The sequence below is a fragment of the Triticum aestivum genome, chromosome 3A (genome assembly GCF_018294505.1).
Source record: "Triticum aestivum cultivar Chinese Spring chromosome 3A, IWGSC CS RefSeq v2.1, whole genome shotgun sequence".
Taxonomy (NCBI): domain Eukaryota; kingdom Viridiplantae; phylum Streptophyta; class Magnoliopsida; order Poales; family Poaceae; genus Triticum; species Triticum aestivum.
Window position 1 is genome coordinate 722464017 of NC_057800.1, and position 72089 is coordinate 722536105.

Genomic DNA, 72089 nt, shown 5'->3' on the forward strand with positions numbered 1-72089 from the left:
AGGTTGCGAGTAGTGTTAATTACTCCTTGTAGTTGATGCTAGTTGGTTTAATTGGTGGAAGATCATATGTTCAGATCCTATATGCACATTAATACCCCTCTAATTATGAACATATTTATGCTTTGTGAGTAGTTACTTTTGTTCCTGAGGACATGGGAGAAGTCTTGCTATTAGTAGTCATGTGAATTTGGTATTCATTCGATATTTTGATGAGATGTATGTTGTCTCTCCTCTAGTGGTGTTATGTGAACGTCGACTACATGACACTTCACCGTTGTTTGGGCCTAGAGGAAGGCATTGGGAAGTAATAAGTAGATGATGGGTTGCTAGAGTGACATAAGCTTAAACCCTAGTTTATGCGTTGCTTCGTAAGGGGCTGATTTGGATCCATATGTTTCATGCTATGGTTAGATTTACCTTAATACTTTTGTTGTATTTGCGGATGCTTGCAATAGAGGTTAATCATAAGTGGGATGCTTGTCCAAGTAAGGGCAGCACCCAAGCACTGGTCCACCCACATACCATATTATCAAAGTACCGAACGCGAATCATATAAGCGTGATGAAAACTAGCTTGACGATATTCCCATGTGTCCTCGGGAGCACTTTACATCATATAAGAGTTTGTCCAGGCTTGTCCTTTGCTACAAAAGGATTGAGCCACCTTGCTGCACTTTATTTACTTTTGCTACTCTAACATCCCAAATTTCCAATTTGGAATGTTATACACTAGATCATTAATGCAAATCATATTTATTGCATTTTGGTTGATCCTAGAAATTTCACGCAACTCAAGGACCCTCGGAGAGAGTTGGGGATTTCGTTATTTTCATATTTGAGTTTTCTTAAATTTTGAAAAATAGGATCATTTGATTTTATTTATTTTATCTTCAATTATTTCTATTACAAAAAAATATGAGAGAGGGAACAAAATGACTTTCCCAAAATAAAGAAATATTGAGGATTTAATAATAAATCAAATAAGTTTTATTTCGGAGTTTTTCATTGTTTCTTTTGAATTTAGGAAAAATTGCACGTTTTCAAAAATTGCATTTAGGGCTAAGAAAATGTTCATCCTGTTCTAAATATTTTATTTAGATGGTGAAAATTTATTTTGGCATTTTTAGGTTTTTATTTATTTTTCTAGAATTGTTTTTTAGTCCGACAAAATTATTAAAAAAACCCGCGCCCGAGTGGGCCAAAGGCCCAGCCGAGCCAGGCTGGCCCGCCAGGAGCCGCCGCCTCCTGCGCCGTGCTGCCGCCGGACTCAGAGTCCGAGCCGGAGCCGCCCACGTCGCCCGACCCCCTCCCCAAGCCAGGCCGCCGCCCCCCCCCTTCCCCCTTTAAATAGCCACCCGGGCCCCCCCTGGAGCCCCGAGCCGAGCCGCGCCCCCCGCCCACGCAGCCCCGCCGCCCGCCTCGCCGGAGACCGAACCGAGGTAGCCGCCGCCACCCAGTTTTCTGAGAAAAACCGATTCGCTTTTTTAGAAAACCATAGTTTTCTTTTTTTTTCTTTTTTTAAATAGATCGTTTTTTTGGTTCATTTATTTAGCGAGCGTTCGCTCGTTCGTTCGTTTTAACGAACGTGTTCATCATTAAGTTCTAGAAAATGAATGTTCGTTCGTTATTCTGTTCGTTGTTTCTCTTTTTCTCGGATTTTCCGCGATTATTTCTGATCGCGATTTCTGATCCGATTTTCGTTCTAGTATAACTTTTCGCTCGTTTATCGGAATCAGGCGATTCAAGCGCGTGGAGTTTTGTCTCGAAACCCTCTTTTTGTTTAACCAACTCAAACAAGTTTTTGCCTCAGTAAAATTTGACCTAGATTCAGATTAGTAAACGGAGTTCGTTTCTTTTGCCGTTTGTCTTTGGTTGCTTCGTTCGATTTGATTCTTTTTGCCAACCGGAGTTCTTAAGTTGAACTATCTGGTTAGATCTTTTATCTCAGTTTTACCTGTGCATTAGATGAGTACTTATTGTATGCTTGTTTGTTTGCGATAGAGTACCTGGATTGCGCCGCTTGGTACTTCGAATCCCTAGGTTTCACGGATCATCAGCAAGGCAAGTAACACTTTAACCATACCTCCTATTACCTAGTTTTTATTGCATTAGATCAATCCTCACACATTGCATGTTTAGGATCTAATTAAATTGTGGGTTTTGGGAAGTAGATGAGGTAGTACCTATTACCTGTTTTATTATCAAACCTTTGGGAGTTACTTCTACGTTGCTTATCGCTATGCTATGCTAGTAGACTTGGATTGGGTGAGTGTATCCATGACAGATGTGAGATTGTTAAATTAATGGTTTATCTAAGGTGGCAACTTAAACACACATCTGGGTGGATTGAGGCACCTGGGTATTCCAGCGACTGCCTGTTTTTCTTTTGGACCGCCACCCAGGCTCAAAGGGACCATGAGATTATTCATACTAGAAACTTCCGTGTGTAGCCACAAGCTACTATGGGCTCTAGCATAGTTGACTAAGTCGTGCGAACTCTTACAGTGGTAGACTAGCAGATGTAGGGGATGTAGGTTGGTACGGTCTACCCATTCGTATGGTGCAAGCCCTTCTGAAAGACTATGTCTCGGTCATCCGTTTCTCAAACACCATGTAGTGCGAGAATCCCAACGGAGGAGATCGAGTCTTGTGGGGAAAAGTGCGCAAACCTCTGCAGAGTGTATAAACTAATCATGGTTAGCCGTGTCCCCAGTTATGGACATCTTGAGTATCTAGTACTTGGATTATCATGTGAATCTCATCATGTTACTTTAATTAATTTTGTTGGGTTAATGCTGATGCTTAATTGGGATTGAGAGGGTGTCTACACTCTCAATGTTTAACAACTACCATGTTAGTTAAATAAAATTTATTCCTTTGCAGTAGGGAAAAATTGGCTTTACGCAAAACTGTAACTATAGAGCTTTCCACCAGCCAAATATTCATGTAGTATAGTCTTATTCTTCCATCATTCTCTATGTGTTACTTTGCCAGCATATTCCATGTGTTGACCTGTTTTCGGGCTGCAACGTTCATGTTGCATACTTTTTAGATGACGAGTAAGGAGACTTTTAGGTCGTGGTTCTATACTCAGTGATGCCGTTGGAGTTGATGGACTCACTTATCTTCCAAGCCTTCCGCTGTTATCGTTATTAGATGGCCTTAAGCCATATTTATTGTAATAAGTTTTCTTTTGAGACACTCGTTTATTTATTTAGGAGCGTTCGCTCGTTCGTTCGTTTTAACGAACGCGTTCATCGTGAAGTTCCAGAAAACGAACGTTCGTTCGTTATTCTGTTCGTTGTTTCTCTTTTTCTCGGATTTTCCACGATTATTTCTGATCGCGATTTCTGATCCGATTTTCGTTCTAGTATAACTTTTCGCTCGTTTATCGGAATCAGGCGATTCAAGCGCGTGGAGTTTTGTCTCGAAACCCTCTTTTTGTTTAACCAACTCAAACAAGTTTTTCCCTCAGTAAAATTTGACCTAGATTCAGATTAGTAAACGGAGTTTGTTTCTTTTGCCGTTTGTCTTTTGTTGCTTCGTTCGATTTGATTCTTTTTGCCAACCGGAGTTCTTAAGTTGATCTATCTGGTTAGATCTCTTATTTGAGTTTTACCTGTGCATTAGATGAGTACTTATTGTATGCTTGTTTGTTTGCGATAGAGTACCCGGATTGCGCCGCTTGCTACGTCGAATCCCTAGGTTTCACGGATCAGCAGCAAGGCAAGTAACACTTTGATCATACCTCCTATTACCCCGTTTTTATTGCATTAGATCAATCCTCACACATTGCATGTTTAGGATCGAATTAAATTGTGGGTTTTGGGAAGTAGATGAGGTAGTACCTATTACCTGTTTTATTATCAAACCTTTGGGAGTTACTTCTACGTTGCTTATCGCTATGCTATGCTAGTAGACGTGGATTGGGTGAGTGTATCCATGACAGATGTGAGATTGTTAAATTAATGGTTTATCTAAGGTGGCAACTTAAACACACATCTGGGTGGATTGAGGCACCTGGGTATTCTAGCTATTGCCTGTTTTTCTTTTGGATCGCCACCCAGGCTCAAAGGGATCATGAGATTATTCATACTAGAAACTTCCGTGTGCAGCCAGAAGCTACTATGGGCTCTAGCATAGTTGACTAAGTCGTGCGAACTTTTACAGTGGTAGACTAGCAGATGTAGGGGATGTAGGTTGGTACGGTCTACCCGTTCGTAAGGTGCAAGCGCTTCTGAAAGACTATGTCTCGGTCATCCGTTTCTCAAACACCATGTAGTGCGAGAATCCCAATGGAGGAGATCAAGTCTTGTGGGGAAAAGTGCACAAACCTCTGCAGAGTGTGTAAACTAATCATGGTTAGCCGTGTCCCCGGTTATGGACATCTTGAGTATCTAGTACTTGGATTATCATGTGAATCTCATCATGTTACTCTAATTAATTTTGTTGGGTTAATGCTGATGCTTAATTGGGATTGAGAGGGTGTCTACACTCTCAATATTTAACAACTACCATGATAGTTAAATAAAATTTATTCCATTGTAGTAGGGAAAAATTGGCTTTACGCAAAACTGTAACCATAGAGCTTTCCACCAGCCAAATATTCATGTAGTATAGTCTTATTCTTCCATCATTCTCTATGTGTTACTTTGCCAGCATATTCCATGTGTTGACCTGTTTTCGGGCTGCAACGTTCATGTTGCATACTTTTTAGATGACGAGTAAGGAGACTTTTAGGTCGTGGTTCTATACTCAGTGATGCCGTTGGAGTTGATGGACTCACTTATCTTCCAAGCCTTCCGCTGTTATCGTTATTAGATGGCCTTAAGCCATATTTATTGTAATAAGTTTTCTTTTGAGACACTCGTTTATTTATTTAGCGAGCGTTCGCTCGTTCGTTCGTTTTAACGAACGCGTTCATTGTGAAGTTCCAGAAAACGAACGTTCGTTCGTTATTCTGTTCGTTGTTTCTCTTTTTCTCGGATTTTCCGTGATTATTTCTGATCGCGATTTCTGATCCGATTTTCGTTCTAGTATAACTTTTCGCTCGTTTATCGGAATCAGGCGATTCAAGCGCGTGGAGTTTTGTCTCGAAACCCTCTTTTTGTTTAACCAACTCAAACAAGTTTTTCCCTCAGTAAAATTTGACCTAGATTCAGATTAGTAAACGGAGTTCGTTTCTTTTGCCGTTTGTCTTTGGTTGCTTCGTTCGATTTGATTCTTTTTGCCAACCGGAGTTCTTAAGTTGATCTATCTGGTTAGATCTCTTATTTGAGTTTTACCTGTGCATTAGATGAGTACTTATTGTATGCTTGTTTGCTTGCGATAGAGTACCCGGATTGCGCCGCTTGCTACTTCGAATCCCTAGGTTTCACGGATCAGCAGCAAGGCAAGTAACACTTTGATCATACCTCCTATTACCCCGTTTTTATTGCATTAGATCAATCCTCACACATTGCATGTTTAGGATCTAATTAAATTGTGGGTTTTGGGAAGTACATGAGGTAGTACCTATTACCTGTTTTATTATCAAACCTTTGGGAGTTACTTCTACGTTGCTTATCGCTATGCTATGCTAGTAGACGTGGATTGGGTGAGTGTATCCATGACAGATGTGAGATTGTTAAATTAATGGTTTATCTAAGGTGGCAACTTAAACACACATCTGGGTGGATTGAGGCACCTGGGTATTCTAGCGATTGCCTGTTTTTCTTTTGGACCGCCACCCAGGCTCAAAGGGATCATGAGATTATTCATACTAGAAACTTCCGTGTGCAGCCACAAGCTACTATGGGCTCTAGCATAGTTGACTAAGTCGTGCAAACTCTTACAGTGGTAGACTAGCAGATGTAGGGGATGTAGGTTGGTACGGTCTACCCATTCGTAAGGTGCAAGTGCTTCTGAAAGACTATGTCTCGGTCATCCGTTTCTCAAACACCATGTAGTGCGAGAATACCAACGGAGGAGATCAAGTCTTGTGGGGAAAAGTGCGCAAACCTCTGCAGAGTGTGTAAACTAATCATGGTTAGCCGTGTCCCCGGTTATGGACATCTTGAGTATCTAGTACTTGGATTATCATGTGAATCTCATCATGTTACTCTAATTAATTTTGTTGGGTTAATGCTGATGCTTAATTGGGATTGAGAGGGTGTCTACACTCTTAATGTTTAACAACTACCATGATAGTTAAATAAAATTTATTCCGGGTATAGAACGACGAGTAAGGAGAACTCTGCATAACAGCGGAAGGCTTGGAAGATAAGTGAGTCCATCAACTCCAGCGGCATCACTGAGTATAGAACCACGACCTAAAAGTCTCCTTACTCGTCGTCTGAAAAGTCTGCAACATGAACGTTGCAGCCCGAAAACGGGCCAGCACATGGAATATGCTGGCAAAGTAACACATAGAGAATGATGGAAGAATAAGACTATACTACATGCATATTTGTAGGGTGGAAAGCTCTATGGTTATAGTTTTGCGTAAAGCCAATTTTTCCCTACTGCAAAGGAATAAATTTTATTTAACTATCATGGTAGTTGTTAAACATTGAGAGTGTAGACACCCTCTCAATCCCAATTAAGCATCAGCATTAACCCAACAAAATTAATTAGAGTAACATGATGAGATTCACATGATAATCCAAGTACTAGATACTCAACATGTCCATAACCGGGGACACGGCTAACCATGATTAGTTTACACACTCTGCAGAGGTTTGCGCACTTTTCCCCACAAGACATGATCTCCTCCGTTGGGATTCTCGCACTACATGGTGTTTGAGAAATGGATGACCAAGACATAGTCTTTCAGAAGCGCTTGCACCTTACGAACAGGTAGACCGTACCAACCGACATCCCCTACATCTACTAGTCTACCACTGTAAGAGTTCGCACGACTTAGTCAACTATGCTAGAGCCCATAGTAGCTTCTAGCTGCACACGGAAGTTTCTAGTATGAATAATCTCATGATCCCTTTGAGCCTGGGTGGCGGTCCAAAAGAAAAACAGGCAATCGCTGGAATACCCAGGTGCCTCAATCCACCCAGATGTGTGTTTAAGTTGCCACCTTAGATAAACCATTAATTTAACAATCTCACATCTGTCATGGATACACTCACCCAATCCACGTCTACTAGCATAGCATAGCGATAAGCAACGTAGAAGTAACTCCCAAAGGTTTGATAATAAAACAGGTAATAGGTACTACCTCATCTACTTCCCAAAACCCACAATTTAATTAGATCCTAAACATGCAATGTGCGAGGATTGATCTAATGCAATAAAACCGGGGTAATAGGAGGTATGATCAAAGTGTTACTTGCCTTGCTGATGATCCATGAAACCTAGGGATTCGAAGTAGCAAGCGGCGCAATCCGGGTGCTCTATCGCAAATAAACAAGCATACAATAAGTACTCATCTAATGCACAGGTAAAACTCAAATAAGAGATCTAACCAAATAGATCAACTTAAGAACTCCGGTTGGCAAAAAGCATCAAATCGAACGAAGCAACGAAAGACAAATGGCGAAAGAAACAAACTCCGTTTACTAATCTGAATCTAGGTCAAATTTTACTGAGGCAAAAACTTGTTTGAGTTGGTTAAACAAAAAGAGGGTTTCGAGAAAAAACTCCACGCGCTTGAATCGCCTGATTCCGATAAACGAGCGAAAAGTTATACTAGAACGAAAATCGGATCAGAAATCGCGATCAGAAATAATCTCGGAAAATCCGAGAAAAAGAGAAACAACGAACAGAATAACGAACGAACGTTCGTTTTTTGAAACTTCACGATGAACGCGTTCGTTAAAACGAACGAACGAGCGAACGCTCGCTAAATAAATAAACCAAAAAAACCGATCTTTTTAAAAGAAAACAAAAACTATTGTTTTCTAAAAAAAACCGAATCGGTTTTTCTCAGAAAACCGGGCGGCTACCTCGGCTCGGAATCCGGCGAGGGGGGCGGCGGCTCCTGGCGGCGGCGGCGCGGCGTGCACAAGGGGGTGGCAGGCGGCGCTGGCGGCGTCGGCGGCGCGGCTCGGCTCGGGGCTCCAGGGGGGGCGGGCGGGTGGCTATTTAAAGCGGGAAGGGGGGGGGGGGCGGCCTGGCTTGGGGAGGGGGTCGGGCGGGGCGGGCGACTCCGGCTCGGACTCTGAGTCCGACGACAGCATGGCGCAGGAGGCGGCGGCTCCTGGCGGGCCAGCCTGGCTCGGCTAGGCCTTTGGCCCAGTCAGGCGCGGGTTTTTTTTAATAATTTCTCCGGACTAAAAAAATTCTAAAAAAATAAATAAAAATCTAAAAATGCCAAAAGAAATTTTCACCGTCTAAATAAAATATTTAGAACAGGATGAACATTTTCTTGGCCCTAAATGCAATTTTTGAAAACGTGCAATTTTTCCTAAATTAAAAGAAAACAACGAAAAACTCCAAAATAAAACTTATTTAATCTTATTATTAAATCCTTAATATTTCTGTATTTTGGGAAAGTCATTTTATTCCCTCTCTCATATTTTTTTGTAATAGAAATAATTGAAGATAAAATAAATAAAATCAAATGATCCTATTTTTCAAAATTTGAGAAAACTCAAATATGAAAATAACGAAATCCCCAACTCTCTCCGAGGGTCCTTGAGTTGCGTGAAGTTTCTAGGATCAACCAAAATGCAATAAATATGATATGCATTGATGATCTAGTGTATAATATTCCAAATTGGAAATTTGGGATGTGACAGTTACTTGTTGCTCGTTATAAATTATCCTATCACAAAACTATTTGTTACCACTTATTTCAGTACTTGCAGAGAATACCTTGCTGGAAACCGGTTGTCATTTCCTTCTGCTCCTCGTGGGGTTCGACACTCTTACTTATCGAAAGGACTACGATTGATCCCCTATACTTGTGGGTCATCACGACTCTTTTCTGGCGGTGTTGCCGGGGAGTGAAGCGCCTTTGGTAGGTGGAATTTGGTAAGGAAAAATTTATATAGTGTGCTGAAATTTACTGTCACTTGTTATTATGGAAAGTAATCCTCTGAGGGGCTTGTTCGGGGTATCTTCACCTCGACCAGTAGAGCAAAGAGTTGCCCCTCAACCTACTGAACCTATTGAAAATGAAAATGCTTGCTTTGAAATTCCTTTGGGTATGGTAGAAAAACTGCTAGCTAATCCTTTTTTAGGAGATGGAACAAAACATCCTGATGAGCATCTAATATATGTGGATAAAGTTTGTGGACTATTTAAGCTTGCAGGTGTACCCGGAGATGTTGTTAAGAAGAAGGTCTTCCCTTTATCTTTGAGGGGAGATGCATCGATGTGGTATAGGCTATGTGATGATATGGAGTCTTGGAACTACAAACGATTGAAATTGGAATTTCATCAAAAGTTTTATCCTATGCATCTTGTTCATCGTGATCGCAATTATATATATAATTTTTGGCCTCGCGAAGGAGAAAGCATCGCTCAAGCTTGGGGGAGGCTTAAATCAATGTTATATTCATGCCCCAATCATGAGCTCTCAAGAGAAATGATTATTCAAAATTTTTATGCTCGGCTATCTGGTAACAATCGCACCATGCTTGATACTTCTTGTGCTGGCTCTTTTATGATGAAGACTATTGAATTCAAATGGGACTTATTGGAAAGAATTAAACGCAACTCCGAAGATTGGGACCTCGACAATGGTAAGGAGTCAGGTATGACACCTAGTTTTGATTGTGTTAAACCTTTTATGGATACCGATATTTTTCGTAAATTTAGCACTAAGGCCCTGTTTGGTTCGGCTGTGGATTTCTAAAAGCAGCTGTGAAAAATCTGCTGTGGAAAAATAGCTATGGAAAATCTGATGTGAAAAAGATGTAGGTCATTTGACAAACAAGTTGATACAACTTTTTCAGATTTTGGCCCGCAGCGAAATCGGATTTGAAAAGCACGTCCTAGGCTGCTTCCGCTTTTGGTTCAGATTTTGGCAGCGAATTTCTGGAATCGGATTCTGCTGGGTTCACCCTTTGGTTCAGATTCTGCTGCGCGGCAGCGGAATCCATCGATAAAAGCTGAACCAAATAGGGCCTAAGTATGGACATGACTCTGAGATAGTAGCTTCTTTCTGTGAATCTTTTGCTGCCTATGTTGATCTCCCCAAGGAGAAATGGTTTAAATATCATCCTCCCATAGAATTAAAAGTAGCTGCACCTATTAAAGTTGAAGAAAAGACTATTACTTATAATGATCCTATTGTTCCTACTTCTTATGTTGAGAAACCGCCTTTCCCTGTTAGGATAATGGATCATGCTAAAGCTTCAACTGTGGTTCCTAAAAGCAATATTAAAACATATACACCTCCTGAGCAAGTTAAAGTTGAACCTAATATTGCTATTGTTAAAGATCTCTTGTCTGATAATATAGATGGGCATGTTATTTATTTCTATAATGAAACTGCTAGAATAGCTAAACCCCGTGATACAGATAAACCTAGACCTGTGGTAGGCATGCCTGCTATTTCTGTTAAAATAGGAGATCATTGTTATCATGGATTATGTGATATGGGTGCTAGTGCTAGTGCAATACCTTACTCTTTATACCAAGAAGTTATGCATGATATTGCACCTGCTGAGATGGAAGATATTGATGTTACAATTAAACTTGCTAATAGAGATACTATTTCACCAATGGGAATTGTTAGAGATGTTGAAGTCTTGTGTGGGAAAACTAAATATCCTGCTGATTTTCTTGTTCTTGGTTTCCCACAAGATAGTTTTTGTCCCATTATACTTGGTAGACCCTTCTTAAATACTGTTAATGCTACCATAGTTTGCAAAAGGGATGTTGTTACTATCGGTTTAGATGATATGACTCATGAATTTAATTTTTCTAAATTTAGTAGACAACACCGTGAAGAAGAATTACCTAGTAAGGATGAAATTATTGGTCTTGCTTCTATTGCCGTACCTCCTAGTGATCCTCTAGAACAATATTTTCTAGACCATGAAAATGATATGTTTATGACTGAAAGAAGGGAATTAGATGAAGTATTCTTTAAACAGGAACCTATTCTGAAAAACAATTTACCTATTGAAATCCTAGGGGATCCTCCTCCACCCAAGGGTGATCCCGTGTTTGAGCTAAAACCGTTACCTGATACTCTTAAATATGCTTATCTAGATGACAAAAAGATATACCCTGTTATTATTAGTGCTAACCTTTCAGAACATGAAGAAGAGAGATTATTAAAAACTCTGAAGAAGCACGGTGCTGCTATTAGGTATACTCTTGATGATCTTAAGGGCATTAGTCCCACTCTATGTTAACATAAAATTAATTTGGAAGAAGATGCTAAACCAGTTCGTGATCATCAACGCCGTCTGAATCCTAAAATGAAATAGGTGGTAAGAAAGGAGATACTAAAGCTCCTTGAGGCAGGTATAATTTATCCCGTTGCTGATAGTAAGTGGGTAAGTCCTGTCCATTGTGTCCCTAAAAAGGGAGGTATTACTGTTGTTCCTAATGATAAAGATGAATTGATTCCTCAAAGAATTTTTACCGGTTATAGGATGGTAATTGATTTCCGCAAATTAAATAAGGCTACTAAAAAAGATCAATACCCCTTACCTTTTATCGATGAAATTCTAGAAAGATTATCCAAACATACACATTTTTGCTTTCTAGATGGTTATTCTGGTTTCTCTCAAATACCCGTGTCAGCCAAAGATCTATTAAAGACTACTATTACATGCCCTTTTGATACTTTTGCTTATAGATGTATGCCTTTTGGTTTATGTAATGCACCTGCTACCTTTCAAAGATGCATGATGGCTATATTCTCTGACTTTTGTGAAAAGATTTGTGAGGTTTTCATGGATGACTTTTCCGTCTATGGATCTTCTTTTGATGATTGCTTGAGAAACCTTGATCGAGTTTTGCAGAGATGTGAAGAAACTAATCTTGTCTTGAATTGGGAAAAGTGCCACTTTGTGGTTAATGAAGGTATTGTCTTGGGGCATAAATTTTCTGAAAGAGGTATTGAAGTTGATAAAGCCAAGGTTGATGCTATTGAAAAGATGCCATGTCCCAAGGACATCAAAGGTATAAGAAGTTTCCTTGGTCATGCCGGTTTTTATAGGAGGTTCATTAAGGACTTCTCAAAAATCTCTCGGCCTCTGACTAATTTATTACGAAAAGATATACCATTTGTCTTTGATGATGATTGTGTAGAAGCATTTGAAATACTTAAGAAAGCATTGATCTCTGCACCTATTGTTCAGCCATCTGATTGGAATTTACCCTTTGAAATTATGTGTGATGCTAGTGATTATGCTGTAGGTGTTGTTCTAGGACAAAGAGTTGATAAGAAACTAAATGTTATTCAATATGCTAGTAAAACTCTAGAAAATGCTCAAAGAAATTATGCTACAACTGAAAAAGAATTCTTAGCAGTTGTATTTGCTTGTGATAAGTTTAGACCTTATACTGTTGATTCTAAAGTAACTATTCACACTGATCATGCTGCTATCAAATATCTTATGGAAAAGAAAGATGCTAAACCTAGACTTATTAGATGGGTTCTCTTGCTTCAATAATTTGATTTACATATTGTTGATAGAAAAGGAGCTGAGAACCCCGTTGTAGACAACATGTCTAGGTTAGAAAATGTGCTTGATGACCCACTACCTATTGATGATAGCTTTCCTGATGAGCAATTAAATGTCATAAATACTTCTCATGCTGCACCATGGTATGCTGACTATGCTAATTATATTGTTGCTAAGTTCATACCACTCATGCTTCACCTTTTCCTTCCTCTAATGGTTATACACATATTTTAGTTGCTGTTGATTACGTTACTAAGTGGATAGAAGCTATTCCAACTAGTAGTGCTGATCATACACTTCTATTAAAATGCTTAAAGAAGTTATTTTTCCAAGGTTTGGAGTCCCTAGATTTAATGACTGATGGTGGTTCACATTTTATTCATGGTGCTTTCCGTAAAATGCTTGCTAAATATGATGTTAATCATAGAATTGCATCTCCTTATCACCCTCAGTCTAGTGGTCAAGTAGAATTGAGTAATAGAGAACTCAAATTAATTTTGCAAAAGACTGTTAATAGGTCTAGAAAGAATTGGTCCAAGAAACTAGATGATGCATTATGGGCCTATAGAACTGCATATAAAAATCCTATGGGTATGTCTCCGTATAAAATGGTCTATGGAAAAGCATGGCACTTACCTCTCACTACTAGGAAAAGGGCTATAGATGGAAATGACACTAATGGCGCACCAGACAAGTGGTGCGCCATTAGTATATACTAATGGCGCACCACCTTCTGATGCGCCATTAGTGTTGAAACTACTAATGGCGCACCCTGACCACGGTGCGCCATTAGTACCAAATTTTTTTTTGAACTAGTGCGCCTGTCCAAACATACTAATGGCGCATCCCCTGCTGGTGCGCCATTACTAGTTGTAACTAGTAATGGCGCACCAGCCAGAAGGTGCGCCACTAATGTTATTTTTTTTATTATTGCTTTTATTCCTTTTTTTGCAAAAGTTCTAATGGCGCACCACCAGGGGGTGCGCCATTAGTAACCTGGATTACTAATGGCGCATTTTTTGCTGGTGTGCCATTAGTAAGTGGGCAGCAACAAGATATTTTGGACAACCTCTCCTCCCACACTCACTTTCTCCCCACTTCATTCTCTCCACCGCCTCCTCCTTGTCTCGGGTGCCTCCTCTTTTTCACCTCATTTCCACCATAGATTCATTCAAATTAAGTGGTTAAGTTACCTTGTTTTGCTAGGTAAGTAAGGGGGAAGCTATATTTATGTTGTTCTCCCTACAACAATGTGCACATGCACTTTTTATGGCCTAGCTAGATCTATGTATGTTCGTGGTGTTGCATATGTTTGTGGTGTTGCATATGTGTTTGTGTTTGGAGGTGTACCGGTATTTGAAATGCGATAGTTGCCAATATTTTGCCGGAATGTTGATTCATTTCCGTTTCGGCGAGAATTTTGGCATTAAGCATTCTTTTTTGGTCCTATTTTTAGGGAGAGTCATGCCAAATTTTTTCTTGGTTCTAAAATATCGTTTTGCTCTACCCCGCAGGCGACCATGGTCCGCACGATGACCGAAGGCATCGTGAATAGGTTTTTGAGGTCCGCGAAGGCCGAGATGCTTCAAAAGAACGAGACGGAGATAAGATGTCCGTGTCGAAGATGCAAGCTGAATAGCCTTATTGCGGACCCGGATTTCGGGCAGGTGCGGGACCACCTGCTCTTGCGTGGTTTCATGGATGGCTATCGGTGGCAAGGTGATGAAGATGACTACGAAGTCGTCCATGGGGGCCGGGCAAGAAATGAGGAAGGGCAGCAAGACAACCACCGCGGCTCGGGGGGGGGGGCGAGAAGACGAAGAATCCCCAGGAGATGATCACGACGGTGATGCTGTACACAGTCATCATGTAGAAGATGCAGGACATGATGATGATGCCGGCAGAGCAGACGACGCTGGACCATCGATGGGCTGGGTGCAGGACCCTCATATTCAAGAGCTGCTTCTCAAGCAGACGGATAACGCAAGAGCTGCCGCCCGAGAGAAAGCCAAGATGGATCAACTTGAGTTAGACGCAGTTACTCCATTGTATGAAGGATGCAGGCCCGAGGATACCCGCCTGAAAGTAACGCTCATGGCTCTGGAGATGAAGGTAAAACACAAAATGACCGACGCATGCTTCGACGAGAACATGTCATTCTGGCACGAACGTCTTCCCAAGGGGAACAAGTGCCCGAACAGTTTGGAGGAGGCGAAGAAAATCGTGTGTCCTCTGGATTTACCGCACGTGAAATACCATGTGTGCATGAACAATTGCATCATTTATCGGGACAAGCACGCGGAGTCTACCATATGTCCGGTGTGCGGTGTCACTCGATACAAGAAGAGGAAGAAAGCTCCTCGAAAAGTGGTGTGGTACTTTCCGATCACTCCTCGTCTGCAGCGGTATTTCGCGGATCCTAAGGTAGCAAAGCTCCTGCGTTGGCACGCGGATAGGGAGGAGAAGAAGCGAGAAGATGACGCAAATGATCCGGAGATAGATAAAAAAGACAAGATGCTGATTCACCCTAAGGATGCGAGCCAGTGGCAAGCGTTGAACTTCGAATACCCAGAATTTGGGAACGATCCAAGGAACATCGTGCTGGGCGCGAGCACCGATGGAGTCAATCCGTTTGGCAGCCAGAGAAGCACACATAGCACCTGGCCTGTGTTTGTGTGGATGTACAACCTTCCCCCCTGGTTGTGCATGAAGAGGAAGTACATTCACATGAGTATGCTAATTGAAGGGCCGAAACAACCAGGGAACGACATCAATCTGTATCTGGGGCTGCTGAAAGAGGAGCTTGACACGCTGTGGAAAACGCCAGCCAATACGTGGGACGCCGCAGAGAAAGAATATTTCCCTATGAGAGCCGCACTGCTAACGACGGTGCACGACTATCTCGGTTACGGATATCTTGCGGGGCAGGTAGTCCACGGATTTTCTGGATGCGTAAGGTGCATGGATGACACAACGTATCGCCAGCTAGATAGAGATCCCGGGTCTTCGAAAACCGTGTTCATGGGACATCGAAGGTGGCTTCGCCACGATGACCCGTGGAGGAAACGCAAGGATCTGTTCGATGGTGAAACCGAACCCCGAAAACGCCCATGTACGAGGAGCGGCGAGGAAATAGACAAGCTGTTGAAAAATTGGAAAGACTGCCCACTTCCGGGAAAGAAGCAAAAGGCGCCAGAGCCGGGAAAGAAGCGAAAGGCGCCAGAGCCGCTGCTGAAGGTATGGAAAACGAGGTCTGTTTTCTGGGACTTGCCGTACTGGAAGATCCACCGTGTGCCTCACAGCCTTGATGTCATGCATATCACGAAGAACGTGTGCGAGAGTCTGCTTCGTACCCTGTTCAACATGCCGGAGAGGACCAAAGATGGGCCGAAAGCAAGGGCAGACTTGAAATCAATGGGCATCAGGCAGGAGCTTCACGCTATATATGATGATGATGATGATGATGATGATGATGATGAGGCGAAGCAGGACACAGAAAGTCGTCGCAAAGGCAAAAAGGCCAAGAAGACCGGAAATGACTACCCTCCCGCGTGCTTCACTCTAAGTCAGGAGGAGATCGAGCAGTTTTTCACCTGCCTCCTAGGAGTAAAACTTCCTTACGGTTACACGGGGAAGATAAGCAGATACCTAGACCCAGCGAAGCAGAAGTTCAGCGGGATGAAGTCTCACGACTGTCACGTGCTGATGACGCAGATACTTCCAGTTGCAATCCGTGGGATCATGGACGCGCACGTCCGTGAAATGCTATTTGGCCTATGCAACTTCTTCGACGTCATCTCTCGGAAGTCGATTGGCGTGAGGCAACTCAGAAGGCTACAGGAAGAGATCGTGGTGATACTATGCGAGCTTGAGATGTACTTCCCGCCCGCATTCTTCGACGTTATGGTGCATCTGCTGGTCCATATAGTGGAGGATATCATCCAACTCGGGCCGACGTTCCTGCATAGCATGATGCCGTTCGAAAGGATGAATGGTGTCATCAAAGGATACGTTCGCAACATGTCATGTCCAGAAGGAAGCATAGCCAGGGGCTTTCTGACCGAAGAGTGCATCTCCTACTGCACGAATTATCTAGGCATCGAGAACCCCGTTGGTCTGCCCGTCAACAGGCACCTCGGCAGGCTCGCTGGATGGGGTCACCGTGAGGGTCACCGCGAAATGCATGTCGACTTCGAGGGTCGACTCGCCGACTTTGAAAGAGCAAACCTAGTCATGCTACAACACATAGACGTGGTCGATCCTTGGGTGGTAGAGCACAAAACCTTTATTAAGAAGACGTACAATGACCGAGGCCAACAGAGGACGGACGGAGATATACTCAAAGAGCACAACTCATGTTTCACGCGTTGGTTCAAGCAGAAGCTTCTGTCGTACCCTTTACATGAGGATTCTTCCGCGGAAGAACAACTCATATTCGCCTTGTCACAGGGCACCGAGCACAACCTGATGACCTATGAGGCGTACGATATCAACGGCTACACATTCTACACCGAGGCCAAGGACATGAAGAGCGATGGTTATCAGAACTGCGGGGTAACGATGGAATCCTACACCGGTAACGACAAGGACAGATACTACGGAAGGATCAAGGAGATCTGGGAGCTGAGCTACGCTGGAGCGAAGGTCCCGATGTTCCGTGTTAGATGGGCCAAGAATGTCATAAAAGAAGACCGGTATTTCACCACCATGGTTATACCCGAAGCCAAATCCAAGACCGCGGGCGCAAACGTCACCGCGAAAAATGAGCCATGGGTACTGGCTTCCCAAGTGGACCAATGCTTCTTCATTACCGACCCGCCAAAGCCCAGTCGTGTTGTCGTGAGGAGAGGCAAAAGGAAGATCATCGGAATGGATGGAGTAGCCAATGAGCAAGACTTCGACAAGTACGGCGACCCGAGGATCGAACATGACGACGATGATGAAGTAGCAGCATACACCACAAGAAGAAGCAGGACCACCCTACCTAAAGGACGTCCGTTCCACAGAAGAACTCCATTTGCGAAAAAGAAGGGCAAGAAGATTGTGAACAGATAGCTAGCTAAGATCGATTGTATTTAAATCGTAGCCTTCATTTCTCGATTGTATTTCATGGGTACTTTTTGAACTATCATGAATATTTTTAAATTTCATGGACACTCGATCTCGATCCCGGCCCCCTCCATCTCGATCGCTATCCCACCTCGCCAGATCCGGTCCCCCTCGCCGCCGAGCACCCCCCCAGTCCACGGGCCGCCGCCGCCGACCCCCCGCACCCTCGATTCCCCTACTCAACCGCCGCCGCCGACCCCCCGCACCCCGCGCACCGTCTTATAAAAAAAATAAGTATCAAACAGCTTTTTAAATGCTACTGTCTTATAAAAAATATTAGTGTTATTATTTAAACAAGTTTGAACATATTTAAACACAAATAAGTATCAAACAGCTTTTTAAATGCTAAAAAAAAATTTGTGGAGCCCACCTCGACCCCCCTCCATCTCGATCGCTATCCCACCTCGCCAGATCCGGTCCCCCTCACCGCCGAGCACCCCCCCAGTCCACCGGCTGCCGCCGCCGACCCCCCACACCCTCAATTCCCCTACTCAACCGCCGCCGCCGACCCCCCGCACCCCGCGCACCGTCTTATAAAAAAAATAAGTATCAAACAGCTTTTTAAATGCTACTGTCTTATAAAAAAATATTACTGTTATTATTTAAACAAGTTTGAACATATTTAAACACAAATAAGTATCAAACAGCTTTTTAAATGCTAAAAAAAAATTTGTGGAGCCTGGGAGTCGAAGACTCCCAGGACCTCCTGGTGTGAGAACTGGCTGCTGACCAGTCGAGCTAGTAGAGGGGACTTGATGTGGATCAGTTCTGGTGGTACATAACCTGTTGGCTGGAGTTGAAATAAAAAAAAACTACTAATGGCGCACCACGGTGAGGTGCGCCATTAGTATGGATATTCTAATGGCGCACCACGGTGAGGTGCGCCATTAGTATTGTGCCTTCGCCCAATCCCCCCTTCCCTCTCCCCCTTCGCCCGGTCCCCCCTTCCATCTCCCCCTCGCCAGTTCCCTCTCCCTCTCGATCCACCGTCGCCGCCGCCACTGCCCTCGCCCTCGCTGCTCGCCCTCGCCCTCGCCCTCTCCCTCCCTCGCCCTCGCTGCTCGCCCTCGCCCTCGCCCTCGCCCTCGCCCTCTCCTCGCCTTCCCTCTCCCTCGCCCTCTCCCTCGCCCTAGATCCCCTTCCCCTCTCCTCTCCCGACGCCGCTGCCCCGCCGCCTCGACGCTGCCCCGCCGCCCCGACGCCGCCTCGACGCCGCCCCGCCGCCCTGACGCCGCCCCGACGCCGCCTCGACCCCGCCCCGACGCCGCTGCCCCGCCACCTCGACGCTGCCCCGCCGCCTCGACGCGACCCCGCCGCCCGGACGCCGCCCCGTCCACACCACCGTCGCCGGAGCACCACCACCACCACCCGTCGCCGGAGCATCCTTATCCTCTCCGACCGCCTCCTCCACCCCGGCCCGCTCCTCCAAGGTAAGCTATCGCCCCGACCCCTTAAGCTATTGCTGATGTGCTTACGCTCTAAAGGATGACAACGTTCATGAACTTCCTCTTCGCAAAAGCCAGCCACCATTTGTTGGGAGTGCCATTAGCTCTGTATGCGCAGTTGAGCAGCCTCCCGCTCGTTTCCTTCGGGGGTTTATTCCATGAAGTATCATCTGTTCCAGATGTCTGCATTACAATGATGCAATGCAATCTGTTATTGGTAAATGCAGTATGTTGTGCAGTGTCATGTACTGTTGGCAAACACGGTACTAACAATAGGCTGCGGGTCTTTGTTTTTAAATTTTATCTGATGTATCCCCACTGCCACTATATCCCTGAAATAGTGGACAAAGGACAATGACCTCTACACAACGGCTGCCTGTAGTAGTTTACTGCCTGGTAGTTTGTACGGTTTTATCTCTCTGCACTCTCATTGCCTGCTACAACCTGCAGTGCCCCAGTACTAATACATTTCAGAGTTTTATATGATTCCTTTGCTGCATATTGTGTATCATTAATTCAAGGCTTGAGATAAACCGTTTCAATTCAAAATTGTTTTACTTAAATTTGGATTTCTACTGATATATCCAAGTGTATTGCTCCAACCACGTTGTCACTATCCTAAATCAAACACGGAAACTCTCTGCTCCTATGCTTTTGCAACACACTATTTGAACCAAGGATACTTCAACTCACCACTATGAGCAGATTAAATTTATTTGGATTGATAAATAACAAAATAGAAGATGTACGTGCTATAAGCTTTATCTGTTCTTGTTTGATTGAGTGGCTATAGTGCTAGCATTCATTTTGGTGCAATTACTAGCACTTGCTCCACATGCTCCTCTAGCACCCCTCCCCTACGTGTGACTGCGTGAGGGAGTGGTGAAGTGGAGACACGTGTACAGTTTTGTTGTGTCTCCAAAGTTTTTTTGGGGGGAATTATTTACTGTTGCATTTACATTTTCCCTGCTTTTTATGACTTGTATTGAAATTTTATAGGTATGTGAGATCCTTGAAGATAATGCCATAAGTGCTAAGATTGGCAACTCTGGATGCGAGCCTTGGGTGGTCACCTCCTGGTTGCGTGATCATCTACTGTCTACCCGAGACAGACGGAACACTTTGTTGTGGAAGAAGGTATTTCTGTAACAACATATCTGATATGTCACTTAATTATGCATCCGCTGATTTATATTGGTCAGCACTATCCAATTTTAATGATGGAAAGTTGCACGGAGTTACTGCTTTTTTGTGTGATTTATAATTGTTACTATCAAAGGCCAGACATTGGCACTCTCCATATATGGCAATCAAACTCATTTTACTTTTCCTTATTGAACTTGCATGACACTCTCCGTATATGGTGATGCAGACTTGTGGTGAAGAAGAGCAAGGCCAAGAAAGACTCCAACAAGCCCAAGCGTCGTCTTACTCCTCATGTGAGCCCCAGATTTGATTTGTTGTTGTGGTTCGATTCACTCAAAAGGGAGTGATAATTTTTCCTATGTTCATAGTGTGAGATTGATCCAGATTGAATGTTATGCATATCTTACACATAGGAGTGTTAGACATAAAGCATGTCCAGCAGAACCTTTAGTGCATCTTTGCTCTTGTTCATTTAGTTTCAGTAAAAAAATATTGCGAAGCATGACATGGCCTTTGTGAGCTCCTTTGTATAAAATGAAATGCAAGGTTGCTGATAATGTAACCCAGATCACACAGATCAATTTTTTTTCAATTTATGCAACTGTAAGAGTACCAACCAGATTACACAAATCATTTTTTCTTTAGAAGTGTGTCATAATTTCCCTGTCCTAATTGTTGTTTTGATTCAGAAATGATGATTTGCTACAACCAGTGCATGCATGCCTTTTTTCTTCTTCATTTTTAGTAAAGTGCTCTGTTCTGGGTCATGGACTTTGTGCCATGGACCAGCGCATGCATGCTGCTGCTGCTGCTGTACTACTTGTCAAGTGATGCTGCTGCTGCTATCTGCGAGCTGCTGCTAGTTGTGATTTTGTCAAGTGATGCTGCTGCTACTTGTGATCTTCTAAAATGACCCCTTTCTCCTGAAACATTGATTAATTTCCGTTTCGGTTGAGAAATGGGGCACTCCAAGGTTAAGAAAATTAGCAAAGGTCATGCCCAATTTTCTTGACCCAGAAGGTGCCCGATTCTCAACCGAAATAAAAATTAATTTGCTTTAGTGGTTGGATTAGTTTAGTATTTTTTTCACACACTCAGACACCCTTGCTTGCCATGTGTGTGAGAGAGATAGTGAGAGGAGACAAGAAGAAGGGGGTTAGGAAGATGTTGCCTGCTCATCAAAGCTAACCATCTCCCCCTTTTCACCCCTTTTCCTTTGTCTTTTGTGGGTTGCAAGGAAGCTACTGTCTTAGCTAGCTTAGCTTGTGCACAAATCCCAGTGTTACAATCTAGAAAATTAGCCTGCAAAGATGAGGTCCCATGCTGGCTGTACCACTGCATCATGCAACAGTGCCTTCAAGATCCAAGGCAATATCACAAACATCATAGGCAATTTGACCAAACTCACAACCTTGTATCTTTGCAGCAACCAACTTTCTAGACACACCCCTCAAGAACTAGGTTACCCTGAGAACGTGGACTTGGACCTTAGCAACAACACACTAACAGGCTGTATCCCAAAACACCTAGGCAATATCACAAACATCTCTCAATTGTTCCTTGACAATAACCAACTTTTTGGCGACATTCCTCGAGAATTAGGTTATTTGGTCAACTTAGAGATCTTGTTCCTTGACAATAACCAACTTTTTGACCAAACTTTGTTTCTATTTAGAGAGAAACATGGCCCACAACGATGAGGCCGGGGGTTCGGGCGGCAAGGCATTCTGGGAGCTGTCCCAGGAGATGGAGGAACAACCTCACTTCTATGAGGCCGCCGCCTTCCCCACCGATCCTGAGACCACGGATGGTGCCGCCGAGGATGACCACACTGATGCCACCACTGATGGTGCCGCCGATGATGCCACCACTGATGATGGCGGCGCACACACAGATGGCAGCCAACCGAAGAGGCAACGGAAGGACCAGCGCCCAATCGTGCTCCGCACCCTCAAGGAGGAAGTTACTGAAGTGGACTCCAACGGGAATCCAACGGCGCCCGAACGAATAGTCAAGGGGTACTCGCTTCAGCTCGGGTGCATTGTCCGGAGCACCGTCTCGATCAACACCGAGAACCTGAGGCATCCTGACCGAGGGAATTTGCGCCACCTCCTCTTCACGAAGCTGCACGAACGATACAAGTTCCCCGCTGAATTTGAAAACACAAGCCTCAAAGGGAATAAAGTGAACAATGCTGCCCTCACGAAGATGAGCAAGGCCCTGTCTACTTGGAAAAGCAATGTGAAGAGAATGATCGAGAAAGGTGAGAGTTATCAGAAGATCAAGGAGAAAAATCCTTCGATCACCGAAGATGACTACAACGACTTCAAGATCAATTGCTCGAGCACCGCAAGCTCCCAATCAAGTGAGTGGGGGAAACAAATGCGGGAGCTGAACATAGGGGAACACACACTCGGTCCCGGCGGTTACAGAGTGGCGGAGCCTATATGGGACAAGGAGGAGGCGGACCGTGCCGAGCAAGGCCTACCGCCCCTCTTCGATAAATACGGTGACAAGCAGACCAGGAACTTTGTTAGGGCCCGGTACAAGAAGGACCCGAAAACAAAGGAGCTTACCACGGATCCGAAGACCAGGCAGCTTGAGCTAGTTCTGGTAAGGAATACACCCCCGAGTAATTAGCTCCATATGGTTGCATTCTAATTAATGAAGCCAAATTTCTAAATGGTTCACATTCCTTCCGCAGGCGACTGAAAGCAGTAGCGCGGGGTCGACTAAGAGCAACCCTTGGGACACCACTCTAAATAGGGGGTTGAATGTAATGAAGAACAAGGATAAGCTCAGTAAGCCGACGTCAGCTGGTCGTGTGGCCGGCAAAGGCTTGTCGACAAAATGGGGGTCATACTATACCGCTGGTGTGCGGAAGAAGAAAAAGACCAGCTCGGAAAGCCAGGCGCGAGAGGTTCAAGAACTCAAGGCACAGGTGGCGCGGATTCCGGAGATTGTCCAAGAGCAAGTGGAACAACGACTCGGAGCGACGATCACCGCCCTTGTGCCTACCTTGATCTCGGGGTTGAGTGCGTGGATTGCGGGCGGCCAACAGGGGCCGCCCCCGATTCCTAGCTTCACAGCCAGCAACTCGCATAATGCGATGGCGGGGCCATTGGTGCCTCCGGCGGAAGCGGCATTGGTGTCTCCGACGCCGGCACGGGAGCTTAATGCACCCGGGTGTACGCCGGCCGGCACCTCTTCAGCAAGCGGCCCCTCCGTCAACTGCACGCCCACCGTTGGCGGTGCCTCGACATTAGCCGAGCTCGACGCCATCATCACGGTAACTAATTAAGCCTCTCTCGGCCGAGGACTTCATCTCCTTGCCTTTGACTGGGCATCCCTGACGCCCTACATGTTTTCGCAGGGCGCCGCCAACGTTCCGTGCACTCTCCTCCACTTCGTGAACAACGAGTTGGTCGATGTCGCCAAGGGCAAAATCGTTCAACCGGGCAACCCCTTGTTCCACGGTACCCAGATGCCACCCAACTTGTTTAGGGTTCAACTGGTTCGGGTGCTGCCAGGCTGCGACGACTTGTTACCTCCGATTCGACCCATCGGGGCCGACGATGAAGACGTGATGACCCTCAGCGCCTGCCTGAGCTGGCCCCTGCTTTGGCCGAAGAGCCAGATTCATTTGGGGGCGGGGGACACCACCCCAAAGACAACACCGCCAGTCGTGCCGGCGCCAAGTCGGCCCCATGGCAAGACCGCCGTAACGGTGCCGGACATCCCTATGCCACTGGATCCAAACATGCATATGGCACAGGATCAGAACGACGACGACGACGATGATGATATATTTGGCAACGTCCATCAGTACTTTGCTGAGCATGGGTACGATGGCGACTTCATGGGGCCTCCTTCTCAAGAACCAAACCCAACAAAAGACGTGTGCGATCTAGCTCGTACCGCGGAGAAGCCAAGTTGCAACAGGCGCCGTCTGGCGTTCAGCTCTCAGGAGACGCCTCCAGCTGCCGACTTCACCGAGCCTCAGATAGGCGAGGTGCGAAATATTATCAGCCCCAACACACTCAAGAAGGCGGTCTGTGAGCAGAACTCGGTCCCATTACAGGAGAAGAAGAAGGCACGCAAAAGAAAGACTAAGAAGGGTGCGAGCCAGCCAGCACCGAGTACGATCCGTGCTCAGGACGGGCCACCTTCACCGCAGGATATCTCGAGGAGGGTGCATGTGGCGGGTAGGGCGATGCTACCGACAAATATGCTCAATGCTGCAACCGGTGCTATGCGGAGTCTGCATGACAGTGTTCTTGCTTTGGAGAAGCGGCGTCTCAGGGAGAAGGATGTGGCATACCCGGTTTTCGCGGCCAAGGTGCCAGAGGGCAAGGGCTTTGTGGATAACTCCATCGGGCGTACGATCGTCCTGCGTTTTGATGACATCCACGCTATGTTGAACCTTGATCCGCTGCACTACACCTTCGTTCGGCTATTTTCGCTGAGTATGGAGATGCGGATCATTCGCGACAAGACCCCGGACATCGTGATAGTCGACCCCTTCTACATGCGTGCCAAGATCTTGGGCAGCGCTGGGGACCGGCAAGTTGCGAGTTCTTACCTCGAAGGCGTCATTCTGGCAAACCAAGATAAGGATAACTTCCTCGTGCCTTACTTTCCCGAGTAAGTCCTCCCCTCAACCGGCCCGTAACATATGAATTCTTACATTTCGATCGTTTTTCTTTTAACATTCCGTGTTTTCTGCAGTGACACACGTTGCACGCTCATCCTCCTAAGCCCCAAATATTCCATGGCCACGTATTTCGACCCGGACCGTCAGTCGAACGTAGACTACACAAATGTCAAGAAGGTTCTTGATGATGTTCTCCCCGGCTACGCCCAATCTGGAGGCACCTTCACCAGGCCTATTCGTAAGTACGACAAGCACGTGTTCTCCCACAATACGACGTTCTGCTGCGTCAAGCAGCCGCCTGGCGGTCAGAAGGGTGCCTACTACGCCATCCATCACATGCGGGCGATCGTACGGGACCATCATCAACTTCTGCTACCGAGTAAACTCAAAGATTGGGCCGCGAGCGTGTCGGCAATCTAGGACGCGGACCTCCGACAAGAATTCTTTCGCATCCAGCCGGAGTTTGCGGAAATCATCCATCAAGATGTCCTTCGTACCTCGGGGCACTTCTACCTCAGAAATCAACCATCCAACAGTGACATCGACACAATGCTACAAATGCAGGATGACAACGCCCGTTCTTTCATGACTCCCACGATAGACGGCGGCTTCATCCACGCTCCGGTCCCTTGAGTTGAGTTGTCTAGTTCTGAAACATCGATTGGCTCATGTTGTAATTAAACTTTAATGAACTTGTAGTATGTCTCTTTGGTTTCGAGAGTCGTTCAACTTAGATGTAATCGATGCTATTAATGTCTTGCTTTTCTCTTCCGATCGTTCTGTTGCATAATTATATATTGCTTATGTATTGTCTGTGAATTGGTACTAACGTTTCGTTTGGCTAGTGCATAGCGATGCCGACGTATGTCGTGTACAAGGGTAAGGTTCCCGGAGTCTACGATGACTGGGAGGAGTGTCGGAGACAGGTTCACCGATTCAGCGGTAACAGTTACAAAGGGTACACCACTAGGGCCGAGGCCGAATCTAGATACGCCCGCTATCTAGCGGGAGAGGGGAGGGAGCGTTGGAGGAACCGGATGAAGACGAGTTTCATCGTGATGATGCTCATCGTGATGACCGCAGCTCTCTTCTATGTGATGGTAGTTTAGATGATCGATATCGACTTGTAATGTGAAGACAAACTCGCTACTCGCGGTCTCGAGACTTGTAATATAATGTTCTATCTTTGTTCGGTCTTTTTAATTCGGAGAATAATATGATGAATTGTATTCGGAGACTAATATGATGAATTGTATTCAAAGACTAATCTTCTATTGTATTCGATGAATCTGTTGTTGATGTGTGCTGTCTATATTTTGTCAAATTATACATTTTGTAACCTATGCAAAAAACAGAAAATAAAAAAATAAAAAAACCCTAATATTCATACTAATGGCGCATCACATGACAGTGCGCCATTAGTATGATAGTGCATACTAATGGCGCATCACATGACAGTGCGCCATTAGTATGACAGTGCATACTAATGGCGCATCACTTGGTAGTGCGCCATTAGTATGCCGCGGTTACTAATGGCGCATCCAGTGGTGGTGCGCCATTAGTATGCCAAAGCATCTGGGTATACATGGCCCCTAGGAGGCATACTAATGGCGCACGCTGGCCTATACTAATGGCGCACCCGCGGTGCGCCATTAGTATACCAGATACTAATGGCGCACCAGGTGGTGCGCCATTAGTAAAAATTACTAATGGCGTGCTATTAATGGCGCACCACAGATGCGCCATTAATGGCCATATTAGGTGCGCCATTAGTAGGGGTTTTTCTAGTAGTGTCTCGAACTAGAACACAAGGCTTATTGGGCTATTAAAGAATTTAATTATGATTTTAAACTTGCCGGTGAGAAGAGGTTATTTGATATTAGCTCACTTAATGAATGGAGAACCCAAGCCTACGAGAATGCCAAGTTGTTTAAAGAAAAAGTTAAAAGATGGCATGACAAAAGGATACAAAAGCGTGAGTTTAACGTAGGTGATTATGTATTGCTATACAACTCTTGTTTAAGATTTTTTGCAGGAAAACTTCTCTCTAAATGGGAGGGTCCTTACGTTATCGAGGAGGTCTACCGTTCAGTGCCATAAAAATCAACAACTTCGAAGGCATAAATCCTAAGGTGGTGAACGGTCAAAGAATCAAACACTATATCTCAGGTAATCCCATAAATGTTGAAACCAATGTTATTGAAACCGTTTCCCCGGAGGAATACATAAAGGACACTTTCCGAAACGTTTCAGACTCCGAAAAGGAATAGGTATGTGGTACGGTAAGTAAACCGACTCCAAAACAGTTTTTAAGGCAATATTTCTCCGTTTTGGAATATTTAGAAAAATAGAAAAATAAGTAGCAGTCTGGAAAGGACACGAGGGCTCCACGAGGGTGGAGGGCGCACCCTACCCCCCTGGGCGCGCCCCCTACCTCGTGGGCACCTCGTGTGCTCTCAGGACTCCGTTTTCGTACACGACACGTATTTTGGTCGGTAAAAATTCATTATATAATCTCCCGGGGGTTTCGAGTCCCATATCACGCAAAAATCCATTGTCTTTGTTTTGAGCTGTCCTGCTGCAGACAGAGCAACATGTCTGTAGCGACCCGACCTCAGATGGTCAAGTCTCTGTGCTTCAGTGTCATCCCTGGATCGGTAATGCTGACACACACAGTACCCGAGGATTTATAACAGAGTAGTAATCACACATTTATTACATCGAAAAGTCTCCAAAGAGAACTTATTACAATAATATGGCTTAAGACCATCTAATGCGATAACAGCGGAAGGCTTGGAAGATAAGGTGAGTCCATCAACTCCAACGGCATAGCTGAGCTGCACGACAACGACCTAATGAACCTTACTCCTCGTCTGAAAAGTCTACAACATAATACGTTGCAGCCAGAAAACGGGTCAGCACATGGAATATGCTGGTAATGTAACACAGTAGAGCAGAAACAGAATAATGCTATCACTACATGCCTATATGGCTGGTGGAAAGCTCTATGGTTACAGTTTTTGCGAAAAGCCAATTTTTCCCTACAACAAAGGAATATATTTTTATTTAACTATCATGGTGGTTGAAACATCATTGAGAAGGTACTCCCAACTCAATCCCAATTAAAGTGATTAACAACCCAACAATATTAATTAAACATGGTGAGATACATGTTATAACCCAAGTACTAGATACTCAAGAATTGTCCATAACCGGGGACACGGCTAATCATGATTAGTTTGTACACTCTGCAGAGGTTTGCGCACTTTTCCCCACAAGACTTGATCGCCTCCGTTGGATTTCTCGCACTACAGGGTGTTTGAGAAACGGATGACCAAGACACAGTATTTCAGAAACGTTAACTCTCTACTCCGGGTAGACCATACCAAACCTACAAACCCACTACCTGCTGATCTACTTCTTCAAGAGCTTCGCGTAACTTACTCAACTATGCTAGAGCCCATAATAGCTTATGGCTGCACACGGAAGTTTATAGCATGAATCATCTCAGTTCCCTTTTAGCCTGGGTGGCGGTTCATAGGAAGATCACACGGATACTCCGGGATTTCCAAAAAAACAGACAACACTGGGTTCCCCAGGTGCCTCAATCCACCCAGTTGTTTGATTAAGTTGTCGCCTTAAGTTGAACCATTAATTAACAATCTCTCAGCTATCATGAATTTCACTCAAACCCAAACCACGTCTACGAGCATAGCATAGCAATATAAGCAATACGTAGAAGTAACTCCCAAGGGTTTGAATATAACAGGGCAATAGGTTCTACCTCAGCAACTACTTCCCAACCCACAAGTTAATGACATCCTAACCATGCAATGTTTGAGGATTGGAACTAATGCATAAAAACTGGGTAATAATGGGAGATGATCAAAGTGTTACTTGCCTTGCTGACCATCCGCGAATCCTAGAGACTCGTAGTAACACGCTTCGCACTCCGGGAATTCTATCGCAAGCAAACAATAACATACATAAATAACAAGCAACGATGCACAAGCAAAACTCAAATAAGAGAGGTTGACCAGAAAGTTCAACTTAAGAACTCCGGTACGCAAAAAGAATCAAATCAAACGGATCAACGAAACTCAAACGGCGAAAGAAAGAACCTTCGTTTACTAATCTGTAACTAGGTCAAATTTTACAGTAACGAAAACTTGTTTGAGTTGATTAAACGGAAATAGGGTTTAGAGACGAAACTCCACGCGCTTGAATCGCCTGATTCCGAATGACGAGCGAAAAGATAAACAGAAACTAAGATCGGATCAGAAATCGCGATCAGAAAAATCGCAGAATAAATCCGATAAAAGAAAACTGATGAATAGACTAATGAACGAGTGTACGTTAGCTGTATCTAACGGGCGAAGAACCGTTTGTTAAAACGAACGTTCGGACGAACGTCCGCTAACTAGAAGAACCGAGAAAAACCGGCAAAACTAAAAAAACGGATCTAGGGTTTCAGAAAAAAAAACCAAACGGTCTTTATAAAAAAACCGGCGGCGGGGCGCGGCGGCTACCTCTGGCGGGAGGTCCGGCGAGGCGAGGCAGCGGCAGGGCGGCGGCTTGCGGGGCGGTGGCGCTCGGCGGCAGGCGGCGGCTGCAAGCGGCGGCGGCGGCTAGGCGCGGCGCGGGCGGCGGTGGTGCGGTGGGGTGTTTGGGGCGGCGGGGCGGCGGTATATAAAGGGCGGGGCAGGGAGGCTTGGAGGAGGGGGCAAGGCGCGGCGAGGCGGAGAGGAGTCCGGCTCGGACTCCTAGTCCGAGTCGGCGGCGGCGGCGGCCTGGCACAGCGGCCTGGCGCGGATGGGCCTTAGGCCCAGTCGGCGCGGGAACCCCCCTTTTTTTAGATAATTTCGCCGACCGAAATTAAATCCTTAAAAAATAAAAAATCTAAAAATGCCAAAATAAATTTTCACCGTCTAAATAAAATATTTAGGACGAGTTGAACATTTTCTTGGCCCTAAAAAGAAATTTTGAAAACGTGCAATTTTTTTTCTAATGCAAATAAAATCCGAATAAAACCAAATAAAATCCAATAAATGATTTTAATATTTTTCCTCTGATATTTCAATTATTTTGAAGAAGTCATATTATCTCCACTCATTTGATTTAATATGAAATATTTCTCGGAGAAAAAAAATTATAAAAGCAAAATCCTCGTTTCATTATTTGATAAAAGTCAAATATGAAAACCGGAAAATCCCCAACTCTCTCCGTGGGTCCTTGAGTTGCTTAGGATTTCGAGGATTGCGGAACGGAAATGCAATAAATCATGATATGCATGGATGATCTATGTATAACATTCCAAATTGAAAATTTGGGATGTTACATTGTCATCCCGGGATTCGGAAGGAGAAAGCTACGTGGCTGATTACCTTGCAGATCCTAAGATCTATGAGGATGTGGAGCATTGCGGTTGGACTACGGAAGAAGAAGAGGACTATGAACCCAAGGGAAAGGAGGAGACGAGCTCAGATGCAGATGAAGTCCCACTACCTCAACCTGGGGACATGCATGTGGAGTTCAAAAAGTCAAGCCTCCCGGATAGAGTAAAGAAACCTAAGATCGAGTTTATCCCTTTTCGCCTCTTCTAGGAGAACAAGCAGGAACTATGCAAAAAGATACTGAGCCTGGAACAGGAGATCGAGGACCTAAGGGACCAAAATTCCGTCCTCAAACGCAAATCCAAGAAGAAGCCTACGCCATCATCAAGAACTCCACCTTCTTCACCAACAAAGAAGAATTGAGTATCTGGTATGGGCACTCCACTTGGCTACTGCCAAGCTTGGGGGAGTGCTCCGGTATCGTATCACCATCACTTTTATCTTTACCGTTTTTCTTAGTTCGATCCTATTGGTAATATCTTGATCTAGTAGAATAAAAGTTCTTAGTATGATCTAGTTGTGAGTTTTGCTTTTTTATCCTTCTATGTAATCGAGTCCGTGAGCTATATAATAAATATTAGTGTTGAGTCAAGGGCTTGATTATTTTGCCATGATCCTAAGGAAATAAAAGAAAAGAGAAAGAAATAAAAAGAAACAAAGAGATCATGTGAGTCTTATGGAGAGTAATGAGCTCACATAGAAAGAGTATGATGAATAAAAGTTGTCGAGGGTTGACAAACACAGTTTTGGTCATTGTTGCAATTAATAGGAAGTAATAAAGAAAGAGAGGTCTTCACATATAAATATACTATCTTTGACATCTTTTATGATTGTGAGCACTCATTAAAATATGACATGCTAAAGAGTTGACCTTGGACAAGGAAGACAACATAATGGGTTATGTTCTCTTACATCTGAGATAAATTATATTGTCTTGGATCCTCCAACATGTTGAGCTTGCCTTTCTCCCTCATGCTAGCCAAATTCATTGCACCAAGTAGAAATACTACTTGTGCTTCCAAATACCCTTAAACCAGTTTTTCCATGAGAATCCACCATACCTACCTATGGATTGAGTAAGATCCATCAAGTAAGTTGTCATCGGTGCAAGCAATAAAAATTGCTCTCTAAATATGTATGATTGATTGGTGTGGAAGGAATAAGCTTTATACGATCGTGTGATATGGAAGTAATAAAAGCGACAAACTGCATAATAAAGGTCCATATCACAAGTGGCAATATAAAATGACGTTCTTTCGCATTAGGATTTTGTGCATCCAACCATAAAAGCGCATGACAACCTCTGCTTCCCTCTGCGAAGGGCCTATTTTTTTTACTTTTATCTCCTACACTGCAAAAGAGTCGTGGTGATCTTCACCCTTCCTTTTTTACATTTTATCCTTTGGCAAGCACAATATGTTGGAAAGATCCTGGTATATATGGCTAATTGGATGTGGGTTTTCATGAACTATTACTGTTGACATTACCCTGGATGTAAAACGTTGGGAGGCAAAAACTATAAGCCCCTATCTTTCTCTGTGTCCGATTAAAACTCCATACCCATAAGTATTGCGTGAGTGTCAGCAAATGTGAAAGACTATATGATAGTTGAGTATGTGGACTTGCTGAAAAGCTCTTATACATTGACTCTTTCCTATGTTATGATAAATTGCAATTCCCTCAATGACTGAGATTATAGTTTGTCAGTTTTCAATGAAGTTTACGATTCATACTTGATATTGTGATTGAATTATTACTCTAGCATAAGATATCATATGACAAGAATTATATAAGTTGCTGCTCTAAGAATGATCATGATGCCCTCATGTCCGTATTTTATTTTTATCGACACCGTCATCTCTAAACATGTGGACATATTTTTCGATTTCGGCTTTTCGCTTGAGGACAAGCGAGGTCTAAGCTTGGGGGAGTTGATACGTCCATTTTGCATCATGCTTTTATATCAATATTTATTGCATTATGGGTTGTTATTACACATTATGTCACAATACTTATGCCTATTATCTCTTATTTGACAAGGTTTAAATAAAGAGGGAGAATGCCGCCAGTTGGGATTCTGGCTGGAAAAGGAGCAAATATTAGAGACCTATTCTGCACAGCTACAAAAGTCCTGAAACTTCACGGATGATGTTTTCCAAACATATAAAACACATTGAGCACATGCACTTCACCAGGGGCGCACACCCTGCTCACGATGGTGGGGGGCGCGCCCTACCCCCCTGGGCGCGCCCCCTACCTCGTGGGCCCCCTGGTGGCCCTCCGGTGACCATCTTCTGCTATATGGACTCTTTCGATGGGAAAAAAATCATAAGCCATCTTCTCGGACGAAACTCCGCCGCCACGAGGTGAAACCTTGGCGGAGCCAATCTAGGGTTCTGGCGGGGCTGTTCTGCCGGGGAAACTTCCCTCCCGGAGGGGGGAAATCATCGCCATCGTCATCACCAACGCTCCTCTTATCGGGAGAGGGCAATCTCCATCAACATCTTCATCAGCACCATCTCCTCTCAAAACCCTAGTTCATCTCTTGTATCCAATTCTTGTCTCCAAGTCCGGGATTGGTGCTTGTAGGTTGCTAGTAGTGTTAGTTACTCCTTGTAGTTGATGCTAATTGGTTTAATTGGTGGAAGATCATATGTTCAGATCCTACATGCACATTAATAACCCTCTGATTATGAACATGTTTATGCTTTGTGAGTAGTTACTTTTGTTCCTGAGGACATGGGAGAAGTCTTGCTATTAGTAGTCATGTGAATTTGGTATTCGTTCGATATTTTGATGAGATGTATGTTGTCTCTCCTGTAGTAAGTCGATGATGGGTTGCTAGAGTGACATAAGCTTAGACCCTAGTTTATGTGTTGCTTCGTAAGGGGCTGATTTGGATCCATATGTTTCATGCTATGGTTAGATTTACCTTAATACTTTTGTTTTATTTGTGGATGCTTGCAATAGAGGTTAATCATAAGTGGGATGCTTGTCCAAGTAAGGGCAGCACCCAAGCACCGGTCCACCCACATACCAAATTATCAAAGTACCGAACGCGAATCATATAAGCGTGATGAAAACTAGCTTGACGATATTCCCATGTGCCCTCGGGAGCGTTTTACATCATATAAGAGTTTGTCCAGGATTGTCCTTTGCTACAAAAGGATTGGGCCACCTTGCTGCACTTTATTTACTTTTGTTACTTATTGCTCGTTACAAATTATCCTATCACAAAACTATCTGTTACCACTTATTTCAGTACTTGCAGGGAATACCTTGCTGGAAACCGCTTGTCATTTCCTTCTGCTCCTCGTTGGGTTTGACACTCTTACTTATCGAAAGGACTATGATAGATCCCCTATACTTGTGGGTCATCACATAATATGCTTAGTTAACTAAAAAATGGCATAATTAGCTAGCTTAGCTCCAAAATGACCCATTTTACCTAGGTTAGCTCCAATATGATCCATTTTACCTAGGTTAGCTCCAACATGACCAAGTTTACATAGGTTAGCTCCAATATGATCCATTTTACCTAGGTTAGCTCCAGAATGATCAAGTTTACCTAGTTAGCTTCAATATGATCCATTTTAGCTAGGTTAGCTCCAAAATGATCCATTTTACCTACGTTAGGTCAAAATGGCATAATTACTTATATTAGCACAAAAATGACCTATACTTACTTTTTTTCCTCCAAATTGACATAATAAGCTTAATTAGCTCAAAAATGGCATAATTACCTATGTAAGCTCTAAAATGACACAAATAGGGAACAAGAAGAAGAAAAACAAGAAAGGGGAGAAAAAGAAGAAGAATGAGAAGGAAAAGGGTAAAAACCTTCTTCTTCTATACTTTTTCTTCTTCTTCTTCTTCTTCTTCTTCTTCTTCTTCTAGTCTTTTAGTCTTCTTCTCCAAAATGACCTAAGTTAGCGCTAATATACTTAGTTACTTAGGTTAGCTCAATAATGACCTATACTAAGCTTCTTTATATCAAAAATGGCTAATATGCTTAGTTCACTCAAAAATGGCATAATTAGCTAGGTTAGCTCCATTTTACCTAAGAGTATGCTTACTTCTTCTTCTTCTTCTTCTTCTTCTTCTTCTTCTTCTTCTTCTTCTTCTTCTTCTTCTTCTTCTTCTTCTTCTTCTTCTTCTTCTTCTTCTTCTTCTTCTTCTTCTTCTTCTTCTTCTTCTTCTAGTCTTCTTCTAACTTTCTTGTTTCCCATTTTTGCAGATTTCATTCAGTTCACAGAAGCTTGCATGGATGGAGTGCTTGTTTGCCTTTTCTGCTTTTCGTTTTTATCGATGAACAATGTGGAACTTATTATATGGATGCATGGAACAATGTGTTGGATGAACATTGTATGCTACTGTAATATATATGGATGGAACTGTGTTGCTTATGTATGTATGTTGTCATGGATGGAACTATGTGTTGGATATGTCATATGTCTGTTGTGCCTGTGAAATTGCTTGGATATCAGAACAAACAGAAAAAAGAGGCAATTCAGCCTCTTTGCTGTTTGCCACCGACGACAAAGGGTTCTTTGCCGTCTACCACCAACGGCAAAGATGCCACGTGGCACCAACCTGTGCAACCTGGGAACTGACCATTTGGTTACTTTGCCGTCTGCCAGCGGACGGCAAAGGGGAGAGAATGTTTGCCGTTCGCTGGCGGACGACAAAGGCTGCCGTTAGACACATAACGTGGCTAACGCCTATTAGCCGCCGTCCGTTTTCTTTGCCGTCCGCCACTGACGACAAAGGTTTTTTGCCGTCCGCTTTAACGAAGCAGTAGGCAAAGAACCTCTTTACCGTAGCCCTTTTGCCGGACATGTTTGTCGTCCGCTTTTGGTGCCTTTGCCGTCCGCCGTGGCAGACGGCAAATAAGCTGATTCATGTAGTGGATCCTATATACCTAAATAGTTGATTCTCACTACTATTATTTTGACATGCACACATATCACCTCATCAAAGGCCCACCACAATATGTATGAGAAAACGTTTTTCATTATTAGTTCATCACATGAACACAACTATCTCACCACACATGTCATCTCATCAAAAGCCCACTCATCATGCATGGGAAAAGTTTTGCATTAATATTATGTCAATTATATTCAATAAATATTTTCAAATACACAGTAATCAAATACAATATATAATATACATTTTAGATTTAGTTCATATATTATTGATTCAACAATTCATGTTTCATACGATCAAATCACCCGAAAAATATCGCAATCGATTCCAACGCAACGCGCAGGGTATTCTCTGGTTCATCCAAAATAAATTCACATGTACTAGTAATGCCAATGTTTTCAAAATAAGAGAACATTTGACAACAAAAAACTCTCTACCTCCATAGAATTGAATTCTAGACAGCCATCCAAGAATTAACCCAAAAGGTCTTACAAGATCACATTATTAGATGAAGAAAAAATAGAAATGTATCTGCAATATTAATGGAGATTGAGTCGAGGTGTCGATCTCATGTATTGACTAACAAATGAGATCGACACCTTGACTCAATCTCCATTGCAGATGCATGTGCGGCACCGTCGTGTGAGGGCACGCCACCGCACCAGATGCCCTTGCCGCTGTCCAGCGTTCTAGCCATGGGAGCTGCAAGTATGGAAGTGTTGGTTCGTGTGATCGATCGATCAGGTCTGATGTGTGATTGCCCCCACGTACACTACATAATTTTCAATTGGTCTAGGAGCCGGCCATCCAAGGCTATCCTCATACATCTAGCCACAAAATAAACGGATATATAGTTGCAATTTAGCTAAAAATATTCAAATGTTCAAATGTAGTATTAGATCTAAATTAAATATTACACTTCAACATTGTCGGCCCCTTCAACCATCCACATATACTCAATCAGATCTTCCTTCAGTTGCTCGTTAGTTATTTGATGCCGAAATTATTGATGCATTTGAACAAACTTTTTAAATGTGGCCGAATTCTGGTCTGGTAGTTCGATAGGATCACCCACATTCTCAAATTCAAGAGCTACGGCAGCATCCCCAACCTTATCCTCCACGATCATGGTGTGCATGATCACACAACATGTCATCACCTCCCACAAGATCTTCGGATCCCATTGTTTAGCAGGTCCATAAACAACTACAAAATGTGCCCACGGAACTCCAAATGGCCTCTCAACACCCTTTCTAGTTGCTTCTTATTTTTGGGTAATGTGAGACTTTGCTGGCCAATTTGGCCAGTGATGGTCTTCATAAAGGTTTCCCACAGGAGGATAGATACCGTCAGCCATATAGTATCCCATGTTGCATTCGTGCCCATTGAATGTATAGTGGCAACGACGAGCTTTCCCTTCAGCAGCCTAGCAAATAATGGCGACCGCTAGAGCACATTGATGTCATTGTGAGACACGCGCTTGCCAAACAAAGCGGGTGAAATCCAATGATCATGTGATGTAACTGCTTCAAGAATGATGGTGGGCTTCTTAACATGACCCTAATATTTCCATTGTACAGATTTTTGGCTATTCTTCCATCTCCAATCCATGCAGTCAATAGACCCAAGCAAATTTGCCCACCCTCTTGCTTCAGACATTACCAAGATCCCCTCGGTGTCTGTGATAGTTGGTTCTCTTAGGTACTGCGGTCCAAAAACCCTGACCACACAAGTAGAACATCTTACCATAGCATTGCGCAAGTGCTCTCAGACATCCATAGGTACTCGTACCACAAATCAGGTATGTGCCATATGCAAGCATCCGGAATGTGGTTGTGCATTTTTGGTAACCAGAGAAATCAATCCTTCCCATGACACCCTTCTTCAAGATAAAGTAGTCATCAAAGGACCAGATGCCTTCAGATGATCAAAGAAATTTTTTCGTATCCGAAAGCGGCGTCGAAACTTGTCAGGGAATAGGGCATCTGTCACACCCTAGCTAGTCATGCATTAGAGTGTTGCATCATGTTTACTTTTTCATCAGAAACTTGAAATGGGGATGACAGAACCCCCAGTCCCCTCTGAAACCAACTAGGGTTTACTAAAATAATTTTCAATGAACCTGAAATGCCCTTCTAAAATGCCCATCATTTTTGCCTTGGTTCAGAACCTCTGCCAAAAGTGGTGCACATTTCCTAGGCCATCATAGGGTCTTTGAATTAAATCATAGATATTTGAATTTGGGCATTTAAAATAATATAAAATATTTAAATGCTCAAATATCTCCAAACTAAAATGTTTCATGTTGGAAATAATCCAACTATGGACCAGGAGTAGTTTGGTGAATTTTGGAGTTGCCTAGGTATTTTAATTAATTCAACAAAGTTGCAGATATATTAAATAAAACAGAAAACAGAAAAGAAAGGGGAAAGACTTACCTGTGCGGCCCAGCCAGCTGGCCGGCCCAGCTAGCAGCCGACCCAGCCCAACACTGTAGCTCCCCGTCGTCTTCCTCCCCACGCCCCGAAGCTGCTGCGTGCTCGCGCGCGCGCGGCCGCGCGGCCACCTCCTGCTTGCCGACGCCCTCCTGGCCGCGTGGACGACGTCCGCAGCCCGTCCCGATCCCCCCTGCTCTCGCTCACTCTCCCCCGTTTCTCCCTCGCTCTCTCTCGCTCTCGGCCGAAGCACACCGTCGCCGCCGTTCGCCGTAGCCACTGTCTCCGGCCACCCCTCGCTCCCCCGAGTAGCTCAGAAGCTCCGCCACAACTCCCTCTTCCTCCCCACCGCTCCACGAGTCCCCGGAAGCCCTGCATCGCCGCCACGTCGCCGTTCCCCTCTTCGGGCTCCGACCACCGTCGCCGACGAATTCGCCGTCTCCAGCGCGTCCCCGAGCCCGCTTCGACGCCCACTGCAACCGCGGTGAGCTACGCCACCGTTTCCCCCTCTTCTCCCCCTCGTTCCCTCACCGTAGCTTCATCTCCACCACGGCCGAACCTCCGCCGTCGCCGAGCTCGCCGTCGACGCAGCTCCGGTGACCATTTGGTCACCCCGGCGAGTCCAACGCGTTCACAGAACCCAGTAGAGCATCCCTAGCGCCTCACTTTGCTCGACTTCGAGCTCCAGCACCACTCCCGTGCACGACCGAACCCCGGCGGCCGCAGCCGAGCTCACCGCCGTCAACTCCGGCCACCCCGACCCCAACGGACTCCGCCAAGAGCCGCGGGTCGTCCTCAGCTTCACTCCGGTGATCTCCGCGGTCCATTTGGTGGCCGAAACGACCAAAACCACTATCGCCGCCGCACTGTTGGTCGCCGCCGGCCAGAACTCCGGCGAGCTGACGTGGCCTAGTTGATTAACCACTAATCCACCACCTACTGACGCTGACAAGTGGGCCCCAGGGCTTAGTCAAAGCTAACCAGCCCGGGGTCAACGCGGGATTAGCCCCTGTGACACTGACGTGTGGACCCCACACGTCAGGTTTGACCCGAGCCAGCCCTGTTGACCTGCTGATGTCACTGTGATGTCAGGCTGACGCAGTAATTGAATTTCTGGATTTAAATTAAATCAGGAAATTCCAGAATATTATTTAAACTTCAAAAATTCATAACTTTTATTCTGTAACTCCAAATTGGACAAATTATATATGAAAAATGATCAGAAAAATCCAATCTATCCATCTGTACTATTTTCATGCATGACCAAACAAGTTAAATTGATGTTTTAATCAGAACAAGGAAAGGCACTTTAAAAGGCCATATTTGAATTTGGAATTTGAATCTTTGATTCAAATTTGCTCAAACCCTACTGGCTTTAGTTGCATTAGCCCAACACACTCATATTGCCATGTTTCATGCATGCATCATATTGTTGCACATTGTTTGGTGATGCCTGTGTATCGTTATCCTTTGCGACAGGATCTGTCCCCGAGGAGTACCGTGATTACCCTAACGAAGAATCGTATCCGTGCAACGAACCATCAGGCAAGCAACCAACCATTTGATCATATCGATACAATCCCATGTTCTCGCTCCTGCTCTCTTTTACTGCATTAAGACAACGCGATTCAAACTGCTGTGTGCTGCGGTAGTTGAACCCATTTCCTCTGCATGACCTGTCATTGCCACAGTAACTAGATGAAACCCACTAGCATGTGTAGGAGTTGATTGAGCCATATGTATGTGTTGTTCCTACCTTGCTATGCCTGCTATGCTTAGAGTTGTGTCAGGTCTGGTTCATCTGGGTGATGGGCTAGAGTGAAATGATTATGTCGGTAATAAGAGTGGTGTGGTGAACACGATTTGGTAAAGGTATCGATGAGAGGCCATGTAGGAGTACATGGTGGGTTGTTTCATTGAAGCCGACCTTAAGCACTGAGATCTGTATGTGTGATTTAAGATACAGCTACTACCATGCATTGGGCCCTGAAATATGACCCCGCTCGACTTCTTAATCACCCTAGCTCTCTGTCCAGGAGTTGCAAGTAGTTTCTGGTGTTTGTAGCCTACTGGAGGCCGTGGACAGCGCTGACCGTAGGGGTGGGCTGTGATGCGGTAGGTACGTGGCCGGGTGTACCGAATACCCGTTAGGTATCTCGGGAACCCTGTTCACATCGTTCGGGGCCGTATGGGAAACCTCGGCCGGACTCCCTGCGGATGGAACCTGAATAGGCGATAAACCTGGACTAGAGGCTTAAGTGTTTAGGTAGGTCGTGGTCTACACCCACGTCGGCTTTCGCTTGAAGTCTGCCGAGCACATGTCGTGTGCAGACGCTAAGTGGTGGAAACATGTATGAAGAAGTACACCCCTGCAGGGTTAACATGATCTATTCGAATAGCCGCGTCCGCGGTAAAGGACTACTTGGTTGCCTATACAGTTCATAGACAAGTAAATGGAAACTACTAAAAGCCTCAAGATAAGTGTGAGTGCCGAGGATGGCTCTTCCGTAGGAAGACGGAGGTGGATCCTCGGTAGTGTATTGAAGTGGTGAATAGTGGACTCGTGTGCGCAAAACTATTTCAAGTTGGAGTATCGTAGGATAGTCTAGCCAAGAGTCAAAGCTGGCTTGCTGCAATAACTCCACCAACCCTTCTTGATACTATGCATGTATGTAGGATCTGATGTAAGTCTTGCTGAGTACCTTTGTACTCATGTTGCTATAATCTACATTTTTACAGAAGACGCTGCAACCCCTTCTGATGGGTTCTATGTAGACGTTGACATCAACGAGTAGGCTAAAGACCCAGGTGGTGACCCTGAGCTTGTGAAGGACCACATAGTATAGCCAGGCTTTCCAAGCCTCTTTTATTTTACTAGTTGTCTGTACTCAGACAAGTTACTTCCGCTGTTGGCTTGTATGATTGTATGACTTGTATGTTGGGTCGTGAGACCCGTACCTTTGTGTGTATGTTATGTATGGCTCTCTGAGCCCTAAATAAAGTACTTGTGTCGTAGAGTCATGTTGTGATGCTTCGTTGTAATTGCACATATCGAGCATATTGTGTGTATGATTGAAATGCTTGGTATGTGTGGGATCTGACTATCTAGTTGTTTATCTTTAGTAGCCTCTCTTACCGGGAAATGTCTCCTAGTGTTACCGCTGAGCCATGGTAGCTTGCTACTGCTCTGGAACACTTAGGCTGGCCGGCATGTGTCCTTCTTCGTTCCTGTGTCTGTCCCTTCGGGGAAATGTCACGCTTTGAGTACCGGAGTCCTGTTAGCCCGCTACAGCCCGGTTTACCGGAGTCCTGCTAGCCCAGTGCTACAGCCCGGACCCACTTGCTGATGACCGACACGTTCGAAGCTGGGTCATGGATGCCTGTCCCTGTAAGTCTGTGCCACTTTGGGTTTACGACTAGTCATGTCAGCCCGGGCTCTTTATCATATGGATGCTAGCGACACTATCATATACGTGAGCCAAAAGGCGCAAACGGTCCCGGGAAAAGGTAAGACGACACCCGTGGGGATACCGTGCGTGAGGCCGCAAAGTGATATGAGGTGTTACCAGCTAGATCGATGTGACATCGAGTCGGGGTCCTGACAGCGTTGGCATCAGAGCCGGACTGCCTGTAGGTTCTCCAAGCCAAACTGGTCGATGTTGAGTCTAGAAATTCTTTAGTTATATGTAGGGGAATTGTTTGTGGGTTGGAACGTAAGGCTCTTTTTACTCCTTATACCTTATGACATTCTGATCTGAGTCAGTCCATTCTTCCACCGGGGGTTAAGGAATTAGGATCTGTTCTCTCTATCAGGATCACGTGTTACTAATCAGTAGTACCTTATAAGTTTGATGGATACAAGCCTAGTTCAGTTCTACTACCACATTATGTTGTTAGAATGGATTCAGAACTTGATATGATGATGTTGGGTGTGTACGAAATCTTTTGTCAAATGTCTCAAAATCCTTTTTGAGCATTTACAGCTGTTATGCTGCCGAAATTTTGCTAGAAATTCTAATGCCTTTGCATTATAATTGTGCTTTCAGATGGCCACTCGCGACCTCAATCAAGTGGTTCGCCTGACTCGATGCCTAGATGTACCCGGCCATACTGCTAAGTTGGTCAGGGTAATGACTGAGGCTGGATACCGCTGGTATCCTGAGTACACGGTCGAAGAGCAATTCCGAGATTTTAATCAAAGCCAGTATCTCTGCACTGTCAGGATATTTCCATCTTATCCTGGATCCACTGAGCCTCTTCACTGCTCCTATGGACTCGGGGTTACTATCGAGATGGCTGTGCAGGATGCCGCCTACTCTATGATGACCATTATGCGAGTCAGATCTGGTCTATTTCGGGACTCTGATTTCCGGTATATGCCAGGATCACTTCCGGGAGCACAAGGATATTTCCAGGCTATCTATGCTGACTCCACTCAGGAGGATTCACGGACTCGCACCACTGCTGAGATGCTCGAGGATAAGGACCGTGAAAATCGGGCCTTAAGGTTAGAGCTCTTCAATACCCGTGCTGACCACTGGGCCACTTTGACTCGGTTCGCACCGGCGGTGCAAGCTGGATATTCAGATATGCGCGATCTCTATCCTGTGAGATCTGCTCTGCCAGACGTGATGGTTTGGCGTGATGTAGGAGGCATCACCCCACCTCGCGGTCCCCGCAGGCCACCGTTTGTTGGTCCAAGACCTCATCCTAGCCCCTATGGTCCACAAGCTCCGCGAGACCGTCTGTTTCCGGATGATCATGTTGAACTTCCAGGCTATGGAGGTGACTTCTACGAGGACTACTACGGATCGGTCTGAGTTAGTAGTAGTATCACTAGTTCGCACTAGCTGTGTCGTCTATCGTCCTGCGTGACTCGTGGGATATGACCTAGTTTGTACTCTTTCCGGAGGTGTAGAAAAATAATGTATAGGAGCTTGAGATGCCTCCGATGAGATGTAATCCTCTTTTCACCGTTTTAGTACTTTGCTTGGTCTTGTACTAAACCTGTATGGTGTGTATGACGATGGAATAAAGAAGCAGTTTCTGTATCTACCATGTCATACGGATGATCATCTTGCATTTCGAGTTATTCCTTACATTCTATATCCTATGTCGGAATTTTATCATTCTGACTAAATCATTGTCTTGTTTACCTAGGATGGTCAACACGCGCGCTAACCCTGCTTCCCAAGAGCAGGCCGAAGGCAGTGAAGCCAGAAATGAACATCTGCCTCAACCTCCTTCACTAGCCGAGGTTATGATGGAAGCTGAGAGAAACAAGCGGGAGACAAACCGTTTGTTGGAGCGTATTGAACAGAACACAGCACACCATCAGAGGGCTAACGTGGTGTCACTCAGTGATTTTATCAAATTGCATCCACCCACGTTCCACCACTCCGTCGAGCCTCTCGACGCTGATGACTGGCTTCGCAGTATCTCTCACAAGCTGCGTTCCGCGCTGGTAGCTGAGGCTGACAAGGTCACCTTTGCTGCATATCATCTTGAAGGCCCCGCCAGTCTATGGTGGGAGAATTATGGAGCTATGCGCCCAGCGGGCCATGTCACAACTTGGGCTGAATTCAGCGACGCTTTCCGTGAACATCACATTCCGGAGGGTCTCATGGACCGTAAGCGTGAAGAATTTTGCAATTTCACCCAAGGCCGACTTTCTGTGGATGTCTATAGCAGGGAGTTTGGTAATCTTGCACGATATGCAACCGAGGAAGTTTCTACTGACGCCAAGAAGCAAGCAAGGTTCCGCAAGGGCCTTAGTCCTGAGCTTCGCCGCGACCTTCGTCTGCATGAGTGCACATCTTTTTCGAAACTCGTCAACAAAGCCATCAGTGCTGAAACTGGTCAGACTGACTATGACGCAACACGCAAGCATGGACGTGACACGGGTTCCTCATCCGGTGCTGGTCCTCAGAAGCGCCGCGTGTGGGTACCCAACACCGCCCTGCCACCCAGGTTCACACCGAGGCCATCTTTCCAGGCGCCTCGCCCCGCTCAACAGTCTGCTCCAGCTAAGCCCTATGGGGGTCCAACCAATAATGCTCCTCCACGTACCAGTTCCGTGACTTGTTTCAAGTGTGGGGAATCTGGTCATTATATGCGTGAGTGTCCCCAGACCAACCCCAATCAATCTGCTAAAGCTGTTGGCCGTGGCAAGCCGACAGGAAAAGTGTTTCATGCTAAACCGGTCACCGCTTCACGTGGCCATGTCAACTGTGTCTCTGCCGAAGAAGCTCAAGAGGATCCCAACGTCGTTCTCGGTACGCTTCTTGTTAATTGCCACCCGGCATCTGTTCTTTTCGATACAGGAGCCTCTCATTCCTTTATATCTGAAAATTATGCTCGTTTGCATAACGTTGCATTCTGTGATCTGCCGTCCACTATGGAAATCTCTACCCCTGGGTCTAGATGGCAGACCTCTAGGGTAAGTTATGGAAATGAAATCCAAGTCGATAGACTTGTCTTCCTTGCATCTTTGATAGCCCTTAAATCTTCAGGTATTAATATCATTTTGGGTATGGACTGGATGTCAGCTCATCATGCCCAAATTGATTGCTTCTCTAGGACTGTTCAACTCACCCACCCTTCGGGGAAGATAGTCAATGTCTTGACTCGAATAGCCAAGCGACAACTATATTCTCTTAACGCCAACCCTTTGCCAGACCTTGAGGACGTTCCGGTAGTCCGTGACTTCCCGGATGTCTTTCCAGAAGAATTGCCAGGGGTTCCACCTGACAGGGATGTTGAGTTTGTAATAGACCTCATCCCCGGAACCGTTCCGATTGCTAGAAGGCCTTATAAGATGGCACCCCTAGAACTAGCCGAGCTTAAGAAACAACTCGATGAGTCCTTGAAAAAGGGTTTCATCCGCCCCAGTTCATCTCCGTGGGCTTGCCCCGTCCTATTCGTTAAGAAGAAGGATGGTACGGACCGGATGGTTGTAGATTACCGACCTGTCAATTTGGTCACAATCAAGAACAAATATCCACTTCCCAGGATCAACGACCTGTATGATCAGCTCGCTGGATCCTCAGTCTTCTCTAAGATGGATTTGAGGTTGGGCTACCATCAAATCAAAATCAGAAACGGGGACATTCCTAAAACGGCCTTTGTTACTCGTTATGGCCAATACGAGTACACCGTCATGTCCTTCGGATTAACCAACGCTCCAGCCACCTTTTCTCGGTTAATGAACTCAATCTTCATGGAGTATTTGGATAAATTCGTCGTAGTTTATCTCGATGATATACTCATCTACTCCAAGAACGAGGAAGAACATGCCGAACATCTAAGGCTAGTGTTGCAGAAACTTCGTGAGCATCGCCTTTATGCCAAATTTTCAAAATGTGAATTCTGGTTGCCAGAAGTGACCTATCTGGGTCATGTAATATCTGGTAAAGGTATTGCTGTTAACCCTGAGCGAGTTCAAGCCGTCCTTGATTGGACTCCACCTGAATCGGTCAAGCAAGTTCGGAGTTTTCTAGGCTTAGCGAGCTATTGTCGTCGCTTTGTCGAGAACTTCTCCAAAGTTGCTAAACCCCTAACCGAACTCCTCAAGAAAGATAAGAAGTTCGAATGGACTCCACAATGTGAGCACAGTTTTCAGGAACTGAAAAGACGCCTGACTTCTGCTCCTGTGCTGGTACCGCCAGACTTCTCCAAGGACTTTGTTATCTACTGCGACGCCTCGCGACAAGGACTAGGTTGCATTCTTATGCAAGATCGACACGTAATTGCTTACGCTTCACGGCAATTGCACCCACATGAGGAGAATTATCCTACTCATGATCTAGAACTTGCAGCCGTAGTCTATGCACTTAAGACCTGGCGACATTACCTCCTCGGTAATCGTTGCGAAATATTCACTGATCACCAAAGTCTGAAGTACATCTTCACCCAACCGGATTTGAATCTCAGGCAGAGACGTTGGGTTGAATTGATCACAGACTTCGACTTAGGAATAACCTATACCCCAGGGAAAGCCAACGTCATGGCTGATGCGCTAAGTCGTAAATCTTATTGTAACAATCTGATGTTACAACAAAGTCAACCGCTTCTCCATGAGGAATTTCGGAAGCTTAACCTTCACATTGTACCTCAAGGTTTTCTTTCCACCTTGGTGGCAAAACCTACTCTTACGGATCAAATCATCGCTGCCCAAAAGCGAGATAAGGGAATATCTAAAATCAAGGAGAACATTGCTAGCGGAGGTGCTAGTTGTTTCTCCACAAATGATCATGGTGTTGTGTACTTTGAGAATCGTCTAGTGGTTCCCAAGAACCAGCATCTGCGGCAGTTGATCCTTAAGGAGGCCCATGAATCTCCTCTCACCATTCATCCCGGTAGTACTAAAATGTATCAGGACCTACGCCAGAGGTTCTGGTGGACTAGGATGAAGAGAGAAATTGCTCAGTATATTGCAAATTGCGACGTCTGTCGTCGTGTAAAAGCAGAGCATCAACGACCTGCTGGCACCCTTCAACCCTTAGCTATTCCTGAATGGAAATGGGATAAAATTGGTATGGATTTCATTACCGGTTTTCCCAGGACCAAGAGAGGGAATAATGCTATTTTCGTCGTGGTCGATCGTCTTTCCAAAGTAGCTCATTTCCTACCTGTTCGTGAGAGTATAACCGCTAGTCAGCTGGCAGACTTATACATCTCCCGGATAGTGTCTCTCCATGGTGTTCCTTTGGAAATCAATTCGGATCGAGGAAGTCTTTTCACCTCTCGATTTTGGGAAAGTTTCCAAAATGCTATGGGAACTCGTCTCTCTTTTAGCACCGCTTTCCACCCTCAGTCAAGTGGTCAAGTGGAACGCGTCAATCAGATTCTAGAAGACATGCTTCGAGCCTCCGTTATCTCTTTCGGAATGGACTGGGAGAAGTGCCTTCCATTTGCCGAATTCGCTTACAACAACAGCTATCAATCTAGCTTGGGTAAAGCCCCTTTTGAAGTTCTCTATGGACGACGATGTCGAACACCCCTTAACTGGTCAGAAACCGGGGAAAGACAATTCTTTGGCCCGGATATGATTCAGGAAGCAGAAGAACAAGTTCGTATCGTTCGTGAAAAGTTGAAAACAGCCCAATCCCGTCAAAAGAGTCAATATGACCGAAAACATAAGGCTATGACTTTCGAGGTTGACGAGAAGGCTTACCTTCGGGTCACCCCTCTGAAGGGAACCCATCGTTTCGGTATCAAAGGCAAATTGGCTCCTCGTTACATTGGACCTTTTCGCATTCTTGCCAAACGAGGAGAAGTTGCCTACCAATTGGAACTACCTCCGCACCTCTCCAGAGTTCACGATGTCTTCCACGTTTCTCAACTCAGGCGTTGCTTCTCGGATCCTATCCGTGAAGTGGACCACGAAACGCTTGATCTCCAAGATAATCTTACATATCGAGAGTACCCCATTCGTATCCTCGATCAAGCCGAACGTACCACGCGACGTCATAATATCAAGTTTCTCAAGGTTCAATGGTCGCACCATTCTGAGGATGAAGCAACTTGGGAAAGGGAGGATCGTCTTCGACTCGAATATCCCGCCTTCTTCTCGGAGGAACCCAAATCTCGGGACGAGATTCTTTTGAGTGGGGGTGAGTTGTCACACCCTAGCTAGTCATGCATTAGAGTGTTGCATCATGTTTACTTTTTCATCAGAAACTTGAAATGGGGATGACAGAACCCCCAGTCCCCTCTGAAACCAACTAGGGTTACTAAAATAATTTTTCAATGAACCTGAAATGCCCTTCTAAAATGTCCATCATTTTAGCCTTGGTTCAGAACCTCTGACAAAAGTGGTGCACATTTTTCTAGGCCATCATAGGGTCTTTGAATTAAATCATAGATATTTGAATTTGGGCATTTAAAATAATATAAAATATTTAAATGCTCAAATATCTCCAAACTAAAATGTTTCATGTTGGAAATAATCCAACTATGGACCAGGAGTAGTTTGGTGAATTTTGGAGTTGCCTAGGTATTTTAATTAATTCAACAAAGTTGCAGATATATTAAATAAAACAGAAAACAGAAAAGAAAGGGGAAAGACTTACCTGTGCGGCCCAGCCAGCTGGCCGGCCCAGCTAGCAGCCGACCCAGCCCAACACTGTAGCTCCCCGTCGTCTTCCTCCCCACGCCCCGAAGCTGCTGCGTGCTCGCGCGCGCGCGGCCGCGCGGCCACCTCCTGCTTGCCGACGCCCTCCTGGCCGCGTGGACGACGTCCGCAGCCCGTCCCGATCCCCCCTGCTCTCGCTCACTCTCCCCCGTTTCTCCCTCGCTCTCTCTCGCTCTCGGCCGAAGCACACCGTCGCCGCCGTTCGCCGTAGCCACTGTCTCCGGCCACCCCTCGCTCCCCCGAGTAGCTCAGAAGCTCCGCCACAACTCCCTCTTCCTCCCCACCGCTCCACGAGTCCCCGGAAGCCCTGCATCGCCGCCACGTCGCCGTTCCCCTCTTCGGGCTCCGACCACCGTCGCCGACGAATTCGCCGTCTCCAGCGCGTCCCCGAGCCCGCTTCGACGCCCACTGCAACCGCGGTGAGCTACGCCACCGTTTCCCCCTCTTCTCCCCCTCGTTCCCTCACCGTAGCTTCATCTCCACCACGGCCGAACCTCCGCCGTCGCCGAGCTCGCCGTCGACGCAGCTCCGGTGACCATTTGGTCACCCCGGCGAGTCCAACGCGTTCACAGAACCCAGTAGAGCATCCCTAGCGCCTCACTTTGCTCGACTTCGAGCTCCAGCACCACTCCCGTGCACGACCGAACCCCGGCGGCCGCAGCCGAGCTCACCGCCGTCAACTCCGGCCACCCCGACCCCAACGGACTCCGCCAAGAGCCGCGGGTCGTCCTCAGCTTCACTCCGGTGATCTCCGCGGTCCATTTGGTGGCCGAAACGACCAAAACCACTATCGCCGCCGCACTGTTGGTCGCCGCCGGCCAGAACTCCGGCGAGCTGACGTGGCCTAGTTGATTAACCACTAATCCACCACCTACTGACGCTGACAAGTGGGCCCCAGGGCTTAGTCAAAGCTAACCAGCCCGGGGTCAACGCGGGATTAGCCCCTGTGACACTGACGTGTGGACCCCACACGTCAGGTTTGACCCGAGCCAGCCCTGTTGACCTGCTGATGTCACTGTGATGTCAGGCTGACGCAGTAATTGAATTTCTGGATTTAAATTAAATCAGGAAATTCCAGAATATTATTTAAACTTCAAAAATTCATAACTTTTATTCTGTAACTCCAAATTGGACAAATTATATATGAAAAATGATCAGAAAAATCCAATCTATCCATCTGTACTATTTTCATGCATGACCAAACAAGTTAAATTGATGTTTTAATCAGAACAAGGAAAGGCACTTTAAAAGGCCATATTTGAATTTGGAATTTGAATCTTTGATTCAAATTTGCTCAAACCCTACTGGCTTTAGTTGCATTAGCCCAACACACTCATATTGCCATGTTTCATGCATGCATCATATTGTTGCACATTGTTTGGTGATGCCTGTGTATCGTTATCCTTTGCGACAGGATCTGTCCCCGAGGAGTACCGTGATTACCCTAACGAAGAATCGTATCCGTGCAACGAACCATCAGGCAAGCAACCAACCATTTGATCATATCGATACAATCCCATGTTCTCGCTCCTGCTCTCTTTTACTGCATTAAGACAACGCGATTCAAACTGCTGTGTGCTGCGGTAGTTGAACCCATTTCCTCTGCATGACCTGTCATTGCCACAGTAACTAGATGAAACCCACTAGCATGTGTAGGAGTTGATTGAGCCATATGTATGTGTTGTTCCTACCTTGCTATGCCTGCTATGCTTAGAGTTGTGTCAGGTCTGGTTCATCTGGGTGATGGGCTAGAGTGAAATGATTATGTCGGTAATAAGAGTGGTGTGGTGAACACGATTTGGTAAAGGTATCGATGAGAGGCCATGTAGGAGTACATGGTGGGTTGTTTCATTGAAGCCGACCTTAAGCACTGAGATCTGTATGTGTGATTTAAGATACAGCTACTACCATGCATTGGGCCCTGAAATATGACCCCGCTCGACTTCTTATTCACCCTAGCTCTCTGTCCAGGAGTTGCAAGTAGTTTCTGGTGTTTGTAGCCTACTGGAGGCCGTGGACAGCGCTGACCGTAGGGGTGGGCTGTGATGCGGTAGGTACGTGGCCGGGTGTACCGAATACCCGTTAGGTATCTCGGGAACCCTGTTCACATCGTTCGGGGCCGTATGGGAAACCTCGGCCGGACTCCCTGCGGATGGAACCTGAATAGGCGATAAACCTGGACTAGAGGCTTAAGTGTTTAGGTAGGTCGTGGTCTACACCCACGTCGGCTTTCGCTTGAAGTCTGCCGAGCACATGTCGTGTGCAGACGCTAAGTGGTGGAAACATGTATGAAGAAGTACACCCCTGCAGGGTTAACATGATCTATTCGAATAGCCGCGTCCGCGGTAAAGGACTACTTGGTTGCCTATACAGTTCATAGACAAGTAAATGGAAACTACTAAAAGCCTCAAGATAAGTGTGAGTGCCGAGGATGGCTCTTCCGTAGGAAGACGGAGGTGGATCCTCGGTAGTGTATTGAAGTGGTGAATAGTGGACTCGTGTGCGCAAAACTATTTCAAGTTGGAGTATCGTAGGATAGTCTAGCCAAGAGTCAAAGCTGGCTTGCTGCAATAACTCCACCAACCCTTCTTGATACTATGCATGTATGTAGGATCTGATGTAAGTCTTGCTGAGTACCTTTGTACTCATGTTGCTATAATCTACATTTTTACAGAAGACGCTGCAACCCCTTCTGATGGGTTCTATGTAGACGTTGACATCAACGAGTAGGCTAAAGACCCAGGTGGTGACCCTGAGCTTGTGAAGGACCACATAGTATAGCCAGGCTTTCCAAGCCTCTTTTATTTTACTAGTTGTCTGTACTCAGACAAGTTACTTCCGCTGTTGGCTTGTATGATTGTATGACTTGTATGTTGGGTCGTGAGACCCGTACCTTTGTGTGTATGTTATGTATGGCTCTCTGAGCCTTAAATAAAGTACTTGTGTCGTAGAGTCATGTTGTGATGCTTCGTTGTATTTGCACATATCGAGCATATTGTGTGTATGATTGAAATGCTTGGTATGTGTGGGATCTGACTATCTAGTTGTTTATCTTTAGTAGCCTCTCTTACCGGGAAATGTCTCCTAGTGTTACCGCTGAGCCATGGTAGCTTGCTACTGCTCTGGAACACTTAGGCTGGCCGGCATGTGTCCTTCTTCGTTCCTGTGTCTGTCCCTTCGGGGAAATGTCACGCTTTGAGTACCGGAGTCCTGTTAGCCCGCTACAGCCCGGTTTACCGGAGTCCTGCTAGCCCAGTGCTACAGCCCGGACCCACTTGCTGATGACCGACACGTTCGAAGCTGGGTCATGGATGCCTGTCCCTGTAAGTCTGTGCCACTTTGGGTTTACGACTAGTCATGTCAGCCCGGGCTCTTTATCATATGGATGCTAGCGACACTATCATATACGTGAGCCAAAAGGCGCAAACGGTCCCGGGAAAAGGGTAAGACGACACCCGTGGGGATACCGTGCGTGAGGCCGCAAAGTGATATGAGGTGTTACCAGCTAGATCGATGTGACATCGAGTCGGGGTCCTGACAGCATCAGTGGCAAAGTAGTCGTCCATTAGCGTAAAATGGCCTCGCGCCCTGTTGCGGATCAGCACTCAGTGACCCTTGATCGATCCCTTGGAATTGAGAACATGCTCTTTTGCACGTTCCGCATCTGCGAGAACCGCCTGCATCATCATCGTCAGACGACTCAACATAGTGCTCGTATATATACGCCTTCCGAATATGTTGCTTGAAAGAAGTGACAAAAAAATTAGCACGAACATTTGATCGAACACTTGCCGAGCATGGTGAGTAGCTTAGGGGTGCATGGTACATGTGTGGCGTACGGAAGATAGGTGTGGAACTGCGACGGTGGAGAAGCTGCGTGGAGCCCGTGTGTAGCGTTGGAGATGACGGAGTCATCGAGTTCCGGCAAGGGTGTGGCGAGTAGGCCGTGGTCGTGTAGCGGCGGCGAAGGCAAGAGAGAAAAACGAAAGGATAGAAAGATAGGAGGATGGAGACGCTCAGTCTAAGAGAAGTTTTGATGAAGTTTTTGGTGGGCCGGGCTATCAGAGTCCTACGTGGTTGCTGTCCAAACTCCCGCAAATCACCTCCCCTTCGGCAGACTGATACAGACCCGTTTTGGGTGGTTAAACACATTTGGACCATGCACTTCGGACAGTTGCGGGCAATTTGTGGGTCTGCTTTGAAGATGCCCCATTTGGGCCAGTAGGCCATGTTGAAGCGGGAAAGTAGTGAGAGAAACATGAAGTGGGCTGACTATATATTCCTTGGGCTGAAAGCGTATACAGCCTGTTATTCTTCCTAGATTCCCTTTTTTATATAGTATAGTACATGGTACACACTTTACATATACATTATTCTTTTTTGCAAATATTATGAATATTCAACTAAATACACATGAATTGAACTGGGCCACTGGCCACGGCTCATGCCTCGATCCGGCCTCTGCTTTATTTGAGGATTAGTATAGATGGTTGTGGTTGTCTGCGTACGTCATGCAGGAAAATATGTTTTTGTGAACTGTTGCTTCATGGTACTCCACAAAGAGCCACTAATTTAATTTCGTGCCAGGCTCATCTACACCCGGTGAACAATAAAATCAAAACAAATAGCAAAAAAATTAAATAACATTGTAGTGTAAGATGCTCAAATTCATGATATTCGTGTAAAATTTTGAGGTGTTTGTATATTCGAGGAATTCATGGCAAAAAGACAAAATCCGGGGTGAGCAGTGTTGTTCTCAAAATTTTCTTAGACACCTGAAATTTGTCTTTTTTGCCACCGGCTCCTTGAGTGCCCAAACTTCATCAAATTTTACACGGACATCACGGACATGAGCATCTTGCATAAAAAAAACAAAGTTTTTATTTTCTTGCTATCAATCTATTTTACTGTTCATGCCCAAGTGCATCTGCACCTAGGCACAGAATCGCTACATCCACAAAGAGCCTCTTTGAGTGCCATACAAAAGCTCGACAAACAACACAGACACGATATAGTGCTGTCACTATTTTTTAGCACAAATTATTCATTATTAGTGATATTTTGCACACTATCACGTCAATCTAATGTCATTGTCCTTCTAATCTACATGTTTTGGAGGTGGGAAAATTAGAGGAAAGCTGCAAAAAGCATAAAAAAGAACAAGTGGAGAAATAAATTATCAAAAGAAAAAATTTAATAAAATTACCGAAGGAGTTTTCATGTGGGAAGAGACCAAGGGACTGGGCCCACACGGCATAGACCTTGGCTAAGCCAACTGGTAGTGTGGGGCCCATGGGGTACCCCGATCGCCTCTTGACAGCCTTGGCCCTATTTTACCGCAAAAACCCTAGGGTTACTTTTGGCGGAATGTTTCGCCACCGTGTACGAGGCAGAAACAAAGCGGGAAACTATCTTACTCTCAGAGGGATGATTCTCCAGGCCCTTCCCCCTCCAGATGGAGAAAATTGAAGCCATTGATATCGCCACCACTCTGTTCATCATGGGGATCATCATCACTAGCACCCTCTTCATCATCATCCATGTCAAACCTTTGCATAGCTCTCCTTTGCCACTTGCCATCAGAATCGGAGCTGCGTTGCCGCCTATGCGGGAGGATGATTGATTGGCATGGCTCTTCTTGTGGCTTCTCGCGACCATTGTAGTGTGGGCTTAGTAGATGGTCGTTTGCAGCGAAATCAAAGTCGCTTACGCGGGGAGAAGTGATGACGATGGCGCCAATATGCTACCTCAATGAGTTTTTATTCCTAGTGACATGTGTGATGTATCTTGTGTGTGCCTGATCAACAAGTTACGACTGTTTTAGTCCTGTTTTCTATTAATTATCCTAGCAACTATTTTCTTTTTAATTAATGAATTAGGCCTTTGGTTTAAAAAGTAAATTTGAAACACATATATTAAAAAACAAGTTTGAAACAATACTGTGCACTCCATATCATATACACATGGTGTATGACATGTTTAAACAAACTGAATATTGCAACACAAACTCTAAGGAAGTACTCCCTCTGTAGAAAAATATAAGAAAGTTTAGATCACCGCTTAACGCGTGACTCATTCATAAACTAGATACGTAGCCAGTCAAAGTGACCTAGTGTCACACCGTGATTTTTGACCCTTTCTTTTTCTTTTGATTTTCCAAGGATTTTGCTTGAGTTTTCTTTTTCCGTGGCTATGTGGTCTGGAAACTGAAGAAGATGACCTCTTCTTTCTTTCCAGAGTGGCTTGTCATGCTCATATCCTTCCCAAGACCTTGCCATTTCCATATTGAACCAACCTAAATATTCTTTTCCTTGGGAATATTACTTTTTTCTATTAAAGGAATAATCCTTTTTGCCCTAGGTTGTGAAGCAACCTATATTTCCATCACTCTTAAAATTCCCAAATATTTCTCATAATTTTTTGGGTCCTATATTGCTCAAATATGTCAAGATCCTTCATTGACATGATCCAAGATCATGCTCAATTAATTCCTTTCCTATTCCACCCTAAATGGCACTTTGAGAATCAAGTGCTATTTATCTTTACTTGATTGACCCCAAACTTTTTGCACACCTTTTCACGTCCATATCATTGCCTCATGACGAAATTCAACTTAATTTGCCTAGTAAATATTCCTGAGCAATTTTTCAAATTTCCCGTCTGAGGGAATTCATTGTGAAGTAAGTACTAGATAGATTAATCCAATTGAGTTAAATTTTTGCAAGATCCTTCATATGATCAAATTGTCACCTTCCTAAACGTTTCATCTCATTGCATTGACCTATGTGAACCCACGATCAATTCTTTGTTTTTGTCCAAATTTTTAGTTTGTGAAGCAAGTATATTTTATCTTGCTCCACTATGGCGGAAAATTTTCCTAAGTCTTCTCCTATCCGTATAAATTATCTCCACAAGATTTTGGCTCATTTCATCTAGTCATCTTCCCTCAGAAGTTTCCTAAGTTTATGTTCCAAAGAGGTGCCGTATGAAGGAAGTAACACTTTGGCTTGGCCAAATGGCATGAAATTTTCACAGCATCATTGTATGTCAAAATAACCCTGCCTTGCCAAATTGCAGCTCAAATGGATACACTATGTGAGTGCCCCTTCATGATCTTGATTCTGGACCAGATTTGGTAGTTGTAAAGCAACTATATTAAGTACTTGTCCAAATAACCCCAAAATTAACAGGACTATAGTCCTTCCTATCCTAAACCTCCCTGACATTTTGTTTGCATCTTAACCTCACCAAGTTGATCAAATCAGTGTGGTCAAGATTGCTACAGCAAACTTCAGATCTTCATTCTAACCCAACCACAGTGCCATTTATTTATCTATCACCTCAGTTGTAACCTACCCTCGAGAGACTTCACTCCACACATGTTTTGGCCGGCCCCCGCGCATTGTGTGCACCAGTGCACGCGGTGATCATGGGCTTTGGCATGCCATCCGCGCGCTCTGCTGCCGTTGGCCGCGTTGAGGATGTCTTCTAGCTCCGGCCCCTCTGCCTTTCATCGTCTTTGCGCGCATGAGCGTGTCCAGCAGCTCCCCCGTGCCGCCTCCGTCCCCCTAGACTCCTCTCCCCTCCATCCCACTAGTAGAAAAAGGGGCTTTCTTTCGGGCCTGGCCAGCCCATTAGTCCCGGTTCTGCCACGAACTGGGACCAATGGATGCATTAGTCCCGGCTCGTGAGCCCAGGGGTCGGCCGGGGCCTCGTGGGCATTGGTCCCGGTTCTCCTGGGCCCATTTGTGCCGGTTCTTGGCACGAACTGGGACCAATGGGCCTCGCTCCTGGCCCACAAACATAGGTCCCGGTTCTTGGCTCGAACCGGGATAGAAGGCTAGGCTTTAGTCCCGGTTCCAGCCACGAACCGGGACAAATGAGTTTCCTATATATATCCCATCGCCGGCGAGCAGAGCACTCCACAGTGCTTTGTTTTTTGCTGGCCGGCGAGGAAGGGCATTTGGGTGCTCTAGCTCACCTCTTATGCACGTGAGGTGTTCAATGAAATGCCCGAGCCACATTAGTTAGGCTTTCTCCTCTTGAAGCTCGACCTCGGAGCTCCATTTTTTCCAAGATTTGTCTAGGTTTAGCGGTCCGTCACGCCCCGTCCTCGTCTTCACCGCCGTCGATCACCCGCGCCGATCTTGTCCCCGGCACCACCATAGTGAGCCTCTTGTTCTTATCTTCTTTCTAAAGGAAAAAAATCTTACTTTAGATAGATACTTGTCTAATTTTCTTACTTTTGGCACACATAATTATATATAATGCACGCAGATGAACTGGCAATGGATGTACGGTGACAGACACACCTCCGAGTACATTAAGGGCGTGCGTAAATTTCTCGAAGTGGCTGAGGCAAACAAGAAGAATGGTTTTATGTGTTGTCCATGCCCTGATTGTGGGAATACGAGGTCTTAATCTGACAAGAAAATCCTTCACACCCACCTGCTTTATAAGGGTTTCATGCCACACTATAAAGTTTGGACGAAGCATGGAGAAATAGGGGTTATGATGGAAGACAGTGAAGACGAAGAGGACGATGACAACTATGTGCCCCCTGAATACAGTGATGCTGCAATGGGGGAAGCTGAAGATCAAGAGGAAGCTGAAGATCAAGAGGAACCAGACGATGTGCCCGATGATGATCTCCCCGGGTCATTGTTGATGCAAGGGAAAAGTGCGAAAGTGAAAAGGAGAAGCTGAAGTTCGATCGCATGTTAGAGGATCACAAAAAAGGGTTGTACCCCAATTGCGAAGATGGCATAACAAAGCTCGGTACCGTACTGGAATTGCTGCAGTGGAAGGCAGACAATGCTATGCCTGACAAAGGATTTGAGAAGCTACTGAAAATATTGAAGAAGAAGCTTCCAAAGGATAACGAATTGCCCGACAGTACGTACGCAGCAAAGAAGGTCGTATGCCCTCTAGGATTGGAGGTGGAGAAGATACATGCATGCCCTAATGACTGCATCCTCTACCGCGGTGTGTACAAGGATTTGAACGCATGCCCGGTATGTGGTGCATTGCGGTATAAGATCAGACGAGATGACCCTGGTGATGTTGAGGGCGAGCCCCGCAGGAAGAGGGTTCCTGCGAAGGTGATGTGGTATGCTCCTATAATACCATGGTTGAAACGACTGTTCAGAAACAAAGAGCATGCCAAGTTGATGTGATGGCACAGTGAGGACCGTAATAAAGACGAGAAGTTGAGAGCACCCGTTAACGGGTCGTAGTGGAGAAAAATCGAGAGAAAGTACTGGGCTCAGTTTGCAGGTGACCCAAGGAACGTATGGTTTGGTTTAAGCGCGGATGTCATTAATCCTTTCGAGGAGCAGAGCAGCAATCACAACACCTGGTCCGTGACTCTATGTATGTATAACCTTCCTCCTTGGATGTGCATGAAGAGGAAGTTCATTATGATGCCAATTCTCATCCAAGGCCCTAAGCAACCCGACAACGACATTGATGTGTACCTAAGGCCATTAGTTGAAGAACTTTTACAGCTGTGAAATGGAAACGGTGTACGTACGTGGGATGAGCACAGACAGGAGGAATTTAACCTTAAGGCGTTGCTGTTCGTGACCATCAATGATTGGCCCGCTCTCAGTAACATTTCAGGACAGACAAACAAAGGATACCACGCATGCACACACTGTTTAGATGACACTGAAAGTATATACCTGGACAAATGCAGGAAGAATGTGTACCTGGGCCATCGTCGATTTCTTCCGACCAACCATCAATGTCGAAAGAAAGGCAAGCATTTCAAAGGCGAGGCAGATCACTAGAAGAAGCCCGCCATGCATAACGGTGATCACGTACTTGCTATGGTCAATGGTTTACACGTAATCATTGGAAAGGGTCCTAGCGGACTAGCTATTCCGAATGACGCTAAGGGACGCGCACCCATGTGGAAGAAGAAATCTATATTTTGGGACCTACCCTACTGGAAAGTCTTAGAGGTCCGCTCTTCAATCGACGTGATGCATGTGACGAAGGACCTTTGCGTGAACCTGCTAGGCCTCTTGGGCGTGTATGGGAAGACAAAAGATACACCTGAGGCACGAGAGGACCTGTAACGTTTTGCACGAAAAAGACGGCATGCCTCCAAAGCAGTATGAAGGTCCTGCCAGCTACGCTCTTACCAAAGAAGAGAAGGAAATCTTTTTTGAATGCCTACTCAGTATGAAGGTCCCGACTGGCTTCTCGTCGAATATAAAGGAAATGATAAATATTCCAGAGAAAAAGTTCCAGAACCTAAAGTCTCATGCTGCCACGTGATTATGACACAACTGCTTCCGGTTGCATTGAGGGGGCTTCTACCGGAAAACGTCCGATTAGCCATTGTGAAGCTATGTGCATTCCTCAATGCAATCTCTCAGAAGGTGATTGATCCAGAAATCATACCAAGGCTAAGGAGTGATGTGGCGCAATGTCTTGTCAGTTTCGAGCTGGTGTTCCCACCATCCTTCTTCAATATCATGACGCACGTCCTAGTTCATCTAGTCGACGAGATTGTCATTCTAGGCCCCGTATTTCTACACAATATGTTCCCCTTTGAGAGGTTCATGGGAGTCCTAAAGAAATATGTCCGTAACCGTGCTAGGCCAGAAGGAAGCATCTCCATGGGCCATCAAACAGAGCATGTCATTGGGTTTTGTGTTGAATTCATTCCTGGCCTTAAGAAGATAGGTCTCCCTAAATCGCGATATGATGGGAGACTGACTGGAAAAGGCACGCTAGGAGCGGACTCAATAATATGCAGGGACGGGCATTCTTGGTCTCAAGCACACTACACAGTTCTATAGAACTCTACCTTGGTGACCCCGTATGTCGATGAACACAAGAACAGTCTGCGCTCCAAACACCCGGAGCAGTGTGACAACTAGATTACATGTGAACACATCATGACTTTCAGCAGTTGGGTGGAAACACGTCTCATAGGTGACAACATTGTTTGTGATGAGCTGTACTAATTATTCAGGGGACCATCTTTGATTGTATTGACTTACAAAGGATACGAGATAAATGGGAATACATTTTACACGATCGCCCAAGATCAAAAGAGCACCAACCAAAACAGCGGTGTCCGCTTTGATGCAGCAACCGAGAGGGGGAAGGACACATATATATTTACATAGTGGACATATGGGAACTTGACTACAGACATGATTTTAAGGTCCCTTTGTTTAAGTGCAAATGGGTCAATCTGTCAGGAGGTGGGGTACAGGTAGACCCATAGTTCGGAATGACAACAGTGGATTTGAACAATCTTGGGTACACTAATGAACCGTTCGTCCTAGCCAATGATGTGGCACATGTTATCTATATGAAGGACATGTCTACCAAACCGAGAAAAAGAAAAGATAAGGAAGCGAATACATCATACGATGAGCCAAAGTGCCACATAGTCCTTTCAGGAAAAATGGACATCGTGGGAGTGGAGGGCAAGACAGACGTGTCCGAAGATTATGAAAATTTTCATGAAATTCTCCCTTCAAAGTCAAGGCTGACCCAAGCATCCTGATAAACGATGAAGATTATCCATGGTTACGACGCAATAAGCAAAGCACACAAGCGAAGAAAAAGTGAAGACTTTCTGTCCACAACTATTATGATGATACCATGCTAACTTTCAACCTTTTCCTAGTTCATTTGAAATGCATGTTGTAACAGACGAGTTTCCGTATGAAACCCTCATATCTCGAAACAGATTGTCCGTTTTATTGAAATGCTTCGAATGTTTTGTTGAAATGCTTTGAATGTTGCATTTTATAAACCTCTAGTATTATTGAAACTAAAATTATATAGAATTTATGCAACTAAAATTATATATAATTTTCATAAAGAACTTTTTTGTTACAAAATTTAATAGAAAAAAGAATTATCATAAAATAAATTAAATAAGTAATTAGAAACAAAATAATATAAACTTTAATAAAATATATAATTAGAAACAAAACAAAATAAAATAAAATAGACTTTAATAACATAAATAAAATTTATGAAACTAAAATTATCAAAGTATTTTCTGTTCAAAACATTATAAGCAACCTGTAGTATTATTGAAGATAAAATTACATATAAAATTGATGCAACTAAAATTATCAAAGTATTTTCTATTCAAAATCATTAAAAGCAAAAAGAATTTTCATAAAGAACTTTTTTTGTTAGAAACTTTAATAGCAAAATTACATAATAAGTAAGTAATTAGAAACAAAACAAAATAAAATACATAAGTATTTTGTTGTAAGTAGAAACAAAATAAAATAAATAAAGCAAAAAAGAAAAGAAATAAACTGGGGAAAAATAATAATAAATCAACCTACTAGGCCACCACAGCCTGAATACGATTAGAAACCCACCCATGGGCCAGGATTCAGGCCCGTAGAAGGCCCAACGTAGATACAGTGTGTTTAGGCCCGAAAGCCTGCATTTGAGAGGAGCTCGACAGGGCAGCAGGAGTGGGGCTTATAAACCACTCTCGAGCTCCCTCAGCTAGCGAGGTGGGACTAAACTTTCGTGCCGCGATGCGGGCAGCACAAGGCCTTTAGTCCCGGTTGGTGCCACCAACCGGTAGTAAGGCGCACATTGGCACCGGTTCATGGCAACAACCGGTACCAATGCGCACCCTTTAGTCCCGGTTTGTGCCACCAACCGGGACCAAAGGTCTTTGCTTCCCGCCATTTGGGCTATTGAAAAGCGACCTTTGGTCCCGGTTGGTGGCTCCAACCGAGACTAAAGGGGTGCTTCGGTCCCGGTTGCTGCCACGAACCGGGACCAAAGGTCTGTCTATATAACCACACTTGTGAAATTTTCGGTTCAGTTCTTCTTTCCAATGCCCCGACGTCGTCGCCGCGTGCTCCCCTACCCCGACGCCATCGCCGCACCGCCGCCCCCTGCCCCAACGCCATCGCCGCGTGCCGCCCCTGCCCCGATGCCGTCGCCGCGCCGCCCCGCGTCATCACCGCCAAGGTCCGTGCCGCCCCGCGCCGTCACCGTCCCGGTCCGCGCCGCCCCTGCCCCGATGTCGTCGCCGACGCCGCGCCCATTGAGACCCGGCCCCCGCGCCCCTGCCTTGCCCCCTGCCGCCGCCGCCGTGGCCATCGTAAAAAAATATATGATTAGATGATTTTTTTGTTCATAGATGTGATTTTTTGTTCATATATCATATGATGTTTTTATATTGTTCATAGATGATCGATCATATTTGTTCATATGTATGCAAGCGAAGTCGTTGTAGTTAGTTGTAGTGTTTAGGGTTAGGGTCGTCGAGGAAAGAAATTAAGGAAATAATAAAAGAGGAAGAAAAGAGGAAGAAGGAAGAAGAAGAAAAATAAGAAGAGGACGAAGAAGAAGAAAAAAAGAGGAGAAGGAGAAGGAATAGAGGAGAAAAAACAGATTAAAATCTATTTTTTCTTCTTCTCCTCTATTCCTTCTTCTTCTCCTTTTTTTCTTCTTCTCATCGGACATGTGATGAGGGGGAGAGGAAAAGGGAAAATAAGAAGAGGAAAAGGAGAAGAAGAAGGAGAAGAAGAGGAGAGGAAGAAGTGGAGAAATAAATAAGAAGAGGAAAAAAGAAGAAGAAAAAGAGGAGAAGAAGAAAGTAATAGAGGAGAGCCTCTATTCCTTTCTTCTTCTCCTTTTTTTGTTCTTTTTTTCTTCGATCTTCTCCTCTATTCCTTTCTTCTTCTTCTTCCTCTTCTTATTTTTTATCGGGTATGTCGTTGTCGATATACCCCCTCCCCGATAACTTCGACATGAGGGGCGGGTCGATAAATAATAGAACTAGTTAAACAAGTTTATTTTTAATTAGTAAGTACAACTTTATTTTATTTATAGTAAGTGCTTAGTAGTTGAACTAGTTGATTTAATAAAACTACTTTATTTTACTATAGAAGTAGTTTATTTTTAGTAAGTACTAGTTTATTTTATTTATAGTAAGTGCTTAGTAGTTGAACTAGTTGATTTAATAAAACTACTTTATTTTACTATATATAGAAGTAGTTTATTTTTAGCAAGTACTACTTTATTTTATTTATAGTAAGTGCATAATTAGTAGTTGAACTAGTTGATTTAATAAAAACTACTTTATTTTACTATAGAAGTAGTTTATTTTTAGCAAGAAAATTAATAAAACTAGTTTATTTTTTTTAGTTCAAGCAATTATTCCCGCATCGACGTCGACGATGTCTATCCCGCATCATCGTCGTCGACTCGGCGGAGGAGCCCGGCTTGATTAGAGGGGCCATGTCCGGGACTGGGCTCCGCCGGGCTGGTATTGGGAGGTGCTACCTTCCGGGGGGTGTAGGTTGGTGATGAGCCAGCCCGTCGTTGACCCGATCCTTGTTTGGTGGCGGTCGCGTGGGCCAATGACGGTGCCTAGGCTTCCAGACACCGCGGAGGTGGTACGTCACCGTGTCAGCGAGGAGGATGAGCACGTCCGTCGCTACATGGTTGCCTTGGAGGGCAGGTTCGAAAATACCTGGGAGGTTCTTCAGGGATCTCACTGGAGCTATGATCCTGTGATGGTTCCTTCCCTTTGGGTGTCCACCGCCCGCGCTGATACCCATCGGGCGCTACAGTTCTAGATGTACTAGCGATGCTATATATATGTATGATAGTATTCAAGGTGTATTAGTGATAATATTCGACGATGTACAGACGAAAGAGATGATGTAGTTTTGCTTATAATTGAATGCATGCTAATTTGAATACTACTTTATTTTACGATTTGGTTTTGCTTATTGAATGCTCAAATTGGAAAACTGCTCCTACTTTGAATGCTAAAATTGGAGAGCACTATGCAAGGCGTATGCATATGATTAGTTGATAGCTTATAGGGTTTTTGTTTTCATAGAAATCTAGGAACCCCCCTCCATCATCCACGCCGTTGTCCCCGTCACCGACCCCCTCCGAGCTCGAGGTGAGACCAGCCAAATTCTTTTTTAGAAAGATAATTAAACGATATTTTGGGTTGACTTTAAGTCTGTCGAGTCTCCACCATATATGAGAGGACGAAGAAGCCCGACTATTGTCGTGGGGGTCGTTTCTCCTTCTTCTCCGGGTGCTAGACCTTTGTTATGCACTAGGGGAAGAAGGAGTAACGACCATCACCGACGGTCGCAAATGTTAGAGAGGAATCAGTGAGGGAGAGTTCCACCATATATATGAGAGGACGAAGAATCCCGACTGTTGTCGTGGGGGTCGTTTCTCCTTCTTCTCCGGGTGCTGAGAGTTTTCAAGAAAAGACTCGACAGACTGATAGTCAACCCGTGATGAATAATAATGATGTAATTTAGTTTTTGTAGTACATATATTTAATTGTACAAGTTTAATCTTTGAATTATGAATGTAGGAAATGTCGTCATCAGACAACGAAAGTCTCCAGGGGGAGTGCAGCTGGTGCCACGATGATCGAGGTCTGTGCGACATGCCTCACCTGGACGATGATAGGTGCTTCAGCATTAAGCTCGAGGAGACCTTCGATGTTGAAACGGTACGCAACGACGACAAGTGTTTTTTCGTAATTAAGCATGACTATAACTATTTCAACGTGTAATTTTCATCTTTTACAATTCGAGTAGCTTATCCCATGCCATGCAAGGCGCTATGTCTTGAAGAGGATGGGTTTTGAAGACCATGGAAGTTTCAAAACAAAGAAAATTCACCTAAGGACTCATCATGATGTGGATTTTGAAGTAAAGTTGTACAATTCTGAGAGCATAACCCATTTTGGTTGCAAAAAATGGGAAGCACTTTGCAAGATGTGTGGTTTTGATGAGGGTATGCTTGTCACCATGGATCTTGGTGATCCTGAAATCGAGCAAGACAATATGGACATTCGGGGCCTTGTTGATACGCCTCGAATTCTACCGCTATGTGAGTTTAGTTTCTGAAACATAGTTATTAGCTAATTTATATTGTTTATTTCAATAGTTGACCACTTATTTCCATTGACAGCTTATTTTCATTCTTCAAAGAATGTGTGGGAGATGGTAGACAAAACCCACTATATCGATGGCTCTGAATTAACTTACAAGGAGAAAAATCACCTGGTCGGATTTTGTACTGACATTGAAAATTACAATATCTACAATAAAACTCCTCAACATTATGGTCAATACGTGCCACTAGTGCATGTGTTGAACTACGGTAACTACCATGGAGATACCCTGGTAAGATTTCTTACTATTACGACATCCATGCATCTTTTGGATACTTCTAAAACTAGTACTCCCTCCGTTCGAAATTATTTGTCTCGGAAATGAATGTATCTAGAACTAAAATACATCTAGATACATCCATTTCTGTGACAACTAATTTCGAACGGAGGGAGTACATCATTGCTAACTATGAAGTTATTACTATGTTTTTCAACAGATAATCCCAGAGAATTGTGTGCCTCATTTGATGTATCAGAAAGGTAGCCTTAATGTTTTGAACATACATCCAGGTCATCCTACGAATCTCAACTGTCCATACCAGATTTCTAAAAGGAATGGAGACATGCAAATCAAAGGATGGAAAAAATGTATGGATAGTCGTAAGGAGGTTCTTGGAAGTAAAAGGAAGCGAAGCGCAAGAATTGGAGACAGGATGATCTCCATTCTCCATAATGGAGAGTCAGGGTCTATATTGTTTTATGCTATTTTACCTTAAAGAGGGTATTTAGGTCCTACCTAATACTGATGAGCATGTGCTAAGAACAATTAAGTAGGGTTGGTTCGATGACTATGAGGATGATGATCGTATGACTTGTTATTAATAACGAGTAGAAGTTGTATGATGATGATTAGTAGACTTGTTATTATATATTATGATGCATGATGCGAGCATGAAGAGTTATTATATATCAACGGATGAAATGAACATGGATTGGATTGAAGTGAAGGCAACATGCATGTGGTGCATGTCGGAAGTAGTACAATCCAAACTTGATCAAGTTAGGATTAGTATTACTTTCGACATGCACCACATGTTGCCTCACTTCAATCTAAGTCATGTTTAGGCATAGCAGTAGCAGTAGCACGGAGAAAAGAGAGGACACAACTCTATTAATTAGCTACATATACCAACCTAAATTAACCCCCAAAACTCCTAAACCACCCTCCTTTAAAAAAACAGCCCCTGAAATGCTGACGCGTGGAAGCTAATTCGTCCCGGTTGGTGCTACCAACCGGGACCAAAGGCCCTCGTGCCAGGGCTCGCCGGAGCAGCCACGTGGAGGCCCATCTCTCCCGGTTAGTATAAGAACTGGGACTAAAGGCCTAGGGCATTAGTAACGACCCTTTAGTCCCAGTTCCCCAACCTGGATAGATGGGCCATATGAACCGGGACAACTGGCCCTTTTTCTACTAGTGTCCACTTCCTGGTCGGTGCTGGCCGCCGCGCGCCCACACGCGCACACTGGCCGGTTGGCTCTGTGCGTGCCCTGGCTGCATCTCCCCCGTGCCCCTCGACCTCTTCTGCTCCATGATGCATGCCCTCTGCTCCCCCGCGTCGCCTTCCTTCGACCGTGCTCGCCCGCACACGCGTACGCGGCCATGGCCGAGCCACAGCAACGCGTCTGTGGCCATCCCCCTCACCCCCGCCTATTTACGCTCCCCCCCCCCCGAGGCCACCTGAGCACTCCACCAGCTTCACCTCACTCCCCTACACCTCCCTAGCCCGTCAGAGCCTCGCCGGAGTGGCTCCCCAACCTTCTCTATTTCTACGGTCGCTGGCGAGCTTCGCTTCGATTCCGGCGATCTCGAGCCTCATCCACTCTTCCTCCACCACTAACCATCTCCTCCACCACTAGTACGCCGTCCCAGTGCTCCAACCCCTCCTTCGACGCCGCGCCGCGTCGGAACACCGCTCTAGGCCGCCGCCCGGCCCCCTCGACGCCCCGCCACTCAGGGCCACCCGACGCCCCCCGCCGCCTCGGCCCGCTCGACCTCCCCAAACTCCGGTGAGCCCTCTCCCCCTCTTTTTTCCAGTATAGTTTAGTTTAGGTTTAGTTTAGTTTACGTTTAGTTTGGTTTAGGTTTAGTTTGGCATGAAATTTTCACAGCATCTCTATATGTCAAAATAACCCTGCCTTGCCAAATTTCAGCTCAAGTGGATACACTATGTGAGTGCCCCTTCATGATCTTGATTCTAGACAAGATTTGGTAGTTGTAAAGCAACTATATTAACTAGTTGTCCAAATAACCCCAAAATTAATAGGACTATAGTCCTTCCTATCCTAAACCTCCCTGACATTTTGTTTGCATCTTAACCTCACCAAGTTGATCACATCAGTGTGGTCAAGATTGCTAGAGCAAACTTTAGAGCTTCATTCCAACCCAACCATAGTGCCATTTATTTATCTATCACCTCATTTGTAACCTACCCTGGAGAGACTTCATTCCACACATGTTTTGGCCGACCCCGCCCATTGTGTGCACCAGTGCACACAGTGATCATGGGCTTTGGCATGCCATCCGCGTGCTCTGCTGCCGTTGGCCATGTCTAGGATGTCATCTAGCTCCGGCACCTCCTCCTCTCATCGCCTTCACGCGCGTGAGTGTGTCCAGTGATACGTCTCCAACGTATCTATAATTTTTTATTGTTCCATGCTACTTTATCTACTGTTTTGGACTATATTGGGCTTTATTTTCCACTTTTATATTATTTTTGGGACTAACCTATTAACCGGAGGCCCAGCCCAGAATTGCTGTTTTTTTGCCTATTTCAGTATTTCGAGGAAACAGAATATCAAACGGAGTCCAAACGGAATGAAACCTTCGGGAACGTGATCTTCTCACCGAACGTGATCCAGGAGACTTGGACCCTACTCCAAGAAGTTTCCGGGGAGGTCACGAGGGTGGAGGGCGCCCCCCTGGGCGTGCCCCCTGCCTCGTGGGCCCCTAGGAGCTCCACCGACGTGCTTCTTCCGCCTATATATCTCCATATACCCTAAAAACATCAGAGAGCACAATAGATCGGGAGTTCCGCCGCCGCAAGCCTCCAGAACCACCAAAAACCAATCGGGACCCCTTTCCGGTACCCTGCCGGAGGGGGGATCCATCTCCGGTGGCCATCTTCATCATCCCGGCGCTATCCATGATGAGGAGGGAGTAGTTTTCCCTCGGGGCTGAGGGTATGTACCAGTAGCTATGTGTTTGATCTCTCTCTATCTCGTGTTCTCTCTCGTGTTCCCTCTATGGCACGATCTTGATGTATCCCGAGCTTTGCTATTGTAGTTGGATCTTATGATGTTTCTCCCCCTCTACTCTCTTGTGATGAATTGAGTTTCCCCTTTGAAGTTATCTTATCGGATTGAGTCTTTTATGAGAACACTTGATGTATGTCTTAGTGATCAACTTGCGGGTTTTGTGACATTGGGAACCTATGCATAGGGGTTGGCACACGTTCTTGACTCTCTGGTAGAAACTTTGGGGCACTCTTTGAAGTACTTTTATGTTGGTTGGATGAATCTGAGATTGTGTGATGCATATGTATAATCATGCCCACGGATACTTGAGGTGACAATGGAGTATCTAGGTGACATTAGGGTTTTGGTTGATTTGTATCTTAAGGTGTTATTCTAGTATGAACTCTTTTATAGATTGATCCGAAGGAATAGCTTTGTGGTGGTTTCGTACCCAACCATAATCTCTACGTTTGTTCTCCGCTATTAGTGGCTTTGGAGTGACTCTTTGTCGCATGTTGAGGGCTTGTCATATGTTCTATCTATGTTACTATTGTTGAGAGAACTTGCACTAGTGAATGTATGAACCCTAGGCCTAGTTTCCTATCATTGCAATACCGTTTACGCTCACTTTTATCATTAGTTACCTTGCTGTTTTTATAATTTCAGATTACAAATACCTTTATCTACCATCCATATACCACTTGTATCACCATCTCTTGCCGAACTAGTGCACCTATACAATTTACCATTGTATTGGGTGTGTTGGGGACACAAGAGACTCTTTGTTATTTGGTTGCAGGGTTGCTTGAGAGAGACCATCTTCATCCTACGCCTCCTACGGATTGATAAACCTTAGGTCATCCACTTGAGGGAAATTTGCTGCTGTCCTACAAACCTGTGCACTTGCAGGCCCAACAACGTCTACAAGGAGAAGGTTGTGTAGGAGACATCAAGCTCTTTTCTGGCGCTGTTGCCGGGGAGGTGAGTGCTTGAAGGTATATCTTTAGATCTTTCAATCGAGTCTTTTAGTTTCTTGTTTTATCACTAGTTTAGTTTATAAAAGAAAATTACAAAAAAATGGAATTGAGTTTGTCTCATATGCTTCACCTTTTTAATATCTTTCATGAGTATGATGGAAAGGATAATTGTGCTCAAGTGCTAGAAGAAGAAATCTACAAAATGTTTGGCACTAAATCTTTGAATGATGAGCATGATTGCAATGTTGTTAGTATGAATTCCTTGAGTATCCATGATGCTAATGATATGCAAAGCGACAAGCTTGGGGAAGCTATGTTTGATGAAGATGATATTTTTTGTCCCCCAAGTTTTGATGAGCAAATTTATTATGATAAAAGCATGCCTCCTATCTATGATGATTATTGTGATGACACGTATGCTTTAAAGAATAATAATAACAATGAACCTTGTCATCTTGATCTTAATTTTCAATCACATGATAGTTACTTTGTTGAGTTTGCTCCCACTATTATTCATGAGAAGAATATTGCTTATGTGGAGAGTAGTAAATTTTCTATGCTAGTAGATCATGAAAAGAATGCTTTAGGTGCTGGTTATATTGTTGAATTCATTCATGATGCTACTGAAAATTATTATGAGGGAGGAACATATGCTTGTAGGAATTGCAATAGTATCAAGTTCCCTCTCTATGTGCTTAAAGTTTTGAAGTTATGCTTGTTTTGTCCTCCTATGCTAGTTGATTATTGTTCCCATAAGTTGTTTGCTCACAAAATCCCTATGCATAGGAAGCATGTTAGACTTAAATGTGCTAGTCATATTCTTCATGATGCTCTCTTTATGTTTCAATCCTTATCTTTTATGTGAGCATCATTGAAATCATCATGCCTAGCTAGGGGCGTTAAACGATAGCGCTTGTTGGGAGGCAACCCAATTTTATTTTGTCTTTTTTGTTTTTGGTTCTGTTTAGGAATAAATAATCCATCTAGATTCTATTTAGATGTGATTTTATCTTTTAATTAGTGTTTGTGCCAAGTTAAACCTATTAGATCTTCTTGGAAGATAGTTATTTGATCTTGCTGTAATTTCCAGAATCTTTGCGCTCAGTGCCCGAATTGTCAAAAATCACCAGAACGTGATAAAATAGTGATTCCAATTGCTGCTGATTAATAAACAAATTTCTCAGGTCTTCTAATTTTGGTAGAATTTTTTGGGTTCCAGAAGTTTGCGTTAGTAACAGATTACTACAGACTGTTCTGTTTTTGACAGATTCTGTTTTGTGTGTGTTGTTTGCTTATTTTGATGAATCTATGGCTAGTAAAATAGTTTATAAACCATAGAGAAGTTGGAATACAGTATGTTTAACACCAATACAAATAAAGAACAAGTTCACTAAAGTACCTTAAAGAAGTCTTTTGTTTTCTTTCTCTAACGGAGCTCACGAGATTTCTATTGAGTTTTGTGTTGTGAAGTTTTCAAGTTTTGGGTGAATTCTTTTGATGGATTATGGAACAAAGAGTGGCAAGAGCCTAAGCTTGGGGATGCCCATGGCACCCCCAAGATAATCCAAGGACACCAAAAAGTCAAAGCTTGGGGATGCCCCGGAAGGCATCCCCTCTTTCGTCCACTTCCATCGGTAATTTACTTGGAGCTATATTTTTATTCACCACATGATATGTGTTTTGCTTGGAGCGTCTTGTATTATTTGTGTCTTTGCTTGTTAGTCTACCACAATCATCCTTGCTGTACACATCTTTTGAGAGAGCCATGTATGAATTGAAATTTGTTAGAATACTCTATGTGATTCACTTATATCTTTTGAGCTTGATAGTTTACTCTATGTGCTTCACTTATATCTTTTTGAGCGTGATAATTTTTGCTCTAGTGCTTCACTTAGATCGTTTAGAGCACGGTGGTGGTTCGTTTTAAAGAAACTTGATCTCTCATACTTAACTTAGATTATTTTGAGAGTCATTAATAGCATGGTAATTTGCTTAATGTTAATATACTTGGTATTCAAGATATGTGAAACTTTCTTTTTAGTGGGTTGAATACTAAGATAAGTTTGATGCTTGATAATTGTTTTGAGATATGGAGGTGATAATATCATAGTCATGCTAGTTGAGTAGTTGTGAATTTGAGAAATACTTGTGTTGAAGTTAGCAAGTCCCGTAGCATGCACGTATGGTTAAAGTTGTGTAACAAATTTGAAGCATGAAGTGTACCTGGCTTGTGCATCCTTATGAGTGGTGGTCGGGGATGAGCGATGGTCTTTTCCTACCAATCTATCCCCCTAGGAGCATGCGCGTAGTACTTGATTTTTGATGACTTCTAAATTTTTGCAATAAGTATATGAGTTCTTTTGACTAATGTTGAGTCCATGGATTATACGCACTTTTACCTTTCCGCCATTTGCTAGCCTCTTCGGTACCGTGCATTTCCCTTTCTCACATTGAGAGTTGGTGCAAACTTCGCCGGTGCATCCAAACCCCATGATATGATACGCTCTTTCACACATAAATCTCCCTATATCTTCCTCAAAACAGCCACCATACGTACCTATCATGGCATTTCCATAGCCATTCCGAGATATATTGCCATGCAACTTCCACCATCATCATCATCATCATGACATGCTTTACTTTTGTCATATTGCCATTGCATGATCTTGTAGTTGACATCGTATTTGTGGCAAAGCCACCATGCATTATTTTTCATACATGTCACTCTTGATTCATTGCACCATCCCGGTACACCGCCGGAGGCATTCATATAGAGTCATATCTTGTTCTAGTATCGAGTTGTAATCATTATGTTGTAATCAATCGGAGTGTGATGATCATCATTATTAGAGCATTGCCCAATCAAAAAAAGAGAGAAAGGCCAAAAAGAAAAAAAGAAAGGCCCAAAAAAAAGAGAAAATAAAAAGGGCAATGCTACTATCTCTTTTTCCATACTTGTGCTTCAAAGTAGCACCTTGTTCTTCATGTAGTGAGTCTCATATATTGTGCTTCAAAGTAGCACCATGATTTTCATATAGTGAGTCTCATAAGTTGTCTTGTTCATACTAGTGGGAATTTTTCATTATAGAACTTGGCTTGTATATTCCAATGATGGGCTTCCTCAAAATGCCCTAGGTCTTCATGAGCAAGCAAGTTGGATGCACACCCACTAGTTTTTCTTTTGTTGAGCATTCTTAGCTCTAGTGCATCCGTTGCATGGCAATCCCTACTCCTTGCATTAACATCAATTGATGGGCATCTCCATAGCTCATTGATTAGCCTCGTTGATGTGAGACTTTCTCCTTTTTTGTCTTCTCCACACAATCCCCATCATCATATTCTATACCACCCATAGTGCTATGTCCATGGCTTGCGCTCATGTATTGCGTGAAGGTTGAAAAAGTTTGAGATTATTTGAGTATGAAACAATTGCTTGGCTTGTCATCGGGGGTATAGAAGTTGGGAACATCTTTGTGTGACAAAAATGAACCATAGCCTAACTATATGATTTTGTAGGGATGAACTTCCTTTGGCCATGTTATTTTGAGATGACATAATTGTTTGATTAGTATGCTTGAAGTATTATCATTTTTATGTCAATATGAACTTTTGTCTTGAACCTTTCGGATCTGAATATTCATACCATGATTAAGAAGATTTACATTGAAATTATGCCAAAGTATCACTCCGCATCAAAAATTCTCTTTTTATCATTTACCTACTCGAGGACGAGCGGGAATTAAGCTTGGGGATGCCTGATACGTCTCCAACGTATCTATAATTTTTGATTGCCCCATGCTACTTTATCTACTATTTTGGACTATATTGGGCTTTATTTTCCACTTTTATATTATTTTTGGGACTAACCTATTAACCGGAGGCCCAGCCCAGAATTGCTGTTTTTTGCCTATTTCAGTATTTCGAGGAAACAGAATATCAAACGGAGTCCAAACGGAATGAAACCTTCGGGAACGTGATCTTCTCACCGAACGTGATCCAGGAGACTTGGACCCTACTCCAAGAAGTTTCCGGGGAGGTCACGAGGGTGGAGGGCGCCCCCTGCCTCGTGGGCCCCTTGGAGCTCCACCGACGTGCTTCTT